The 72,089-nt window shown below is 26.4% G+C and overlaps 3 protein-coding genes across 4 annotated transcripts; 1 reads left to right on the top strand and 2 right to left on the bottom strand.

Annotated features, from left to right (window-relative positions):
* The first annotated feature begins 13,757 nt into the window (after positions 1–13,757).
* On the top strand, positions 13,758–26,136 carry LOC127280369 (probable peroxisomal acyl-coenzyme A oxidase 1). Of its 2 annotated transcripts, XM_051303325.1 has the most exons (12): positions 13,758–14,145; positions 15,139–15,261; positions 16,823–16,985; positions 17,187–17,355; positions 17,507–17,630; positions 17,786–17,905; positions 18,037–18,152; positions 18,528–18,697; positions 19,060–19,222; positions 21,534–21,877; positions 23,694–23,949; positions 25,107–26,136. In XM_051303325.1, the coding sequence occupies exons 2-12, from the start codon at positions 15,168–15,170 to the stop codon at positions 25,365–25,367; spliced, it is 1,980 nt and encodes a 659-aa protein (XP_051159282.1). In that variant the 5' UTR covers positions 13,758–14,145; positions 15,139–15,167; the 3' UTR covers positions 25,368–26,136. The 2 variants fall into 2 exon arrangements, with proteins under 2 accessions (XP_051159282.1, XP_051159281.1); XM_051303324.1 differs by lacking the exon at positions 15,139–15,261 and having other exon boundaries at positions 13,759–14,145.
* Positions 26,137–27,826: 1,690 nt separating this feature from the next.
* LOC127280378 (syndecan-like) lies at positions 27,827–41,253 on the bottom strand. Its single transcript, XM_051303333.1, has 5 exons — positions 41,233–41,253; positions 38,022–38,202; positions 35,609–35,706; positions 34,962–35,127; positions 27,827–32,853 (listed from the first exon to the last, which is right to left on the bottom strand). The coding sequence occupies exons 1-5, from the start codon at positions 41,251–41,253 to the stop codon at positions 32,672–32,674; spliced, it is 648 nt and encodes a 215-aa protein (XP_051159290.1). The 3' UTR covers positions 27,827–32,671.
* Positions 41,254–50,558: 9,305 nt separating this feature from the next.
* On the bottom strand, positions 50,559–56,339 carry LOC127280371 (uncharacterized). Its single transcript, XM_051303326.1, has 2 exons — positions 55,461–56,339; positions 50,559–52,889 (listed from the first exon to the last, which is right to left on the bottom strand). The coding sequence occupies exon 2, from the start codon at positions 52,380–52,382 to the stop codon at positions 50,580–50,582; it is 1,803 nt and encodes a 600-aa protein (XP_051159283.1). The 5' UTR covers positions 52,383–52,889; positions 55,461–56,339; the 3' UTR covers positions 50,559–50,579.
* Between the last annotated feature and the right edge of the window lie 15,750 nt (positions 56,340–72,089).

The raw sequence follows: 72,089 nt of genomic DNA, 5'->3' as shown, positions 1-72,089 counted from the left end.
TTATGTTATTAATAATTATTTATTAAGTTAATTATTTGTCATATTTAAAATAAAATAAAATATCTAATAAAATCAAATTTTTCAAATGTTTCCGCGCTGCGCTGATGGCTCAGCTCTGGACTTAAGTTCGCTCAACGCCACAGGGAGGGCGAACATCATAACTGTTTCTCGCAGTTGAGGTGCCATTAGATTGGTATATAAGCAGTGATCGAAAATTTTTTTTTTGTCGAAATTTTTTTCTGCCCGATGTCTCTCCTTTATTGGATTTGAGACAAATTCTTTTTTGGAAGAAATGGTTTCACTAATATTTTGATGACCATTTTTTTATTTTAATTTAAATATTAAAAATAAAATAATAATAATAATAACTATTAAAAAATAATAAAAATAAATTTTTTTTTAAATTATTGATTTTTTAAATTATTATTAAAATTTTTAATATTGGATATTGGACTTACTAAATTACTAAATAAATAATATTAAAATAATTTTTGCAACATCGTAAACGACGTAGTAAACGACATCGTAAACGACGTAGTAAACGACATCGTAAACGACGTAGTAAACGACGTAGTTTGCTATCCCAAATTCCGCTTTCATTTACGACGTCGTTTACTATGTCGTTTTCTACGTCGTTTACTACGTCGTTTACTACGTCGCAAACTACTTAGAATACGACGTCGTAAACGAAGTCGGAATTTTCAACTGGGCTTTGAAAAGTTTTATAAACGAAAGGACTACAAAGCTTCCTCCACAAGGAAGCAAAAAATAATAAAAAATAATAATTTTTAAAAAATTTTAAATCCCTGTAAGGGGTCATCCATAAAGCATCTGATACATTTTTTCAGAATTTTATAACACCCCCCCTCCCACTTGTGATGCTTTTTCTAATACCGATTAATATGGAGTGTGATATTTTGCTGACCCCCCCCCTACCCCCTAAAGTATCACATGCTTTATGGATGACCCCTAAAATATCAACATGATATCACGGTGATATCACCATGATATACCCGTGATATGACTGTGATATCACCTTGATGTCACCATGATATCACCTCGATGTCACCGTGTGATATCACCGTAAGGCGGAATTTTGACATTTTCCTGATGTCACGGTGACATTCCCCGGTGGTATGACCGTGACATCTGGTTGATATATCGTGCTACTTGGGTACTAATTAGTGATTAAAATTTTTCTTATCTATGCATTATAAAAAACATTTAAGAATAAAAAAAGAATTCAATAAAAACATTTAAACATAAAAAGTTCACTTTGATATAAATAATTAACGAATTATATTTCAAAAACAAAAAACTTTAAAATAGCAAATATTTTTTGTGTAATAGTATATTGCGTACCAAGGGGAGAAACGCACTCTTTTCCGACGAGGGTGACGTTTGTCGCACGAGCGAAGCGAGGGCGGCAAGTCACTCGAGGCGAAAAAGATGATTCTCCCCGAGATACGCACTATACTTTTCACAACAACTCGGAATAAAACTTCGAAAACTTTGTACGCTGTAAGGTACCGCTCTTTTGATTTTTCCGGCAATAATTGAAAAACAGCATTTTTTGATGCTTCTGATAATTCTGGCGGTGTACACTGGGACATTGACTTTAACAAATTAATAAACTCCCTAAATCACTATTGTTTAACATACAAAAATTACAAAATCAAAAGAATAAATACGATTCGTTATAAGTAAATACAAAATACACCGGCCGGTGAGAAACAGAGGTTAGCTTATAGTTTCATCTTTCCACTACAGAGGACAAATAGGTGTCCATCTAACTAACCAATCAGAACGCTCGCATTTACTTTCCTTCCGCTACGTCATCAACTTGCTTTCCGGGGGGAAGAAAATTCATGCCTTAGAGGGAGGAAAGTGGACAAGTCAAATCTCGTCTGCCATTGGCTACTTTCGAAGCTCCACAGAGCTGTAGAAAGTGCAGCGTTCGTTAGGGGCGATGTGAAAAAGATATTATTATTAAAAACATTCACATCTTAATAATATAAGCATATTAATTATTACACTTTCCTAACTTCTAGTGCATACAAAAATTCCAAGATGAAATAATCATTGGCAAAAATATTCTATAGTCATCATATACACTTACCTTTGAAAAATAAAGGAAAGTCTTTTTTAGTCTTAAGATTTTGATAAATATTATTCTAGAACAATATTTACAGGAATTTACATTATTATTAAAAATCTAACTGTCACTGATGTCCAATGCATGATTTTTTAGGTTAACATTTTAATAACACAAATGTTCACAGGGATGGGTAAGAGAATTATAAATTAAGATAGGTACGTAAAAAGTTTACCAAAAATAAATCCGACAAAATTTCTATAATAATCGAAATAATGGATAATCAATATCCCGCTGGAAAACTTGTTCGCTAATAAAAAAAATTTTGGTGAGCTTGCTTCCTAGAGTCTTTTTTCTGGGCAGTTACCTGTGACTTGAGAATTATCTACTACGTAAAATATGGTATTAAATAGTAACATATGATATTCAACAATGTATTAACAATAAGGGTGCAGTCCCATGTGAGCGTAAACGTAAAACCGAAAGCAGAAAAACTTGCAAAAAGCTAAGAATTTATAATAATTTGTTAGCGATTTTCAAACTTAAAAAAAATTTCACATTTCAAGAATTATAATTTCCCGTTGACTAAAATAATTCCCGTACATTACCCTCACAAAAAAAATTCCTGTACAATTCCCGCTTTTCCCGCACGGTGGACACCGTGTTCACACTTACAGTTCATTATTTTTTTAATTTAAACATTTTTTCTTTAATTTATAATGATAGTTTACGAAAATTGATATTATACCATTAAATTTTCATATTTATCTGCAATTTGCTATTATATACAAATTACATAAAATAACCAAAACATTAAAACTTATTGTTTTTTGAATTAGCAAATTTTAGATTGTTTAAAATTGTCATTAAGGGGGGGGTATGGTTAATTACTGGAATACATTACAGTAATATTAAAATGTCCGACTGATGGTGATATTACCGAATAATATTACAGATTGATTTGAGTTACTTATAAAGCATCCCAATCATAATTTTATTGTAAGTCAGTGTGGCTTGTATATGTAAAACTCTGGACTTGTGTGCCTTGAGTTCGAGGTTCGATTCCCCGGTTGGGTACATTTTTGTCATGAAATAATATTCTTCTAATATTACTGCAATATTCTCGTTTATTATTACCTTAATATTACGGTATAATATTACTGTAATGTTACAGTAATAATGCCTGAATATTACTCTCTAAATTTGAATCAGCGGAAAATCGCTGTTTGGGCAGCTATAAGTATGCAGCTGATTTAAGCAGCGTATATACATTGATAATTAGCACATATACACTATTTCATCAGTGTATATACGCTGTTTAAATCAGCTGCATACTTATAGCTGCAAATTAGCGATGTTACGCTGATTCAAATCACAGAAAAAACGCTGGATAAATTTCGGTGCAGCTAATATTATGGTGAAGTGTCTTAAGAGTACGCACTTAATTTTCTTTTTGGAATTACTTTTAAACATAAAAGTAAAAATTCACAAATAAATGACCAAATTATAGTGAAACATCTGTAAAATCGAAATTCTATGTTGAAAGTGAATAAATATTATCTTATTTGTTTCCTAAATTAAATAGTTTCTAAGAAAAGTCATTTGCGTACCCCTACTGAAAATTCTCATTATAGAATCTTATATAGGATCTCATATAAATTCATATATTAAAATCCACATAAAATCTAATCTAATAAAATCTATCTACTATTTCACATGGAATTATACATAAAGGAAACAATATAGGATTTAATATACAGGAATTTTCAGTTTTCATATAGCGGTTTATAAAAATTATTTAATTAAAAAATCAAATAATATTACTGCAAATCGTCTCAAAAGAAAAAAATTTGTGCTTTGCAATACACCTTCTCAGTTAGAGTCTGAACTTTTACAGTATTCAAGACTGATCTTAACTGTGAGAAAAAAAAATTATTACAAACTGGCGGCATACACGGAGAAAATTTATTCTGTAACGATTACAGAACTGCACCGTACTGCTCGGACGAAGTGACCATTTTTGTGATGGTTACAAAGCAGTTCTAATATTTTTAAAAATAGACCTGCTTAAATTACAGAACGTATCTGTAAATTGTCATAAGCGCTCCTGTAATCGAGATCCGATTTTTCGTTTTGCAACCAGTGTTGTTTAGACTTGAAACGATTACAGAACTGGCTTGTAGTAGGCTTGTAGCGCTATGAGCAGTGACGTTTTGTGACGTCATGAGCTGATCGCGTCTAATAAAATTTTTGACAACAAATTTATAGACTGTTATTCATTTTTATATCCCTGTTAAAATATCCTAAATTATTAAGTAAATTTTAATATATATTTAATATTTTTATTTAATGAAAAATATAATTTTAATTAATTAATTTATAAACATATATAGTATTCTTATATATAAATAATATATTTAAATATATTATAATATTATTTATTAGAAAATATAAATATCAAAAACAATTGCTTTAATTAAAATTTGTAATAAAATGAATTAGTTTATTTTAAAAATATAAGTAAAATACTACTTTCTTGCTATATGAAAATTGACCTTGGTAATCATAAGAATGATAATAACAGTGAAAGGTTAATTTTTGTTAAATAAATAAAGTTTTGATTATTTATAAAGTTTCTCACAAGCGCGCAAAAGAATTTCTGAAGTTAGTATATAAGAGCAGTTCGAAATATACTTTGTATCGCGGTTGTAATAGTGCGTGCGTATTAATACTGTGTTAGTTTAGGTTAGGATTATATATACAAGCGAGCGTATTGAAAATATATATGTGTGTGCAGTGTGAGTGAAAACAATACTCGAACAAAGGTGACTACGAAACCGGTTATACGTGAGTAAATTCGTACACGGAGAGAAAAATCATACTATATTCACATGAGCCACTGTTGCTTTTTTCACATAACACTATTTCATGTAAAAATCGTTTATCACGCAAGATATTTTTTCATGAAATCTTGTGTTTATTGCATGAATTAACGTTGTGTGAAATTAGAAAGACATGTATACTAATTCTGATTGATCTGTAAACTATAAACGCTTAAGAAACATGATAAAATTGCCTTCCTTCTCTCTATATAAAATTTGCTTGAAATCCATGCGCTTTTCGGATGGATTTCTTACAACGGAGATAGAAATGCTAGTGCGCATGCGTGACTCCCGTTCACGTGTCTAGTCATATATATGTTACGGTAAAAGCCCGAAGTTGGTAAATGTGCACATTTACTGGTTAATGTGCACAATTACCAATGCAGTTGGTAAAAGTGGGAATTGTCTGTTTTAAATTAAAAATTTCGTACATTTACCAAGTAAATTGGTAATTGTGCACAATCACCAACAGAAATTGGAAAATGTACGAAATGTCTAAATTGAATCAAAGATTTCTCACTCGTACCAACTACCTTGGTAAATGTAGATAGTTACCACAAAAAGGGGTAAATAGAAGTGCCGGACATATTGAAGGTTTAAAATTTTGTCTGCTATTATTTATATTATAACTTTAATCGTTATTATTGACATTTACAAAAAAATAAATTGGAAAAGTTTTATTTATTTATTTATATTGTTATCACGTCATATCGACGCAAACGTCGAAAATCAGCACTCGTTTTCTTTTTTATTTTTAATTTCGCATCACACACTTCTTTCAACACCTTATTATACTCTACTTCCGACAAATAAACAGAATTATTTTTTTTCCCTTCTATAATCTTTGTTGCAATTTCATAAAATTTTTTTTTCACTTCGGAAATTACAATTTCTTCACTCATTTTTACAGGCAAAATTTAAAATATACTCGCAATTTCACTGTCGAAAGCGAACTAAACGAAATACTGAGGTTAGCAGAATAAACATTCTATTCTAATTATTCTGTTTCCTTTATAGGCATTTGATTACTATTTAATTGAAATATAAACAAAACAAACTATCTACATTTACCAAGGTAGTAGACATTTCTCACTTTTACCAACTGCATTGGTAATTGTGCACATTAACCAGTAAATGTGCACATTTACCAACTTCGGGCTTTTACCGTAACATATATATGACTAGACACGTGAACGGGAGTCACGCAAGCGCACTATCATTTCTATCTCCGTTGCAAGAAATCCATCCGAAAAGCGCATGGATTTCAAGCAAATTTCGCATTGAGTGGAGGGGAGTATTTACGACATGGACTTGAAGCAAATATAGTACATGTTCCAAACTTTTCTTGCATAGAAATCTACGACCCAATAAACACATGAATTTTGTGTAAAAAAAGCACGTCACAGGTGATGTGAATAATGAGTGACACAACCCATGTGAATATAGTATGATTTTTCTCTCCGTGTAGAGAATATATATATTTTTTTTTGCTTCCGAACGAATTAATGTTTGGAGCTGCAAAAATTACAGAACTGTCTGTGAATGGCACGCTCGCTCCGCGCAGTCGCAAGCGTCGCCAGAGTCATGCCAGGTCTTCCTTATTTTACAAGACTGATCTGTAATGAATAAGGCTACGCTCATATGTTTTTCCACTTCTAAACCTGTATTTATTAATACTTTTATTTAATTTTTAATGTTTATGGCATTTCGTCCGAGCAGTACTGTACCAGTCCTGTAATCGTTACAAAATAAATTTTCTCCGTGTAAGAGTGGAACTATGATGATCTACATCAATATTGAAATTTACCATACAATTTCATATACAATTTCTTACTTGGTAAAATAGTGAAATAAACACATAACATCCCATATATATTCCTATATGATGAAATCCTACATGAGATCCTATGTAAAAATCCATTTGAGAACATACATAGAATGTTATGTAAGATTCTACACAAGATTTTACATGGATTTTTATATGTATTCCTATATGGTGAATTCTTACATGGGATTTTTTGGAAGACGTAAAGGTAAAAGAAAAAACAGTCTTTCACTTTTTTAAAAAATTTAGAAAATCGAAAAACTAATTTATTAAATAATATTAAATAATAGTGGAAAAATATACTATATATTAATAGATGTTAATATTTCTAACAAATTGAGATATGCTGAGATATTTGATGGTTCGTACCGACACAGAAAAAACGCTGGGTAAATTTTGTTGCGGGTAATTTTCACCAATGCTAATTCACATAGACGGTGGCGCCCTCAACTAGGATAAAATTTGTTGCAGGTAATTTTTATACCGATTTTGGGGTAAAAATTCTACTTTTTTTTCATGTGGAGGGGGAATTTACTCAGGTAGTCAATTCCTGTAATACTTGTGTAATATCGTGTAATACCCTGTAATAATGTGTTATTACGGTACTGTAATAACGCAAAAAAGTCTGTAATATCTTTGTAATAATGTGTAATACTCTGTAATAACGTGTAATACTTAGTAATAAGGGTAAAATAAGGTGTCTTACTGGTAGTCAAGTGTACACGTTTTTAACTAGTAAATTCCCCCTCGGTTCGTACTCTTAGGCTACCTTACCCTACCATGACGCAAAAACAAGGGACAAGAACTAAGGAGTCATCCATAAAGCATGTGATACATTTATTCAAAATTTTAACAAAATGGGTTTTTTTTCAAAATTTGAAATTTTTTTTATCTTGCGTGTTTTGTTCTATTATAAAAAATCAAAAAGTACCCTAAAAACGGAATTTTTTCAATTTTCAAAGTCAATTTTCTCGAAAACCTAAAGTGACGGAGCAATTCTGAGTTTAGATTCGTGTTCAGCGTCAAAAAATCTGTAAGAATCACCATATGCGATCCCAGAAATAAACTAGGTTCATTTCATGATCATTTAGCTTCCTCATTATAATTCACTTTTATTCAAGATTAAAAGAAGGATTACAACTAAAATAAATTTTTTCATAGGAAAGCAAAAAATGTGAATAATTTAAATGTAATTAAATTGCATTTTACAACGTTTGGAAACTATATACTAAAAAAAGGACTTGTCCCATACAATTGTTAAACAAAATGAAATAAATTATTTATGAGTTTTTTTATCAAAGTTTAGTAAAATTTAAACCTTATATAAGTCTGTAGATTATTTCACTATAAAATAATTGTTATTTAAAAGTATTAAATCCAGTTTTGCTAAAATTAAAAAATTTAAATTTTTTGTTAAAAATAAAAATAGCGATAAATTTTATAAATATTGGTAAAATGTAGACTTTATATACATCAATCGATTCGTTTTCATGCCAGGAATATAATTTTGACAAGAATTAATTAAAATTTCTATATCAGAAAAAGTTATTTAAAAAAATACAAAAAACGATATTTTTCAAAAATTCAAAAAAATGATTTAATCTATAGATTTCAGTAAAATATAAACTTTACATAGGTTAATCGACTTGTTTTAATGCAAGAAATAAGTTTTTTTTACCAAACAAAATTAAATTTACAAAGAAATAGTTATTTATGATACAAGTGCGTAAAGTGAGTGATTATACGAGTGTGACGTTTGCAGCACGAGGCGAGGCTGCATCTATTACGCCCGCTCGGGCGAACTAATTCATTCTTCTTATTTCGCCCGCGACGGGCAAAATAGATACGATTGTGTGAAGTGGCTATTTCGCTCGTCGAAATAAATGTGTTTTAAAAGACGGGCGAAATAAGAAAAATAGATTATTTCGCCCGTCTACGAAAAAGTTGAATATCTGCAAGACGGGCGAATTTATTATTTCGCCCGTCAGGTGATAAAACAAAAACGAACGAAATAATTAAAGTACAATATCTCGCCCATCAGGTATAAATACCTGTTGGATTTTTGTTATTAAAAATTAATTTTACAATTAATTTGAAGTTTTGAAAAATAATTATTATATTGAATAACAACTTGATTTAAAAAAGGTTATAAAAAATTAAGGTTTTTTAATATAACGTGTTGTTAAATTTACTTGTTAATTTTCGCATTTGAATTAATAACAATCAGATACGAAAAAAATAGATTCAATTATAAATTGTACAATTAAAAATTAGCACACATATAATAATTAGGTTTAATAAATTTTAGACGCAATATTCCGTAGCTTATAAAATATTTTATTACTTAAATTTTGAAAAAAAATTTTGATTATTTTATTATACTAGTAAGTAAAAAAAAGATTACATAATTATTTTCATAAAATTATTATAAAGAAGTAGGGTGTCCTTTATGTTCATTTAATGAACAATTTGCTTCCTTATGGAGGAAGCATTAACACTAAAATTAATATTTATAAAAAAATTGTGTTTGTTTAAATTCAAGTTTAAACATAAAATTATTGTATTCCTTGCATTATAATAAATCGATTGGTATGTATGATATATATTTAAATTATTATTATTATTTAAATTGAAAGAGTTAATGAAAGTTTAAAAAAAGGAATACAATTATTTTATATTTGAACATGAATTTAAATAAACACAAAATTTCTTTGTTAAAATGTAAATTTTTTATTTTTTTAACTTTCATTAATTGTTTTAATTTAACGCAAATGTATACTTTATACATACCAGTCGATTCGTTTCAATGCAAGGAATACAATTATTTTATGTTTAAACTTGAATTTAAATAAAAACACAATTTTTTAGCTAAGACGTAAATTTTTTATTTCTTAAATTTCATTAATTTTTTAAATTTTATTCAAATGTATACTTTCTATATACTAATTGATTTGTTTCAATGCAAGGAATAAAATTATTTCATATATAAACTTGAATTTAATCAATCACATCATTTTTTAGCTAAAATGAGAATTTTTGATTTTTTAACTTTCATTAATTCTTTAAATTTCAATCAAATCTATACTTTATATATATCAATCGATTCATCTTGACATAAAGAAGACGATTATATTATATATTACCTTAAATTTTTCGATTTAAAAATTTTTTCAATTAAAAAAAAAATTTTGGAAAAAAGACGATAAAATTTTTTTTTTTGGGTATTTTTAAAAATCCTCTCGTCATTTTTGAGAGATTAATGTGTTAAATAAGCCTACCAAATTTTACCCAAATCCATTAAAACCTGTTAAAGATATCGTGTTCACAAAAACTATCCACACACACATACATACATCCGGACAATTGATCAGGATCTCATATAACATGTTTCTATATAGAGGAAAATTTGTTTTCACCATTTTTAAAAATTTTATAAACGAAAGGACTACATAGCTTCCTCCACGAGGAAGCAAAATGGAAAAAAACTTAAATTTTTATTATGGTTTAAATTTTACTTTTTTTAAAATTGTTAAGTTTTTTGGATTGAAATTAAAAACTTAAATTTTTATTATGGTTTAAATTTTACTTTTTTTAAAATTGTTAAGTTTTTTGGATTTTGAAATTATATTAATATCATTTCATTTTTGGCCGAAAATCCAAATATTTTTTTAAAAAAGATTAACATATTAAATATGTTAATATTTTTTTAAAAAAGATTAACATATTAAATATGTTAACCTTTTTTTAAAAAAATATTCGAATTTCTGGCCAAAAAAAAATTATAGTAATATATTTTAAATTTTACTGTCAATACTTTTAAAATTAAACTTCTTCAACAATTTATATTATTTTTCAACGGCAATTTTTATACATACTTTCTTTTATAATTCCGAACAATCAATCGTATATATAATTTTCTGGTTTTTAAAATTTTTAACTTTCAAAAAAAAATTTAAATTCTAAAATTGACAAAATATTTTTTTCAAATTTCAATAATTTAGAATAATTTTAAACCCTAAATAATGCCAGAAAAAAAATTAAATAGACAATATAAATTTTGAAAGGTTAAAAATTTACTGGTCCCTTTCGTTGAAATAAATTTAAAAATCGACTGTTTCTGACATTTTTTGTAATGTAAAACGATTAAAACTTTTTTTTCCTTTAAAATTGATTTAAGATTTGAGTGTATTAAAGATATTTTAGAAAAATAATTATTTAATATTTTTTATTGACATGAATCATAAAATAATCGAATTTTTTCAGAACTTTAAATAATAAAATATTTTTATAAGCTATTGTCTAAAATTTATTTAATCTAATTATTATAGTACGTTTATTTTTAATTGTACAATTTATAATTGAATATAGTTTTTTGCTTCCTCGTGGAGGAAGCTATGTAGTCCTTTCGTTTATAAAATTTTTAAAAATGGTGAAAACAAATTTTCCTCTGTATAGAAACATGTTATATGAGATCCTGATCAATTGTCCGGATGTATGTGTGTGTGTGTGTGTGTGTGTGTGTGTGTGTGTGTGTGTGTGTGTGTGTGTGTGTGTGTGTGTGTGTGTGTGTGTGTGTGTGTGTGTGTGTGTGTGTGTGTGTGTGTGTGTGTGTGTATGTGTGTATGTGTGTGTGGATAGTTTTTGTGAACACGATATCTTTAACAGGTTTTAATGGATTTGGGTAAAATTTGGTAGGCTTATTTAACACATTAATCTCTCAAAAATGACGAGAGGATTTTTAAAAATACCCAAAAAAAAAAATTTTATCGTCTTTTTTCCAAAATTTTTTTTTTAATTGAAAAAATTTTTAAATCGAAAAATTTAAGGTAATATATAATATAATCGTCTTCTTTATGTCAAGATGAATCGATTGATATATATAAAGTATAGATTTGATTGAAATTTAAAGAATTAATGAAAGTTAAAAAATCAAAAATTCTCATTTTAGCTAAAAAATGATGTGATTGATTAAATTCAAGTTTATATATGAAATAATTTTATTCCTTGCATTGAAACAAATCAATTAGTATATAGAAAGTATACATTTGAATAAAATTAAAAAAATTAATGAAATTTAAGAAATAAAAAATTTACGTCTTAGCTAAAAAATTGTGTTTTTATTTAAATTCAAGTTTAAACATAAAATAATTGTATTCCTTGCATTGAAACGAATCGACTGGTATGTATAAAGTATACATTTGCGTTAAATTAAAACAATTAATGAAAGTTAAAAAATAAAAAATTTACATTTTAACAATGAAATTTTGTGTTTATTTAAATTCATGTTCAAATATAAAATAATTGTATTCCTTTTTTTAAACTTTCATTAACTCTTTCAATTTAAATAATAATAATCATAATTTAAATATATATCATACATACCAATCGATTTATTATAATGCAAGGAATGCAATAATTTTATGTTTAAACTTGAATTTAAACAAACACAATTTTTTTATGTATATTAATTTCAGTGTTACTGCTTCCTCCATGAGGAAGCAAATTTTTTGCATCATATAATGAGGAAGCAAAATGTTCATGAAATGAACATAAAGAACACCCTACTTGTTTGTATCTGATTTTATTTATTCAAATACGAAAATTAAATACACACTGCAAAAAGATTTATTTAATTCAAATAATCAGTCATTATTGAATATATAATAATTATTTTTCACAACTTCAAATTAATTGTAAAATTAATTTTTAATAACAAAAATCCAACAGCTATTTATACTTGATGGGCGAAATATTGTACTTTAATTATTTCGCCCGTCTTTTAAAACACATTTATTTCGACGGGCGAATAAGCCACTTCACACAATCGTATCTATTTCGCCCGTCGCGGGCGAAATAAGAGAAATGAATTAATTCGCCCGCGACGGGCGAAATAGCCACTCCGAAATTTAATAGTAAAGTTCGTTTTTAAATTTTGTGGTTTTGTATGGTCTAAAACAATCCTTATATTATGTGAGAGAAATTTCGGTGCGTAAAGTAAATTTCAGTGCGTAAAGTGAATCACTTTACACACCGTTTGAAAAAGAGCTTCTTTACAGTTTACACACAATTTTCGGTGTGTAAAATTTAACTTTAGAGGTTAGTGTTGCAAAAAAAATATTTTGAAAAAAAATTTTTTTTTTCAAATGTTGAAAAAATTGTAAAAAATAAAACGTTGTGAATATATGTAGAAATCCTTGTGTCAGATTTTAGGTATTAATGATACATACACACATACATCTGGACATTTGCTCAGGACTTCATATATATTAATTTTAGATGAAAATGAGTCCATATAACCCAATTATAAAAAATCAAAAAACGTCACGAATGCAAAGCTTCATTATGAGGAAGCAAAAAGATTGAAATTCTGTTGAACAGTGTTTAGCGGGACGCGAAGCTCAAATCCGGGACGGATGGTCACGTTAAGTATGTATAAATGGTACTGGGGACAGGCCATACTTACCATGACGTTTCGTACTTTAAAACAGCTTTTAAGGCTAAATTATAAAATTTTAAATGAAAACGACTACTTATTGACTTTTGTTTGTGAAAATAGAAATTAGTTGAATTCATAGCGACATTATGTGCAACTAATTTCTTAAAAAAAAATACGAGGGACAATAAATTATTTATTTCTTTGACATTTTTAAAATTTGTTTTTTCAATGAAATTTTATTTTATTTATGCCAATATAGCAAAGTTGGGTAATTTATTGTTGAAGCAAATGATATACGGGCACTTTGGCGTACTTCCTTGCTCTTCAATCATTGGCGATTGTTATACGGTTAATATCTTATCATATCATTTTTTTCTCACTGACTGAAGGTCATGCTGATAGAAAAATATCTTCTTTATTTGTTGAGTCAGCAACTGTAATTCGAGAGTTATCTGATTAATTCCAATAGATGGAGACACAAATCGGTTCTGTTAGAAATGACAATAAAAAAACTGAATAAAAAGAAACGAATGAACAAACAACCAGAGACCAGAGTCACTTGTGGTCATTTCTTAGTCAGTCAAGAGCGGTTTTGACAAACGTGTATATATGTATATTAATTTGCGACATTTGTTGTGTTGATCAGTGCGGATGCAGTGCAATTTCTTTGACATACATATAGAACAACGATAGTATTCGTCAAGGGAAAGTTGCAAAAAATTTCAATTCACTTGAATCGTATAAAGTAGTTTGAATTTAGTATTATATTTAAATTAATTGTCTATAATAATGACTGCGATCAACAAAAATTTGCAACGTGAAAGAGAGAAGTGTACTTTTCAACCTGAAGAATTGACTCATTTTTTGGATGGTAATGTTCAAAAAACTATCGATCGTCGAGAAACAGGTGAATGTTTATTATTATTTAAAAAAAAACGAAATGTGCATTTTTTTTAAATATGTACAAATCTTCTAATCTCTCAATATAAAATCAATAGGAAAAATAAATAAATGAGGAAAATAATTGCCATCATTGAATAGATTCAATAAAATCAAATTCTAATTAATTGTTTAAAAAATAAGATTTCTATCTTATTCTTAATTTATTATAATAAAATTGAATATGTTTTAAATATTTAATTTTAAAAATCAATATACATAAATTGAAGTAAACAAATTTTTGAATTTTTATGAATGCAAATAAATGTTAATGGTATTACTTGATAGTTTTTTAAACAAAATATTTTGCTTAGAATTAGATATAATTCTAGTGAATAATTTATAACTGAAAAATATCAACAAAGTGTAAAAATCTTGGAAAAATAAAGCTACATTTGAATAATTTTTTTTTCAACTAAATAATCATTTACTATAAAAAAAATTATATCTATATAATACATTATCTTATTTTTGATCAAATTATTGCTGAAATATGTAAATTTTCAAAAATTTTAAAGATTTACTTTTTATTAATATTATCAAATTTAACATTGTTACTTTTTTTTATAAATCTTGATTTAATAGTTTTCACAGTATCTGGAATTCTCAGGGAAATAAAAAAAAATATATATATAATATACATATAAAAATATATCAAGTTTATTTATATTAAACCGGAAATAAATAATTTACTTTCATTATACTTGAATAAACATTAGTATTGAAACTATATATGAAATAGAAAAGCTAAAAAGAAAAAGATAGGAAAGAAAAGTCATGTTCCGCATGTAATATTACAATGGGAAGATTACGTGTATACGTGCTTAGTCATCGTAGAAAAATTTTGTTTTTTGTTAATAATAAATCTATCAATTTTAACAAATTTTTTTTCAATGTTTAAATTAATTAAATTAAATAATTTAATTAAAATGTAAAATATTCATCGTTATTTTATTTACAGAACTTTGAACTACGTTTATTATTTAGGAGATGAAATTCCGTCACGCGATATACGTTTATGTGTCACAATCGTGTCATAATCACAAGTTACTAATCTTTACTATTAAAATTGCATGTCATTTAGGTAAATATTTTGTTGAATTTCTTTTTTTAAAGTATTTTTTCTAAATGAATTTTTAATTTTCATTGTCTACGTGTTATTTCCTCTGTAAATAATATTTCACTTTTATTTTTAATGTTCAATTTATAATTTAAATAATGTACAAAGAATTTTTTCATTATTTTATTTTTTAATTTTCAGTGTAAACAATTTCAAGAATTTTTTTTATCGAATACCAGGGCAAATTGAATTATCAAAAAAGAAAAGAAAATTGTCAGAATAACAAGAATATCAGTCTCAAATTAATGCATAAATAATAATTGTATAGATTATACTTGAGATTAGAGTATTTCGGTGGATAAAATAATTTAACGTTTTGACAATGCACATAAAAAAATTAAATTTTTTTACTGTTTTTTGATGCAAACATTTTAGATGGGAGTTTATTTTAATACTAAAAATTCATATTTTCGTGTAATTTTAAAGGTCACAATATTTAACATATTCACATTTATGCATAAATTAAATTCACACTTTAGTATAGAAAATACATACTCATATTTATACTGATGCTAAGAATTATGTGATCAAAGATGATTTTGTAGAGTTTACAAGGTCATACATAAAAAACTATAATGTTATTTATAAACTTGAATGAATAAAAAAATTTCTTGATTGAAAATGAATTTTTTATTGAATAAATTGACATTATGATTAAATAATGCAATTTCCAATGATTTAAACACAAGTCTATTTTATTTTTTATTAATTAATTAAAATTCATCTTATTACATTAATGAAATACATACATAAATTATTAATTAAATAAGGTTAATTAAAAAATTATTTTTAAATATGTATCTTATTAATGTATTAAATAATTACAAGTGTACTATTTTCAAAGAAATAAATCTGACATTGAAAGAAAGCAGAAAATTTATAGTTATATTGTTAATTTATTTGTTTATTTACAATTCAAATTGAAAATAGAAATAGTTAAATTTCTAATTATTAAAACAAAAATTTTTTAAGTAAAATCAAACCGCATTAAACGACATACTTTCTGAAACGATTCAAACGTATCAATTTATAATTGGAAATTCAATCAACAAAAAACAAAAGAGATACAGACAATCTTAGTAATTTCTATTTTTAATTTTGTACTCAGAGAAAATATTTCAAAATCTAAATTATTTGAAAAAATGGAACTCTGAATTGATTAAAAAATAAAAAATGTTTATAATTTTGTTTTTTCGGTAAAATAAATTAATATTTGTTAACTACTTATATTTCATGAATAAATTTTCGTAAATTAAATTTTTATTCTGTAATTAATGAAAATCATACAAAAAACAAGAAATACAAAAGCAATATATTTTTTTTTAATTTGAAAAAAATGAAACAATCAATGACTTTTTTAAAAATTATATAATTTTTTATGATACTCATACCTTTATTCTTCGACTTGAATCAGGAATACATATTATAATTGTGATAAAAGTAAACTAAAAAGTTAAAGTTAAAGTTAAAAATAGTTTTTTGTAAGTAAAAAACAATAAAATTAAATTTCATTCTTTTTTTGCAGAGAACTTTTTTTTAAAGGATCCAGAGTTACGCATGAAACTTTCTCCAAAATATTTAAGTCACAAAGAAGTATATGAGGATGCTGTAAAAAAAAGTTGTTTGATTCTCAAAAAAGTTAAAGAGTTTCAAGATACGGGACGAGGTGGGGACATCAATATTTATTCGTGAGTCTTCAATTATTATTATTATTAAAAATTTATTTCTAACTTTTTAAATCATTTTAGAAATATATCTTTTATTTTAAGAATATTTTAAATTTATTTGCCCACATTCTTAAATTAGTAGTTAATTATTTTTCGATTTATATTTTCTCATTGTAAATATTAATTTCAATAGAAAAAAATATGGTTTAATTTTTTGTTTAGCCAAATTTTGGGAGGAATGCTCGGATCAGCAATTTTAAAAGATGGAAATCCCTTATCGTTACATTTTGTGATGTTCATCCCTACAATTATGGGTCAAGGAACTATTGAACAACAGGCAGAATGGATAACTAGAGCATGGTTTTGTAACATTATTGGCACTTATGCTCAGGTAAATACAACAAAGTAAAAATCATTGTTCTTCTTTTTAATAAATAGGTACATACTACATGAAATAAAAAATTGAAATAAGTAAAATAATTACAATTTCCCAAATATAAAACAATTTTGTCAATAATAGTAGAATAATTATTATCTCTTAGACAGAATTAGGACATGGTACTTTTATCAGAGGTTTAGAGACAACTTCAACTTATGACCCTTCAACCCAAGAATTCATTCTCAATAGTCCAACATTGACTTCTTATAAATGGTGGCCTGGTGGCTGTAAGTTTATAATTTTCAAAGTTAATTTTGTTTTAAAAAACAAAAAAAAGTTTAATGTATTACTCTTTAGAAAGAAGAATGTATTACTCTTTCTCTTTTATAATATGTTATATATTAATTTTTACTCCGCTATAACAATGAATTTTGAATTACAGTGGGTCATACTGCTAATTATGCAGTTGTTGTTGCTCAATTGTACACAAAAAGTGAATGCAAAGGAATTCATCCGTTTATTGTTCAATTGAGAGATGAAGAAACTCACGAACCTCTTCCAGGTGATCTGTTTTATATAATATGCAATATTTATAATATACTACTCATTTTTTTTTATTCAATAGTGAACATTTTTTATTCAATTTATTTTTATACTATATATGATTTTATAATAAACAATTTATACTTTCAGGAATAAAAATTGGAGAAATTGGGACAAAATTAGGCATGAATGGAACCAACAATGGTTTTCTTGGTTTCGATAACTACAGGATACCAAGAACAAATATGTTAATGAAAAATTCTAAGGCAATTAAATATTTTGTTTTTTATTTATTTATTTATTTTTTTGTTATTTTGTTTTTCATTGAGAGTTTAAATTTTAAATATTATTTTTACAATTTATTCACTGAATATAAAAAATAAAATTTCAGAATACTACTACTTTTCGCGCTCTAAAATTAAAAATTCAAATTTACTGTTGATATTAAAAATGTTGTCTATAAATAAAACTATTGAAATTGAAATAAAATATATTTTATTTCCTTTTCAGAATTTATTAAAATTCTAGTTCTTTGATTGTTTATATTTTATTTATATTTTAATTATCTTTTAATAATAAATAATCACTATAAACCATGTTTTAATGTATTCATATAGTTTATGAGTAAATTATCATTTTAGATATTGGAAGACGGAACTTATGTAAAAGCCCCAAACTCTAAATTAACTTATGGAACCATGATGTTTGTTCGGGTCGTTTTAATTAAAGATGCCAGTAGATATTTGTCTAAAGCATGTACAATTGCAATTAGATATAGTGCTGTTCGAAAACAGGGTCAAATTAAAGCTGAGTAAGTTTGTTAATAATAATAAATATTATTATGGTAATTTTTGATAAATTAAAAAATATTTTTGAAATACAAAAATTTGAATTAAAAATAACAAATGCCTGAAGTTCTGTAGGTTTAAATAAAAGAAATTATTTTTTTTTACTTTGTACATTTTTTAAAAATTATAAATAATGAAGTACATTAAACATTTAATGAAATAGTAATTTATTTTTGAATACAGAAAGTAATATTTTATAATAAAATTTGAAGTTAAAAAAAGTAGTAAACAAATTTTTCATTCATTTGAACGTTCAGAACCAATACCAATTTCATTATAAACTATATGAATAAATAAATTTTAATTGATAAAAAAATTTTTTCAGAGGACCTGAAACTCAAATAATTGACTATGTTACGCAACAGTATAAACTGTTTCCATCACTAGCAACGTGTTTTGCTTTACTAATGGCTGCTGATTATATATGGGAATTGTACAACAATGTCAATGCCGAATTAGACCAAGGAGAATTGGAAAGGTTACCTGAGGTAAAAAAATCTCAAAATCAACTTTCATTCTCTCTAAATCCTAAAAACATATTAAGATATTAATTTTTGAAAAACAAATCTTAATTTCATTGTTTTTCTTTTTTTTTTAAACAAAAATACTAACAATTAAAACAAGTTAAACGTGTATCTTATCTATTCTTATATTTATATACGCTCTTATCCTGTAAAGACGATAATAAATAATTTTCCTTTCTTTTTTTTTATCAATAACAAATAATTTTCCTGATGATTAAAATTAAAAAATAAAATAATTATTTATTTATTTATTTATTTAGAATTACAGACGGGTGATAAACCCATTATAAAGTTTAAATTGTAGACAATAATTTTGTCATATAAAAAAAAACAACTAAAGATTAACATATTATGGCCAGAGTTATTATAAATTATTATTAAATTTTAAGAACGGTTTCACGCAGCTTAGCAGTAAACCTAAGCTAACTCCAAAAAAGTCCAATACATCACTATAAAAATTTCCCTCACTACATACATATTCTATATATACATATTCCCTCATACATATTCTATATATATAGATTTATATATATTATGTATAAAAAAACATCGAAACTTTTCAAAAAGTTTTATTTTACGAAATTTTAAATTATAAAAAGAATTGTTGGTTCCGGATTTTCAAAAAAATTACAAGATTTTTTAAATTCAAAGTCAAACTTATATAAAATTTTAACAAATTTTTGTTATTTTGAATATTCAATTTTCTGTAATTTCAAATATTTGTATTTTTATTAATCGAATTTAAAAAAAAAATGAAAAATTGACATATTGCGAAATTAACCGCAAAGACTAAAAAAATGGTTTAAAATTATATTTTTTAACTTAGAAAGTGTGAAAAAAAATTTGTGAACAAATATATTTTCCTTATGTAGATTACTAACGAAAGAAGTAGAGAATTTCATTTATAAAATTTGGAGTAATAGATAAAAATATTCGAAAAGTATTAATGATATCACAAGTAAAACCTCAAACTAATAAAACTGAATTTCCAAAAAAAAATATTTCCAAAAATTTGAATTTTAAACATGATTGAATTTAATAAATAAAACAAATGAATTTAAAAACATATGAATATGAATTTTTTTAATGCAATGTAGAAAATAATGAATAGAAACAAAAAAATTCTTTTACTTTGTACAATGAAATTTTTATATAATTGAATTTTCCAAGTTATTGATTTTAATTGATAATGAATTAATTTTATTTTGACACATGATTATTCTATAAAAATAATTAATTAAAACTTTCAATTTAAAGAATCTTATTAGATATTATTTTTTAGACGAATTTTCATTTTTCGAATTAACATTTAACAGAATTTATTTTTAAGCGTATTTTTGCATAAAAAAATTTTAGGTACTGAACTATTAGAAAAATTTTAGTTTAACCGAATTTTAATTCTCATTCATTGTAATAGGAATTTTTAAATGTCAAAATTCCTAATTCTCTGAATTTTTATTTGATATAATTCTTAAAACGACGAATCTTCATTTGTCCGAACTTGCAAATCACTGAATATACAATCAGCAGAAAAATTTCGGCGTGATTTTTCAAATTGACCAATCAGAAATCATCATGAAAATCATGATTTGTAAATTTTAAAAACAGCGCCGAAATCTTTTTGTCGATTATTTGTTTGACGATTTTCAATTTTGGATAAATGAAAATTCACCGTTTTAAGAATTCTATCAAATAACAATTCGTACAAATTAAGATTCAGTGAATTGGGAATTTCAGCATTTAAAAATTCGAAGCACTTAAAATTTTATTAAATGAATAATTGCTAAATTAAAATTCTGTTAAATTAGAATGCTTTTAAATAAAAAAGTTGTGTAATGAGAAATTCTGTCAAATGAAAATTTTTCCAAATAAAAGTTTAGTACCTAAAAATTCTGTAAAGTAAAAATTTGTCCAATTGAATTCTTTAAAATGAAAATTCTAAATTATGATTTTTATGAGATAATCATGCGTCCCTTTTTTAAATATGTTGAATTTGAAAAAATTTATATTTTTAAAAATGTTCCGGTTTAAATTTAAATTTACGATTTTTAGTTTCTTTAAATTACTCTCACAAGAATAATGTGTCTTGAAGTTTTGTTGCTGACAGTAATTGAATCAAATTCATTCAATGTAAATGTGTCAATTACATACTTTGAAATAATAAATAATAATATTTTTTAAAAAATCTCAGTAATTTGAGTATGCATAGCAATTGACACACTAATTCTATTAATTTAAATTGATTTATTAATAAATAATTATTAATTTTTTTTAGTTGCACGCTCTATCATGTTGTTTAAAAGCCGTGGCTACTGCAGACGCAACAGTTGCAGCAGAAAAATTGCGTATGTCTTGCGGTGGGCATGGATATATGGACGCCAGTAATTTGCCAACAACTTATGGATTATTAACTGCCATGTGTACTTACGAGGGAGAAAATACTGTTCTTCTTTTGCAAACAGCGAGATATTTAGTAAAGGCATGGAAACAGGCCGTTAATCACGAGTCCTTACCTCCCACTGTCAAATATCTCGAAGCAGCTGCCCGACGAGGTAAACGAAGACCTTGGAAAAATACACTTACTTGCATCATCATTGCTCATCAAGCTGTGGCTGCTGGGTAATTACATAATGATTCTCTATAATATTATATTACTTTGATAAATATTTTTGTCTTTTTATTTGATATAAGGTAAAAAAAAATTCATTCCTAGAGATGAGAAAGACTTGCAGGCCTCGGATTATATAACTTTTTCGACTTTTTTTCGACTTATTTTAATAAGATGCGACTTTTTCGACTTTTTTTTTTACATTTTTCACAAAATTTTAAAACAAAATACGTCTTTTTAGTATACAATTCAGATCTTCTTCAGATTTTCTTTCTTTTAATTATTGAACAAATTTTTAACAAAAATTCTTCTCTAAATTAATTATTTTTTAATAATTTTAATGAAATTCTTCACGAATTCAATTATCTTAAACTATTTTTTAATTAAAAATTTTCTGAAATCCAATAATTGTCTAAAATTAAAAAAAAAAACAAATCAGCAAATAAAGTACCAAAAATTTCAATTCAAAATCACTTAAAATTCAACTATTTTCAAAAATTTCAATTTAAAACCTTCTAAATTTTAATTATTTCTATAATTTTCCATCTAAAACTCTTTGAAAAATAATTTCAACTAAATATAACTCTTCCGAAATTCAATTACTTTTAATGATTTTTATAATATTCTTCGAAATTTTAATTCTGTAAAATTTAATTATTGTCTGTAATTTAACAAACAAACTAACTCTTCAAAAATTCTATTATTTTTAATAATTTGTATATTTCTTCAAAAATTCAATTATTTAAAAAAATTTTAAACATAAACTCTAAAATTGAATTATCAGAAATTAAAAAAATAAAAAACTACAGCAGTTTAAATTTGCAGAAAATTTATTTCAAATCTAAAATTTTTTGCAATTCAATTATTTAAAAAAAATTTAATTTAAAAATCTGTAATACTTAATTATTTTCCGACAATTTTTTAACCATTAAAACTAAAAAGTATGCCAAAATTTTAAATTGCTTAAATTGGACTTCAAAAAAAATTTTAAAATGGAACTTTATTCCAAATAAATTTTTTGAAAATATTCTTATATAGAATTATTCTTCTTAAGGAATTAATACAATGAATGTAATGTCTAATAGCATTAGTTATTTAAAGTAAAATATTTATTAATTAATTATTAAATTTAATTAAAATAAAAAAATTGACTTTTTCGATTTTTTTTAGAATGTAAATCGACAAAAACGACTTTTTTTGTACCTCAAAGTCGATCCGAGGCCTAGACTTTTCACTTGAAACATGGAGAAAAAAAATGCCTCAAAAAAATTTCTAAAGGGAGAAATAATATTTTCCTTGTCCTCTATATTTACAATATAAATAAAAATCAGTTAAGAGGAGGCACCATCCCTAATTTTGGCATCATTTGGGTCCTAAAAACATATAAGATATTCAAAAAAAATTAAATTTTAAGTTTTGATCATTTTAGAAATTAAAGTCTTAAAAAAATTAATATTTTAAATATCTATCACACAATTTTGACTATTTTTCATCGATAATTTTTTTCTACGCTTTTTTAATGATTCTTCAGAATCACTCGTATGGATTTTCAAAAATATTAATTATTTCAAAAAATAAAAATTCTAAAATGATCAAAAATTTAAATTTTCTTTTTTTTGACCACCTTATATGTTTTTAGGACCCAAATGATGCAAGAAAAAAAATATAACCTCGTTTAATAATTTAAATTTAAGTGGGTCAAAATTGGGGGTGGTGCCTCCCCTTAATGAAAAATAATTGCAATAATTATTTTCGATAATAATTCTTTTTCTTTTAATTAGTCTTTGCCCGTATATTTTTCAATAAATAAATAATATTGTTGAACAGAAAAATTCAACTAGCTGTTGAGAATATGGAAAGGCGTATCAAAAGTGGAATGTCACAGGAAGATGCTTGGAACGCAACAAGCATCGAATTGTCTCAAGCAGCAGAATCGCATTGTCGTGTTTTTCTAGTGGAAACTTATATCAATGGTGTCAAGAGGCTGACATCGGTTTCCAAAAATCTTCATCAGGTTTTACTGCAAATTTGTGAAATATATTCAATTTACTGGGTTCTTCAAAGAGTTGGAGATTTCCTGAGAGTGAGTTGTAATTTGTTTCCATATAGTTTTAGATACGCACGCATGAATATATTAAAGCTTTAAAAAATTCAGTATCAAGAATTTTTATTTCACAAAATTTCATTAGGTAAAATGTTTATGTTTTTGAATTATAGAAATTCAGAATTTCTATTTTAACAAATTCTGATATTTATTATAGAATTTTTAATTCTTGAACAGAATTTTCATAAAACAAAATAATATATCTATTTATTGGAATTTTGTTTAAAATTTGAATTTTTGTTAGAATTTCCATTTCACTGAATTTTTATTTGTTCGAATTGTCATTTGAATACAATTCTTAAAACGCCAAATTTTCATTTGTCAAAATAAACATCCGACAGAAAAATATCGGAGGGAATTTTAAAATTGATCAATCATAATTTTCTTAATAATTTCTAATTGGTTAATTTGAAAACTAACCAATCAGAAATGTAAATAAAATTCTAATGGAAATTCCGCGTTTTAAGAATTCTATTCAATTGATTATTCATGGAAATGAAAATTCAGACAAATGAAGATTCGTAAAAAATAGAAATTTTAACATTTAAAAACTCTACTCATTCAAAATTCTATTCAATGAAAATTTGATTAAACTAGAATTTTTTAAAATTGGTATGAATGAAAATTTTGCTAAAATTAATGTTCTATTAATGGTATTTTGTTTTATGAAATTTCGGTTAAAATTTAAATTCTAAATAAAAATTCTATTAAATGATTATTTAGTGAACTATACAGAATTTGGTAAAAAAAAAAAAAATTCTCTCAAATGAAGATATGAGTATTCGTTTAGTTAGATAATAATCCCATTAAATATTAATTCGAAAAAATAATAAGCCGTCTAAAAAAAATTCTATCTAATAAGTTTCTGTCAAGTAAAAATTTTAATTAGCAGTTCTATTGCACTAATTCTAGAGTAATTAAACTTAGAACTTCAGAACTTATTTTTGCGTCCCTAGTAAAACAGCGTAGATGTGGTATTTTTAATTTTAGAAAAATATATTTATCTTTTCATTTTCTTTATTTCATGCGATATTTTTAGCTCTAAAAGGTAGTTTTATTTTTCCACTATAAACTTTTATTTAAACAAACTATAAATAATATGTATTATTTACCTCAAGTTTTATCATTATTTGCAGTTTTCCTGTCTCAATACTCAAGATGTACCTGTACTTCAAAAACGACTTGAAGAATTATTATCCTTAGTCCGTCCTAACGCCGTCGGTATTGTTGATGGATTTGATATTCGTGATGAAATTTTAGGTTCCGCTTTAGGCGCTTATGATGGAAATGTGTATCAACATCTTTTTGATGAAGCTATGAAAAGTCCACTTAATCAAAAGAGCGTCAACGAATCATATCACAAGTATTTGAAACCATTTATGAAAAGCAATTTATAAATAGAATACGATAGAATAATAATATGAGACGTCAATTATATTTTTATAGAAATATTTTAATTAGCAATTTTCTAGGAACTAAAAATAGACGGGGGAAAAAAAGTAATGTACCCCTCAAATTGAATATTGAATCCAAAGATTGTAAATTATATAGTATTTGGCGCAAAATTTATTTTAAAATACATATTTTGATTAAAAATTATTCAAAATTAAATATGAAATATTTATGGTTCAATTGTAAAGAATTTATTCTTTTTAAATGATGTTGTTATATATAGAAAATTTATTACAACGTTTGTGTGATATCGTGGGACAATAATGTATAGTTGTAGATATTGTGTTTAAAAAATTTATAAACGCACAATTTCTATTTTCTTTTTATAATGCCCTTCAAATGTATTAAACATTTTGAATTTATAAATTACTAAGTAATTAATTAGTAAAATATTAACATTTTTAATGAATATATAATTTGTAATTTGTAATTTAAGGATTGAAAATTAAATAAATATTATTTTTATACGGGTATGGAAAAAACGCGGAGACTTGGGTGTAAAATATAACATTATAATATTTAATTATTTTAGAGTTTTTTAACGCATTACATGAGTAACTTTGTAAAAATGAAACATTTTTATACAAGTATTTGTTTATGTTTATGATATTATATGAGATTATTATTATCAGTGCTCAATTTTTTTTACTATCAATAATGTTAATTTATGTTGTTTATTTCAAATATAAATATAAACTGTCTTTATATTATCAATTTTTTTGAGATTTTCTTTATTTCACAATCCAACGCTTTCTTCTTGTTGTTTCCTTATTGTTCTTTTTTTCAGTTTTCTCACTCCTTGTTAAAGAAAAATTTCATAAGATAATAAATAGTTCACAAATTTATACATATATACCTATTATAATAATATAAAACTAAAATTTAATAACATATTTTTGAATAGTTGATTTCAATTTTTATTTCAAATTAAAACAATTCAAAATTGCGGACCCTGAATGTCAAAATAAATTTTTTATTTTAACGAATTTTCTAAAAATTTGATACTTTTAGAATTTTAGGTTCACTGAATTCAAATTTTATCATATAGGTACAATTCAAAACATTAAAAACATTCAAAATATGAAGATATTTTTTAGTCTGAGAAAAATTTGTAGTAATTTGTCATAATAATTTTGAATTTTAGAAGAACTATTTCGCTCAAAATATTTAAAAGCAAAGTGAAAATAAGAATTACCCAAAAAAATTTTGTCACATTTTGAGTTTAACTTTGAATTCACTTTAATTCCTAAATCATAATAGGAATTTTAATAAAAATCCGTTAATTAAATTTTTTTTCATTTTTTATCATAAGTAATGAAAAAATTGTAATAACTTAATACAAAAAAAACCTAAAGTATTAACTTTTAAAAGAAAAGAAAAATTGTGTTATTGATGAAAATTTAATTTTTCGTTTATGTATTAAAAAAATATATTACTATATACGATTATTAGAAAACATATTGAATTTATTATTATTATTTATTTACAAAAAGAAATCAAGATACTTGGATAAAAAGTACTTGTCAAATTTTTATAGAGCGTAATATTAATGAATTAAAATGATAAAATAAATAGAAAGAAGCACTGAAAGAAATCAAAGCTTTAATTTAAAAATGAACTTTGTTTTATTTCACATGTATTTGTTGAATGTGTGGAGACTCAATTTAATTAATGAAAACCAAATAATACATATATATATATAGTATGTAAAATTAGTGTATAAGTAAATATCTGATTAAATATAATTTTTAATTATATATACACAATACAATCTACTTAATATTTAATAATTAACCAATAATTTTTACAAGCTGAAATTACAAATACAATAATTAAAATCTTAACAAATGCAAGAAATATTAAGTTTTTTCTTAACTCCAATATTGCATTTAAAATTGTACGCAAATAAAACAAAACTTTATAGAAAAGAAATGTTACAGCATTTTCTTTTGTAATAATAAAATCATGCATAAATGTAAATGGAGAGAAATTTTTTAACATGACGTACTCTAATGTAATTGATTGAAATACATTAAAATTTTCATATTCTTCATTTACAAATTCATTTAACTATTTTTTACATTATGCTTAAAAAAACATTTCAATTTATTATAAAAATCAATAAAATTGAATTGAACTTTTTAAATGCAAAACAGTATATTATTAATTTAAAAAAAAAATTGAAATTTTAATTTATGTCAAAAAACAGAAATTTTTTATTTTCAAATTTAAATTCTTCAAAATTTTAAAAATGTGTACAACTAAAAATTATTAATGTCTCAATCAACGACATTAAAATTTTTCACACGTCCTTTAAAGGTGAATTAAAAATAAAATTCAGAATAATTGCAAGCATTTTAAAAAGAGATAAATATAATATGAGAATAAAAAATGAAGACACATAAAAATTTGATAAGAATTATTCAAATACGTCTGTCTTATTCGGTACAGTGTTTATTTACAGAATAGGAGCGACGACATTCAATATTAATCGTTACCATACTAATTGTAGTGCAATTATTATTAATTTCTGTTAATTAATAATAACGTGTCATTTACTGTACGCGTCCGCGAGAGCGACGAGGCAATTATTGTTATTTTTCTTATCAGTTTTATCTCGATTTTTTGTTTGTTCATTGAAAATTGTACATAATATATCAATATTTTTCTCCTTCTCTTATCGAAAAGACTTGAGATTCCAAGGTGAGGTCGCCTCGACGTATTCGTGGTCGAATAAATTACATACACATAAATGTATTATAAATATATACATTTCTTTTTAGAATTGTGTATCTATCAAGATGGATTGTATATAAATATGAACACATTTATGTATAATTGCAGTATACAAGTAGACGCTAGAAAAAACGATACTTACACTTAAAAAAGTAACAATTGTTAATCGTTATTTTTATCATTAAATTATTAATCGTACTCGCATTAAAATGATTCATATTTATTCATTCGTCCACGCTTGGCCTACACAACAACACTGTTCGCGATTGATAGACACATCTCACCGTCATGACTGCTTTTTTTATTATTATTATTTTGGCGCCTTTTTTAAATTCATCTCCACAAGATTTTAAAAATTCTCATCCTCAATATAATAATAATAATAATAATAATAATAATAATAATAATAATAATAATAATTATTATAGTTTACAATTACTACCATGATTAATATTTTTTCCCCTTAAAACATAGATGGAGCGTCTTTTCAATTAAATTTCTTGACAAAATTCACATACACTAACAGACACACACGCATACATACAAATGTTATCTCTTCTTAACTGAAAAGATAACATGTAGATCTCATTTTGTCATTTCATTATTATTTTTTTTTATTGAGCTTTTCTAACGAAAGCGAGAATCACACCTTAAATTCGTACCAAATACAAAAAATTACAATTCATCAATGACAATAAATAAAATATTAAAAAAACAGAATTTTACATCCTTATGCGACGATTTTTTTTGACATTTAAAAAAAAAGAATAAAAAATCGTTATCTTTTCGCTTTCTTTGAAGTAACTAATTCAACATTATAGAATAGAATCTTTTTTTTCTATTAGAAAAAAACAATGTTAAAAAGTAAATTAATACAGTTACAGTATTTAAAATAATTATTGTAATCTATTATACAATTATTTAATAGTACATTTAAAAAAAAATGTGAAAAATTTTATTTCGAAGAAAGAAAAGACAACGAGGAGCTTTAAAAGAAAAATAGAATTCAATAAATTACATAATTAATATCTGATCGAATGTAATATAACAATCGTCAATTGAAAATTCATTATCTTCGCTAAATAATTCTAATTGATATTATTATAATATTCACTTAACAAATTTATGAAGAAAGAAATATTTGCATTTACTTCATTTTTTTTCTTCTCACGTCGTATATAATTTTTCCTTATTTTTTGTCGTGTTTTCGTTTTTACGATTTCCATTTTTTTTATAAATAAGTTAAAGCGCATATTCACTCTATGTGATTAAAAGCGAGTGTGTCATTTCTTGCTTACACTGGTATAAAAATGCATTTTACTTAAAAATCATGTCCAGTTAATTTCTTAAGTAAGAAAATCTGGCCTTTTTTAAAAACCACAGGCAACAGCAATTACATGTAATTGTTTTTTGCAAATGTAAGTATATAGTGAAAGAGACTACGAATTATTGTTGAATTTAAAATACTTTGTACAAAAATTCATCATGGACCCAACGGAAGTTAACCAATAATATGGCGTTCTTCTTCTATATTCAATTCCGGATTTATGTAAAGATACGACGATTTTTATTTTTTTTTTTTTTGGCAGGAATGTCAAAAAACTGATAAGATGATTTTTTCACAAATATTTCAATTTAAATATTAATAATGCAAATTCTTTTTTTTTTTGAGATTCAAATTTTTCCAACAATTTTTCACGATATGCTTTTTTTTCAGTTACGCATTTTTTCATATACTGTATTACAATATTGATTTTTATTGCAATTCCTTAAAAAGCTATTATTGTATACATATGAAAGTAAAAATAATCTCAGAATATTTTAATAAGTTTTAAACATTTATTTTGCTAAGCAAAGAAGCTGCTCAATAAAATCAGTGATTTTCAATTTTCTAATTGTTTTTAAATTCTTTTTTTTCAGAGAATATTTTGTTGAAACAACGAATCATTCTAAAATTTGATACTAATTTTTTTTTTTCTGAAATCCATGTTTGCAATAATTTCCCCTCTCTTTTTTATCGTATAGAAGAAAGAGGGTTTATCATTATAACAAAATGGAAAATAATTTTCCTTTTTTTCTAAATTACTTGTTAAATTATATTTTCAAAATGATTTACAAAACTCGATTTTGAAATAATTTTTCAGAGATTATTTTAAACGAAAAAGAAATGGAATGTTTAAACAGAAAAAAAACAACATTCAAACATTTTCTGTTAGAATTAATTCCGCTCCTTTTCAGTCAAAATTCGAACTTTTTTTTAAAAAAAAAGAATAGAAAGAGTCGATTTTATAAAAAAAAAAAAAAATTAACAAAATATGTGTAACAAAAAGTGTTTTTTTTTACAACGTACGACAAAGACGACGACAATAGTGATTGATGATGAGATTGATGATCATGATACACTAATATGATAAGAGTGTTTTAAATGACAATATAATGATAGAGATGAAAAGGTTGTTCGTATATTCATGTTCACAATTAGCGAATAAGGCGGACTCGTGAAATGTTCATACCAAATTGTTGTTCCTTACGGTTAGTATACATGGCAGTATCGGCTTGATATCTTTTTTTTTCAACGTGTCGTTCTATCGCATTCGCAGTGTTTCTGCGTCCAAATAAAGAAAAACTCCGCGTTTCACGCAGAGGGATCAACATTATAAATAATATTATTAATAATAATAAGACTTGGGTTTTCAGTTGCCTTTCTCTGTAGATTCGGAGAGTTTAGAAAAATAGTATGACGTCTAGCGGAAGGAAGGACAAGAATATTTTTTTGGGTGGGAGAAGATGAAGAATAAGAATAAGAAGCAGTCGGTGTAAAATAACGACACAAAATCGACCGAGTCAGTAATAAATAATAGCACTCCGCGATCCAAAAATAATAATAATAAATATACCGGACGAGACAGAATCACGGAATGGATATAACTTTTGTTCCTTTAAATAATAATATATATGGCAAACTCATGTCAGTCAGTCAAGACCCGTGTGCGTTATTTCGGGGCATAACAATGTAGCTTCCTTTCGCCCCAAATCTACAGCAATTTCAACGCAATATATATATAGTTTAATCTCAAATCTCCCCCGAAACGTGTCTCTTAATTTAAATATTACTGCCACTAGACGCAATTGCATTACGCGATTTCACATCGAGGTAGAAGGAGGGACGAATTCGATTTGTCATATACGAAAAAGACTTTTTCTTTTTTTTTTCTTTCCATTCACACAGAGACTCTTTGATTCTTCTCTATTCTTTTATATTTCACCTCGTTGCCGAGTTGCTTTTCGAAAATATTGTACACCTCCAAATGTATATACTTGGTCGATTCGTGACAAAAAAAGGAAAAAAAAGAAACAATCGATTCACCGCCCTATATTTACAAGACGAATCGACGACGAGTCTGCAATGTATAAAAAAACACGAGATAAATATCTATCTCTCAAGAAGCAACAACAACAACTAGATTGGGAACGACGCCTCGATTTATCAACAATCTTTCCGATCTTCTTCTTCTTTTGCCAAAAAAAAAACGAGAGATCGCTAATCCACCTGATACTTTATTTCATTTATAAAATTGTTTTTCCTTCTTTTCCAATTAATAATCTCAATTATTATAGAAAATTTTGATTTTCTTTTTAATATTTAGAAATGGAGTTTTTTAAAAAAAGTATACAGGTTATTTACTTTTTTTTGTTTGTTTTCGAGTTTCGTCGTAACGTTCCAAAGAATCGACGAAGCATTTCACACTCGGCTTCGATGAATAGAGAGGAGAGAGTCATGTATTGTAAAAAAAATGTGAAACGAATCAATGAAGGATCCGTGAATCGTCCCTTCTTCTACCGAACAAGATGGCCAACATAAATCGACCACGATATATATATATACCAAAGTTCTTCGATTCTATACACAGACGTGTGTGTGTGTGTGTTTATGAGGACACTCTACATAAATGCATCTGAAATTTGTTCATCTTTGTCAATAAATTGTTGACAATGCCTGATTTGAACGAGCGTCAAATATTTTGCACTCTAAAAATTCTTCGGTTTTTTTTTTGTTTTATCGAAAAATGAAAATATAATGAAATCTGACCGTGTCCAGCGGTCGTCGAATTTAAAAGTTCGACTTCCATTTACAAGGACACTGAAATCACACTGGCGGAACTTGAGGAAGAAATATGAAAGATTATTGGCTGACGAATTAAAAGATTCGAGGCCTAATATTCGATCATTCGGTTGAAAAGAGAGAATTACAAATTGATAGTGATTGAGCGCAAGAGAGGGAGAGAGAGAAAGAGAGTGCTTTTGACAAAAGATTGCGTGACGCTCGTCCTTTCCTGCAGGCTATTGATGGCTCACAGGACTTTTGCTCACTTGCTGATCAAATAGTGTTCTCCAGCTGCGATCCACGTATTATTATTATTTTTTTTTTTTAAATCGATTTGGTCGATCAGTGTCGGTCTTGAGGTGATTTCGTGGGGCGCAAGGACTTGCCGGTGGCCTGAGCTAAAGAGCCTCAAGCGTAAAATTCTCGATTGTGGTGTGGTGCCCCAGGTTTTGGATATGATTGCGTTGCCGGTGATCTCCTCGGTTCGTCCAAAGCATATGAGCCCTCGTCCTTCTTGCGCATCCTGTACACGATGAACATCACCACCAAAATTGCGCACAGTAGTCCAACAACTGCGCCACCAATTACGGCTGAAATTTTATTTTCAATTATTAAGTAAATTATATATTTTTATTTCTATATTTTTAATATTTACAATTTAATTAAAATTATTTGATCCGTTGGAGCAAGATTCTGTAAGTTGTTTTTGAAAATAAAAGAAAAACGTAGAGCTTTTTTAATAAAGACTTTTGTCTTATTTTTATGTGTTTTTTTTGTCTTTTTATTTTCAAAAAACGTACACAATCTTGTTCCAACGGATGAATTTTAATACCTTATCTTTTATCAACAATGAAGAGCGATCAAATTTTATACGAACATATTTATATCAAAAACGCGGTCTGAAGTTTTTCTTATTGTTTTAAATCGAGTAATAAAAATAACTGAATTTACAAAATAATTTTATTTAAAAACAGTTTACTTTTTAAAATAATTTCTACATAATTTCCTGATGTTCATCTCTTTAATTAAAGTTAAAAAAAATGAATTTCATTAAAAAATAATAAATAAAATATACCTAATAATTCTTTTTGATTTAAGAATGTTCAATTTTTTGTAGTTATTTCTAATATAAAAAATAAAAATATAAAAGATTATGTAGGACATGTATTTTGTAAACATATTGAATTGAATTGAAGTATGTTTTACGTTAATTTAAAAATAAATATCTAAATCTTCGAAAGCAGAGAAAAATAAAAAAAAAAATAATAATTTCACATGACTTTGACATAACCGTCACAAAGTTTGGCTTTTAAATGATAATTACTATTCATATTGTTAGTAATCATTACTATGTATATGTGTTTACTTCTAAACAATTTTTTTAATCACAGTTTTTTTTAAGGAAATAATTAAATATTTATAAATATTTAATTATTTATTGTATATTAAAAACAATTTTTAAAAAATGTAGTATTTAAATATTATTAACAAATTTTAAACTCTGTGCAAAGAATTCAAATTATTTATTTTGTATTTTTATGTTTATTTATATTGCTTGAAATATCTTTTTTCGCGCATAAAAAAGGTAAAAAATTCTTATCAGCGACTGCTTTAAAACAGTCACTTCGGTGACTTTGCACTTTAAGAAAAATATATCTCTTTCTGAACTCATTTTCAATTTTTATAGGTACTTTCATTGTAGATATGTCGTTTTTATTACATATATATATATATATTTTTTTTTAATTCAAGAAAAACTGAGCATATTTCTTGTAGAACATTATTTTTGAGATCTGCTAATAAAAACGAAGAAAAATATGTTTCAATAAACGTTTCTTCACCTTTGAAAATTTTAATTTAAAAATATTCATAAGTTTTGTAATTCTTATCTCGAATTAAAAAGTAAGATACTTGTTTCCTTATTTCATATATAAAATAGTGAAATAAATAAATCGTGAACAGAAAAAAATTAATCTTAACTAAAGGACTGCAATTATTTAAATAAACTTGATTTAAATGAAAGTATCATTTACATTTAAATCATGATTTAGATGAAAGAGTCTTTAATATTAAATTTTTTTAAATTTATATTTTAATATATTTTTCTCATTCAATTTTGTATATTCTAAATTTTTATGTTAAAACTATTATAACCTTAATAGGATATCTAAATACGTATCGATTGAATTATTTGAGAAATTCTAATATAAATTATTATTACAAAGTTATTGACGTTTCAAAAATCAAAATATTTCTTTTTGGATAATTTTAGTTTAAATTTTCTATATAAGTTCTAATATATTTTTTAAAAAAAGTTATAGTTATTCAAACTTTATTACGGAATTATCGACTTTTTAAAAATCATCAATTATTTTAAAAAATGTGAATTGTGGTACAGTTTTAATTTTTCACTCAAAAATATTATTTTCTTTGATAAAAATATAAATATTTTCTGATACTTGTATTATTAAATTTTATCGTTTAAGTATTTATTAAAAAACAAATTATTTAAAAATAAACTTTTGAAAAATGTTACATAAGTAAAAATAAATTTGAATTATTTTTAAATTATTTATTTTAAAAAAAATCGGATTTTTTAGAAGCCCAGCTTAACTGGTACTATTTTATATTGCTTCATATATAAAATTTTTTAAAAAAATTGAATTTAAAAAAATACAATTTTTTAAAAATATCTTACCAGCGAGTACTCCTGGTTGCGTGAAGAAGGAACTGGCTCGGTCCACTGTTTTAGGGTTCATATGAACACCGATGTCATGTGAGTCTTCCATGTCTTCGTCAATGTCAGGTGGCGAGTCGAAATTATCAACTGCGTTGTCCGTTTTAGGCACAGTATCCGGAATATTCTGTAACGGGAAATTAAATCAATAACACAATTGAACTTACAAAAATTTGCATGTAACTTGATAGAATTTTTAATTATTTTTTACTAAAAATTTTAGTAAAAAAAATAAATAAAAATTACTTTTAAGAAACTAGTACAATAATTTTACTAAAAAATTAGTAAAAAAAATTACTCTAAAGAAAATAGTACAATAATTTTACTAAAAATTGGTAAAAATTCTTACTAGTTTAAATTAGAATTTTGACTGTATTTTTTTTTTTTTTTTTTTTGCATAAAACTTCTTATTTCTTCCAGACGAAATTTTTTTAAAACATTTTTTTTCTATTGTGAAACTAGTGGATGATTTGAAATTTCTATTATGAATCTATCTCAAAATAAAAAATATAACATCATTGTAAGTAATGTACAGTTTAGTAAAAATATTTTTACTCGAATTTCATTGCTGGAAATATATAATATTATAATATTAAAATTCAACTCACCTGCTTTGTCTTAGGAGATATGTTTTCATCAATGTGTGGTACACTAGGTTCTGGTACTTTTTTAGGTGTCGTCTCTAGTGTATTATGTTGATTAAAATCTGAAAATAAAATACATCAATATTCATACTACAATAAAATATATATTTTCATTTTTTTTAATTATTTTGATACTCTGAACTGTGAAACAGGAATTTCGGTAATTCATGAGAAATCTCACGTATGCGTTTGAAATGAAAGATATTTAATCAATAAAATACTTTGTCACAAATGAAGTAGGTGCACTAATAATAATAATAATAATAATTATTATTATTATTTTTATTAAAAGGAGTGAAAAAATGTTATTTAATGAAAGAATTTTTTTTCAGAATGTTGAGTACATAGAAATATGTGTGAGCATGTGGAGATATTATTGCGGAGAGTATAAAGGGAAAGGGGGCAATGCATTCGGAATTCTATGCGTTTTCCAATATATTCCGCGTTTAGCTGTATGTGCGGTCATGAAAGCCGAAATGAATTTCCAATGACCATGACTCAAAATGACGTACGACTGGTTGCCATGCATCCATACGGAGTTGGTTTTTTTCAATTTTCGGAAATGCCATAAATACGTCTAACTATATATGTAAACACATTGCACATTGGTTTCCTCGTCTACAACTCGTCCATTCTATCGGTTATATCCAGAAGTTGTCATTCTGTCATCGTTTGAAAGCCCCTCTCTTTCTCTCGCCTATATTCCGTATCACGCTCATATTTTTACAGGCAAAATGTTTTTCATATGAGTTTTTTTTACGCTTCGACGTTTCTCTCGCTTAAAAAGAAGTCAGTGGATACGATTTTTCATCCCGCGCGCCGCTTATATGATTTCAAAAAATACAATGGTTATACGGTTAACGGTCAGTGCTTGCAGAGAATATGAGTGAAATTTATACTAGATATTTTATATCTAGAACCCCTTGTAAAAATGGTTTACCTTCTCAGGCGTGTAAAGATCAAATGATTTTTTCCCCTGTTTGATAAATATATTTTTCTCAACGGAAATGTATATTTTTTTTACCCAAATTACTCAACTTATTTGAAACAAATTTATTTTATTTAATCCAAATTAAAATTTGACATCAATTATTCTTCAAAAATTTACAGATTTCAAAAATTATAATTAATCACAATTTTCTTGATAAATTTTGATTAATTTTTAATTTCTTGCTGAAATATTTCCGTCTAGTATGAAAATTTGATTAAATATTCGGTTACATGAAATTTGGATAATTCAAGATTTTGTAAAATGAAAATTAACATATTAATATATCTGACATTGAAAAAAAATGTATTTAATTCAAATAATCGATTATACTTGATTATTGTGAAAAAAATATTTATTTGTGTTGAATCATTATTATTTGAGTTGGTATTTGTTTCAAATACAAAAATTATTTGTTTAAAAACAGTTAATTTAATTCAAATAAAAATTATTTGATAGAAAAATATATTTATTTGATAATAGTTAAGTAACCGATTATTTGAATCAAATACATTTTTTTTCAGTAATTTCAATTGCTGTAATATGAAAATTCAATGAAATGATTATTTTTTCAAATAATAATTTGGTTAAGATAATTATTCTATTCTATTAGATTTGTTTAAATTAAAATTATGTTGAATGAAAATGTATTTGAATTAAGTTGAATAAAAAATCTGTTAAATACAAATTCAGTTAAATTGAAAATTTCTTTAATTAGACCTATTAATTAGGATCTGTTAAATGATTATTATTTTTTTTAACGTTTCGATTTTTTTCTTTTAGCTTAAAAATTGCAATTTTTATAAAAAATAACTTATTTTATTCAGTGAATTATTCTCAACAATCATAAACTTATTTAAATTTTTAAAAGTATGTTGTTAAAAAATTATAAACAATAATAATTTTATTTATTTAATAATTTTTTAACAATATACTTTCAATAAATGAAAAAAGTTTACGATTGTCGAGAATGGTTTACTGAATATAAAATAAGCTATTGTTTATAAAAATTGTACAAAAATTGCAATTTTTAAGCTAAATGTAAAAAATCAAAACTTAAAAAAAAATTAATATTATTATTATTATTATTATTATTCAACCTTAATAAATTCAGGTATTACATAAACTATAATTTGACAATTGTTTATTATTATGTGAGAAATTTTCAATCTTCCGTCAAATCCAACTTTTAATCACTGAAAATGATATAATAAAATTACACCCACTTTTACTGAAGAACTATTTTTAAAAAAGCAACATTGGAATTTGATATAAATCGGGGAATTGCGTTAAAATAAGTCGACGTAAAATTCAAATTTCAAGATCAGAAATTTTTTGTAAATGATAAATAATTTTTAAATTAAAATACAATAAAAATAAAAATGTTACCGTGACCACCGTCGTCACCATCTTCGTCGTCAGGCCCAAGGCCACTTCCTGATGCCTCAAGATCGTCGCGAACTTCACCACCCCCTCGACCGGAACCTTCCAAGGCTTCCTGGTCGTCTAGATAAAGATCATCTATGTAAGGCGAATTCCCCGCTGATCTATCACTTGTCGTCTGTTCCTTCTGTAAATTCAAAAAATAGACTTTAAAATAAAAAAAAAACTTTTTATACATAATTAACAATATTAAATTTTTTAATTACTTTTCTTATTATTAATTATAATTAAATAAAAATTATATTTATAATTAACATAACGAGTCTTTTCAAAATCATCACTTTATTAAAAAGAAGGAAAAAGATTAATTAAGACGGGCGATGATTTGATAACTCATTAGTGTTTTTTTTTCTGCTTGAAATAGAAATGAATATGAGGCGGAAGTTATAATAAAAATTGCACATGAACATTTACTATCCTGTTCGTTATAATAGAAGATGGAATTTTTTTCTTTTCTTTTTGCAGTGAATAAACACAATAACAAATCTACTGAAGAGAATTTCCAATTGATTTTTCAAGCGTGAAATTTGTTTTCCATTCATATAGATGCAAAGCGGAAGAAGAAACGTTGTTCTAGAGTTTCTGCACTTCCTCGAGGTGGTTCCCGAGGATGCAATGTCGAGGTAATGTGCGATAAACTCAAGTAGGACGAACGACCGGAAGCAGAAAGTACCTACTCTATGTGTGTGTGTGTACCTCTCGATGTTCGAGAATTTTGGTCACTTTGAGGCAAATAACTTTTCTCGTTAACGCCACAACTAACACACATTTCACACAAGTTTTGCAGAAATGCTTTTCAAAAAATTTACGGAAATCGTTGTAAAAAAATTTTCTTTTTTATATAAAAAAAAAAAATTATGTATAATTTATATCGAATCAAAAATTGAACACTAAATAAACAAAATACTGAAAAATTAATTAATATTTTATTATTATTATTATTATTATTAAAGAAGAACCCTCGATTTTGGAATTGACAGACAGTTTTTGATGAAACTTGGCAACATTGGTAGATATTGGTTTAAAAAGATGTAGTTAAATTTTTAGAGGTCGAGGTTTACTATGACAAAAGTTATAAACACTTTTATTTTTTCACATTTTACACGGTGTCTTTTCGGAAAATGCACTTTCATCATCTTTAAAATTTAATTGTAGGAAATATGACAGACAGGTATTAATATAACTTATTGCAATTAAAGTTAAATAACTTTCAAAAAAATAATCAGAAAAAATAATCAGACATCACCTATGAGACATAAAATTAATTATTTTATATAAAAATAAATTTTCACAAAACAATTATTCCGATAAGGTTTTCAGATGAATTATTCGTCTGCCTTCACTCTGTTCACTGTTTTCATTTTTAAGGTTAGATTCTTTATTATTCCTAATACCATAAACATCGCGAAGGTTTTTTCCCACCTCCTGCAGCCTACAGCGGTTCTTATATAAACTTTTCGGTTAACTTTTTTACCCTTCCAATAATAATTTTTTGATGGTTTCACAGAATTTTCTTCTAATAAATTTAATTCCAACATGATAATCAAAACATTTGCAGACGACACGAAGCAAAACGGAGGAGAAACAATTAAACAAATACAATGTTGCCAAAATGCCAAGCATTGCGTTACCCAGTACTGATTGGTTCAAATGAAAACTTAAATAGTTGTTGTTTTGACTAACTATGGAGGGAGGGTTCTTCCTTAAATAATTATAATTAATTAATAAAAAAATTAACACAATTTCAAACACAAGTTACATAAAATTTAATTCACAGTTTTTTTATTAATTAACTAATAATTTTTTTTTTTTAATTTACCTGATGCAGTAGTTAAGATATGAAATTCAAAATTAAAATATTTAATTTACTCACATCATAAATTTAGACATACATATTATAAAGGGCTTAGCGTAATAAGCATGAAAAATCTGCATCCGCTCGAATTTAAGAGCTGAAATTAATGTCACAAATAAAATAAATTTTTTTTGTCTCATTATATAGAGTTAGTACATTAAAATTTTCACGGAAAATTTTCTTAAATGTATTCTTTTTAAAAATAGTTTAAAAAAAATTAATATGGTTCTACATGGTAAAAAAATTTCAAACATTGTTGGCCCATCTTTCCGATTTAAGGATTTAAGTACATAATGTTTAAAAAATTTTTTTAAATAATTGATTTTAATTAAAATTATTGTATTATTATAATAATTATTTCATATTTTGTGGTTTTCCTTCAATTTTACATCCAGAGAAATCTTTTATTTGCATTTATTTGAGATAAATAAAATTTTTATTCAAAATTTTTTATTTTGCTCTGAGACGAATGTATAATTTCTCTGAGTGTAGTAAACAATCTTTTTAATTCTGAAAATATCTATATTAAAGTTACGTTACTTAAATTTTTCCACATACTTAAAATATTATTTAAAATGTCCATCCTTGAGCTAGGTTAATGCTTGGTTGATATAGGACAAATTATATAAAGTACTATAATATATAGATATACCTATAAATATTTTTATAAATTCTTTATTGAATAGAGATCATGTGGTTTTATTTTAAGAAAAATAATAAACATTCATATTGTAAAAGAAATTTTAGAGACGATAACTAAAATGCCAAAGTTATTTATTCATTAAGATTATTTTTACTTTGACTTTTATAAATATATAAATCTTGGATATGCTTTTAAAAAATAATGGCTTTTATTTTGTTCAGAAAAAGATTCTCCACAGAAATGTCTTCTATAAATAATAGAAAACGGAATAAAAATAAAAACTTAATAAATAAATGTGACACTGAAGAAAGGAGATCAATTTTCAAAGCAATCCATTACATCCGAAATAATCAATAAAAATTGATTTTGATTTCACACAATTAAAAAGGAACTTTTAATCAAAGTAAAACTAAAATAAATATATAAACTAAAATTTGTTTGCTTCTTTGGTATACCTTTCTTGTGTTAGAAATTATTTTTATCCTTTTTTTTTATTTTACAATAATACATCATTTTCTTTAATTAAAATGAAGTGGTAATTAGAATATAATTGAATAATGGCGACATTAATGGAATTTGATTATTAAAATGAAACCATTTTTAGAAATAATTAATATTAAAATCGTCTAAATCATTTTTATGTAATTATTTCTTTCTACATTTGCATTAGAAACTGTCATCTTTCTATTTGCATAATTCATTCACATTTTAATTTTTACTTAATTACGTTGAAATACTTAATTTATTTATTTTTTAAAATTATTTTAATCTCTTACATTATTTTATAAAAATTGACAAATTTTTTTTGTATGAATCTAAAAATTAGCATAAAATTTTATGCTTAATGCACATTGATGTGTATCAAAGGTGAAAATGAGACGCGGGCGAATACTTTTGTTTATGTACCTAAGCTTTCTTCTGATTATAAAAGCAAAATTGCTTTTGACAGATTGTCATATAGTGCCTACCTAACATAAAGCCTCTCACAGTTCAAAGTTACTTTCGGTCGGCAAAAAGTATTCCACTCAAGCTCTATATTCTTTCTTTTTATTCTTTTTTTAACTTGAATATATTTTTACTACAAAATAAATAAAATAAAATGAGTAAAAATTTATCAAACGATCAGCTAAAATTTTCAAAGAGTAATTAATTTTTAAATTGTTTTTTTTTTACAATCTACTGTAATCAAATTAAGTTCCTAAAAATATTAGAACAAAAAGTTATAAACAATTGAAATTTTTAGCTGTCTTAAATAAAAAAAAAATTCTCAAGATCCAGTTGAGAAAATTTAAAAACAAAAAAATAGGTTCTCTTATCTTGTAATATAACATTTAAAATAATTTTTGTTTTTAAAAACATTGTTATTTTAAATAGATGTTTGAAGTTTTTATTTATAAAATATAAATAAAAAAAATGTGTTTTTCATGTGAAAAAAATTACTGTTACGTCGGATACATAACGCAAAGTATAAATTTCAGAGAATATTCGGAAATATTCTCTTATTTTATGTTTCGAGTCTAGACTTGCGTCCACTAACTCGGGAACGATTCAAATTGATCAATATATGTAAATAGGGATTTTCGCGGGGAAATTAAAGGAATAATTACGCGATAAACGCATTAAAATCCTTAGGTAAGGTAATGAAAATTATGGTAAATACAAAAATACGACAAGGAAATTGAAGAAATAAGAACACGATTAACGCATTAATATTCTTCGGAATTATTTAGAGATGACAAGAAAAAGATTTAGATGAAAGTTAGACAGCAATTTAATATAAGACTTACTTTTATTTAAACAAATTGGCACTTGTAGACTCGGAAATTGGTTGAAAAAGTGTTGAATTTTTGGCTTGAATCGTGGAAATTTTTAATACAATTTAAATTTAACACTTAGAAAATTGTTAGAAAAAAATGAAAATTAATTGAACTTGAACTTGAACTTGAACTTGAACTTGAACTTGAACTTGAACTTGAAGAAGAATTTGAGGAAGAAGTAGTTTTTTTAGAATTCTTGTGACTGTTTTTTGTGACTGTTTTTGTGACTGTTTTTTGTGTGACTGTTTTTTGTGACTGTTTTTTGTGACTAACTTCTCAACGGGGTTCGTATTTTTATATCATTGTCCCTACCTATTTTTAGGGATGGAACTATGTTTTAAAATAATGGGTCTCAAAGTGGAGGAAAAAGAGGTTGGGAAATTACAAGGATTGGATCCAAGGAAAGAAAATGGGGAAAAAACTGGTTAGGTCAGTGACGGTATTGGGCCCTTCAGGCCCAGCCTTGAGAGATAAGAAGTTGCGTGGGCGTACTTGAATTAGGGGAGTTTTCAAGTGGAAGGGGCTTAAAGTTTTGACCGTTTTCAAGAGATGGAGCCAAAATTCAGTTTTCCAACCAATTTCTGAGTTTTTCATAATTTTCACATTATTAATATTAAAAATTAATTTAAACATTATGAATATTAATATTATTAGTTAAAAAGTTATTAACAATAATTTTTAACAATAAAATGTAATTAATGATTAAAGTTTTAAAATATAAAGAATTTTGTATACTTAAATTGTTAATTAGTGATTAAAAATTAATTTGAATAATTAAAAATAATTAAAATTTATTTAAAATTGTTTAATTTGTTTGTTTATTATAAAAGTATAGAATATTCTTTATATTTAACGAAATTATTCTAAAACGTAAGTAATTTAAAATAATTGAATTAAAAATTAATAATAATCAAAAATGAGTAATAATAATTCAAATGTTTAAATAATATTTATAAACAATTATACACAATGATTTGTCTGTGAAATAATTAATTTATAATAAAAATTTGAAATATTTTAAATAATTAAATCTAATTAAAGAAACCAAAATTAATTAAAGTTAATTAACAATAAAATTTAAACATTTAAACAATTATTATTCATTATTTATAATTAAATCACTCATTCTCATACTTTACATAAAAAATATTTTATAACAGCTGAAAACAGGTCTTGTTGTTTGCAAGAGTGCATCTGTGCTCGGGATATTTAAATAGTTACGCTAGATTATTCAACTATGCTGACTTTATTTACAGGAGATATCAGAATGATATCTTCAAAATACAATGCTTCTCTATTCTATCTTTTTAAATTTCGGAACTGTTGATTTTGAGCTTAAGGTTTTGAGAATTTTAGACGTGTTTCAAATTTACCGGTAAACAAGTTTTTTTAGAAGTAATTGCATTTTGAAGAGAACATTCTGGTATCTTTTATTTAATTTAAGATTATTTACGCTTGTAGATAGTTTTGAAATAAATGTTCAAAACAGCGACGAAGTGTGGGAAACACTTATAATTCTAATTTTATCTAAACTAATCTTATTTAAACATTTATATACTTGAATTATACACGGGACGTTACACCCCAGCCGTAAAATGGTTACTTGAGGATGAAAGACGAAAAGTGACCAAACAAAAAAAAAATTGTACAGATATTTTATATTTGCGGATGAAAAGTTTTGAGGTAGGCTTTGGTTTCTTGAAACTCAATTCCCAAAATTAAGTATTTAAGTTGAAGTATCCTCTTTGTTGTTGTAGTTCATTTGAAGGATATAGTTGTTGCGAAGGAGGAGCTTCTGCCGCTGGGACTTCTTTCGTTTCTTGCGAAGTGACTTCTTGTAACGGAACATCTTCAGGTTGGGGTGGTCGAGTACCCAGATGTACTAATAAATGAGCTACAGACCCACAGATTGCACCTAATAGATGAATGGACCAACCATAGATGGAATGAAGAGTGTATCCATGGACTAGTGTGTTCACCACAGATTTGAGGAGGTGAAAAATGGTGAAGATTGCAAAAACTCCAGCACTTGCCGTACCGAAAACCATAAATTTATCCCACATCTTATTCCAAGTGTTGTTTACGAATTTTTCGACAACTTGTTCATTAAATAGATTCAGAACATTGTCATTGGTAGAGATGATTTGATGTCCACTCATACTCATAGCTAAGTTATTTAGAACTGCAGTTTTCTCTACAGGAAACATGATTTTATCGTTGAGTTGATCAATTTCTTTCTCGGTGTAGATTCCACTGGTAGCCAAATCCTCGGGGTTGATGTACTTCCATGTGTTGGGCTTGGAAGGTTGAATCACTGCAGGTGGCATTGCTTCGACGACTTGTGGTAGTATTTTATACCAATGTTCGTTGACGAGGTAGTATGATGGCAAAAGAGAATTACACTGGATTTGGGTTCCTCTGGTTTTTAGGACATGTGTCCTTGGAGAAAGGAAAAATGTTTTGTTGTTGGCGGTCACTTGAAGTTCATTGTAGCAGTTTTCTCCTTGTTGGATTTTTACTTCCATCGGGGTACACTTAATAATGTGGATTGATTCTCCTGAAACCAATGCCATATACCCTGGACCCTTCATAATATCAAACGCGAATTGGTCTGGTGCTTGAGTAGCTAGAGATAACGAATTTTTAATTGTTTGTTGCTCCAAGTAACATTTTTGGCTTACAATATCGACGTACAATTGTTTCATTTGTTTCCTGATGTGTTTTTCGACATAAATAAACTTGGAATTTACATATGCAAATAGGTCTAAATTTGAGATCGCGATTTTTGTGTTTTTAACAAAGCTAGTACCTAGTTGTGTTTCAAAAATGAATAATTTGGGGTGTTCCGTCTTTAAGATTAAATATCCACATATATATTCGCTTGATTTTGTATTTAAAGCAAATGTAACTTCGCCTTTATTAACAGTATAAATGGTTTGAGGATTATATATATCGTGATCTACCATTTTGTTGGCTCTACCTTCATACAAAATACTATATTGGTCGAATTTACAAGAATGCGGTTGTACAGTATTCCAATATGTATATCCTCCTTCCTGATCTACACATTTTTCTTCTGCTAAACGACAATTAGTTCCGGATTTTAGGACAATTGTATTCGACTCTAGTTTCACGCGAGCTAAGTGTTCTAATAAAGTTATTTTGACTGTTGCTTGCACAACTACCTTTTTCCATGATCCATAGGGATCCGAATAACCTGTTCCCTGACATGAACCATCATTTTCAAGACTTCCAGCTATTGTTATTGGATGAGTAATAGTTTCGTTAATTCGAAGTCCGCTGATTACATGGCTATTTGGTAATTTTAAAATCCCGGTTATGTGTGCACTCTCGCATTCAACCTTATTTGTTTCCATTATGTATTCATTCACACCGTTATGCACTACAGATATGTGGGAAAACATTCCACAACGATATATCGTTCGTCGTACTTCAACTTTACACTGCCTTACCATTACTTCAGAATACTCACTAATCTGAAGTAGTTGTATGTATGGATACGTTACGTTTAAGTTGATGTTGGGGACATCACATTGACCTACTTCAAGTAACGAAATTGTCGTTACATTAAGTTCTCCTGATCCACAATTGTATCCAATCATTCCCACTGAGAAGGAAGGAATGAGGAAAAGAAAACTCAAAAGTAGAACAATCATTCTGTAACAAAACCTTTTGTTTTCTTATTAATAATAAGTTTATTTAATCACTATCAACATGATTGTGTCTTTTATTTAATGGGGTTTTAGCTTCTTTGTTAATGTGAGATATTCGTAATCGATTCGTGTGTACCACTTTGTGGTTCTTTTCGATCTGAATTTTTACATTTGTTTTGCTCAAAATTTCGATTATTTTATAAGGTCCCGCATAATGGTTACCAAATTTACCGGGTTTGGGACCACTCAAGAGAAAAACGTAATCTCCTAATTTGAAATTAACAGGATTAATGTTTCTGTCATAGTATTCCTTGGACTTTTCTTTGGACTGAACTTGGTTGTCATAAACAAGTTTTTGAATACCGTTTAGTCTCGCTACTAACTCTGTTATGTACCCTTTAAATGTTGGGACTAAATCACCTTCTTGTAAAGGATCGGACGAGGGAAGTCTAGCTAATCGACCAAAAACGATTTCATATGGGGTATGTTTTGTGCTTTCGTGCACACTTGTGTTGTAACTAAGCATGGCTATATCGAGCCATTGGTCCCATTCATTATCAGCATCTGTATACTGTTTAAGAAATTCGCCTAAGGAATGATGGGATCGTTCTAAAGAACCGTTAGATTGGGGATGAAATGCTGTTGTTCTTAATTTTTTTATTCTAAATCTTTTCGCTACTCTAGTCATTAATTCACTTAAGAAGTTTCTGCCTTGGTCTGTTAAAACAGTTTTTGGTGCACCAAAGACACAGATAAATTTCTTAATGAAAGCATCAGCAATAGTGCTGGATAATGTATTAGAGAGTGGTACAGCTAAACAAAATTTGGAAAACAAATCTTGAATTGTAAGGATGTATTCGTTACCTTTAGAAGTGATTTTAAGAGGACCTACAATATCCATAGCGATTTTATCCAAAGCGATGCCTGGTGTGTCCGTTATCACCATAGGTTGCTTAGTTTTTAATCGGACCAATTTTTTTAATTGGCAATCTAAACACTGTTGGATTCTTCTAGTAACATCATCTTTTAATTTTTCCCAATAATAATTTTGTTTAATACGATTATAAGTTTTCGATACTCCCTTATGTCCTCCGATAGGACAATTATGGTGTTCATAAAAAATTTCGTCTCTTTTTGGAATAGGTACGTATTTTAATTTTCCCGTACAGATTAAAACTGAGATTTTAGAATTTTTAAATACTAAATTTATTAATTTTAAAATTTCTCTCCAATCTAAATTTTCAATATTTCTACTTTTAGCAATTGAAATTTCCGATTGGTTTAGTTCAATAAGTCGATTTTTCAAATTTTTAAATAATTCATGAATTCTTTTCTGAGTTTCGCTAATTGAAATGGGGTCTTTTTCTTTTAAACATAAGGAAAATAGAAATCGATTATTTTTTCGTTTAATCTCATTTACACGACCTACAACTAATGTTTGACGTGCAGAAATTTTATTATTTTCACTTAGTTTTAAGGCACCTTCATCACATGGTGTACCCTCATTATTTACAAAATACATAATATTACCTAATCGATGTTGAATAGTTTCATGAATTTCTGTAATATTAGTTATTAAACGGTTTGGGAATTTTCCATTTGTTAGCAACTCCTCATTACTTGATGAATCTGTAGATTCACTATCACTCTCATGCCTTAACCATCTTCTTTTTCTAGCTTTGATTGGGAGAGGTCTTAAAGGGTTTGTTCCAGCTACCTCTTCTTTTTCCGATTCGGATTCACTTTCTTCGTAAACAGGTTTTTGTTTATTTAAATTTCGCTTAGGATAATGTTTTACAGAAGGATTATTTATTAATGAGTCATTTATTTCTTGCGCTTTTTCTTTTTCTTCACATGGTGTTTTTGATTTAATCTTGTTATTATTAGGTATTTGTTGTTGAGGTACATCTTTTTGGTTTGAAATATCATTATCGTTTTTTGGGGTAGAATTTTCCAATAGCTTTTGTTGTGCTCTAGTTACAATATTTATATTTGTAGGTTCTAAGGGATTTCTTGATAAAGCATCTGCATTCGTATTTATTTTTCCAGGTCTGTAAAAGACAGTGTAATTATACTCTGATAATTTAAAACGCCATTTTTGAACACGAGTATTTAAATCTGCTGATTTGAACCAAATTAAAGGTTGGTGATCAGTGTATATGTTAATTTGTCGGCCATATACATACGATCGGAAAGCTTCTGTACTATCTACAATGGCTAATGCTTCTTTTTCATAAACTTCATAGTTCAATTCGGGTCCTCGTAATACGCGAGAAAAATAAGCAATAGGCTTGTCTTTGCCGATTTCTCCTTGAGATAGAATACCTCCGATTGCGTAACCTGATGCATCTGTTGTGATATTATAAGATTTATTTAATTCCGGAAATTGAAGTAAAGGAGCATTACACAAAAGATCTTTTAAAGTTTCAAATGAAAGATTAGTTTTTTCATCCCAAACAAATTCTGCATCTTTTTGTAGTAATTTTGTTAAAGGTTTCGCGATTTGTGCAAAATTTTTAATAAACCGTCTATAATATCCCGCAAGACCTAAGAATTCTCGAATTTTTTTAATATTTTTAGGGATTGGAAATTGTTTAACAGCTTCAATTTTCTTTGAATCAGGACTAAGACCATCCTTGCTTAACTTATGTCCTAGATAATTAACTTCTGTTCTTAAAAATTCGCACTTATCTGTTTGTATTTTCAATCCGGCTGTCACAAGTCTTTCCATTAACTCGTGAAATTTCTGATCGTGTTCTTCTAAACTATTTGCATAAATTACAATGTCATCTAAATATACAAATAATTTTACTCCTTGAAGTCCATCAAGTATGGTATCCATAAGTCGTTGAAAAGTTGCTGGCGCTGTTTTAAGTCCAAAAGGCATCCTTGTAAATTCATAGTGTCCAAATGGTGTGCTGAAAGCGGTTTTATGAGAATCCCGTGGATCTAACTTGATTTGAAGAAATCCTTTGGCTAAATCGATTATTGTATAGTATTTAGCGCCCCCTACTTGGTCAAAAATCTCAGTAATATTGGGGAGGGGATAGCTATCACTAATGGTTTTTTCATTGAGCCATCTGAAATCTAGAACGACTCTCCATTTTATTACACCTTGAGAATCCGGTTTTTTTGGTACTATCCATAATGGAATATTATATGAAGAATTGGAAGGTTTAATAATCTTTAATTTTAACAATTCTTTCATTTGTTTTATTATTTCTTCTTTTAAAGCATGAGGAAATTTATATTGTTTTGTATTAACAGGAATATCATCTATAGTTGGAATTCGATGCATAATGGCATTGGTACCCGGTAAATCATCTCCCGGCAAATAAAACATATGTTTATATTTTTCCACTAAATCCAGAATATGTTGCCGTTCTGTTTGTTTTAAATGGTCGAGACGTAAAAATTCCGCAATATTACATTTCTTTAACTGTTCTAATTCTTCTTGGTCTTCTTGATAATAAGGGTTTGAAGGATCTAAATAAAATTCATTGTTTTCTACCTCTGGATCTAATCCTTTAGTTAAATCATGAGCATTAACGTGAAAAATGTATTTCTCTTCAATATTATTTAAAGATTGAAAGGAATTAAATTCAAATTCAATATCTGTTGGTTGAACAACGTCTATGGCAAAGATTTTAACATCATTGGCTTCAGATAATGGTTGTAGATTGTGATATAAATTATCATTATTTTGTTTTTCATCAATTTGGCGGGTTTTATATTGGAAAGGAAATTCTCGATGATCTATAGTAATTATTGCATTTTTAAAATCGATTATTGCTTTAGCATCCTGACAGAATTGTGCACCAAGAATGGCAGAAGTAGGCATAATTACGTCATTTGAAACGACTTGAAAAGTAGATTTTACTCCATAAACATATATATCAGTACATCCTAAAGTTGCTATAAGATTATTACCAACTCCTTTGAGTAATTGTTTTTGATTTGTTATTAAAGGATCTCCTGGAATCATCATACGTTCTTTGATTACATTTGGTTCTGAACCCGTGTCAATTAAAAAGTCACTCCTTTTTTGAGTTAGAGCATGATTAATTGTCATAAAAGGCAATCTACCTAAGACATTAATATCTTCAACACTGCAAATATCTCTTGTTTCATTAATGATACTTTCTCTTCTTTTTAACGTTACGCGTAAATTATCTATTTCTAATTTTTGTGTTAAGAAATTGATTTTACATTTGGATGTTAAGAAAAACTGAGTGCCTAAAATTCCATCATATGGAATTGGTGTATTATTTGGAACAATTAAAAATTCAGTAATGTATCCTCCTATTTTTAAATTAACTGATCCTAAAGTTTCAGAAGATTCTCCACCTATACCGAAGATTTTATAGATATTATTTTTATTTATTGAATGTGATTCTGGAATACATTTTTGTTTTAATAGATTAGCTTCTGCTCCTGTGTCTAAGAGTAAACTAATACCTTTTTCTGAATTAATTTTTATATCAATGTACGGGCAAAATTTTCTTTGTGTTTCGTTTACAACGTTAATTCGCACGGTAGGTCTACTGTTTCGGTCACATTCACTGAGCGCATTGGTGTTATTTGAGTCTCCATGTTTGCGCTCGGAAGGGGGAGACTCTGGCCGTTTCCCTGAAATCTTTGATTGTTAAATAATCTTTTCCTACATTCTTCTAATGTGTGACCTATACCTTTGCAATATCTACAAGTCACTATTTGAGTTGGGTTCATCGATAATTGATTAACAAGACGTCGACATGTTGCCGCTGTATGACCTATACCATTACAATTTTGACATTGTAGTTGAGATCGCGATTCTAACGGATTTTGAAACTTTTGTTGCATATTGTCGGGTTTATAAAATGGATTTTTAAAGCATGTTTTAGCATTATGTCCTGGTTTGCTACAAATTTGACAAACTAAAGAATTAGAAAGGGATCTACATATTTTAGCCTCATGTCCCGGTTTACCACAAATTTGACAAACTACAGAATTAGAATTAGAAAGAGATCTACATGTTTTAGCTTCGTGTCCCGGTTTACCACAAATTTGACAAACTAAGGAATTAGAATTAGTCATTTGTCTACAAAATTTAGAATCATGTCCCGTTTTTCCACAATTTATACAAGGTTTGATTTTAAAACAATCAGATGCTTTATGACCCGGTTTATTACAAATTTGACAGATAATATTAGTATTATTATTTTTTTTCTGACAATCTTGAGTATTATGATCATTATTTTTACAGTTATTACAAAATTTATCATTACGCAGACTGCAATCGGTTGCTTCATGTCCTTCTTCTTTACATAATTGACATGTAAAAATCTCTTTCCTTCTTACAGGTTTTGAATCTGAAATTAAATTATTTCGCCTACCTTTTTGTGTGACTAATCTTTTTTCGATTTTAATTGCGCTTTTTATTAATTCAGTAATGTTAGCATTCACTGGCATTTTGTTTTCGATTTCTGGAAGGAGTCCTTCTTTAAAACTGTCTACGATATCAGCTTGGGTTTCAGTTATAAAATCTTCGGTTACAGTACCGGTGAAAGTGCGTTGAGCTTCAATAATTCGCGTCCCTATATCTCGAATTCTATTTGCGAATGTTATGACATTTTCATCTTCCCTTTGATATTCATTGCCTAAGTCTCCTAACAATTGTTTAACCGTTCGGCTAACTATATAAATATCTTTAAGGAAATTTCCTAAAGCTTCAATTGTTTCAAAATTTTGTCCAATAATTGTCTCTTGGGCCTCACCATAAATTTTGGTTCTAATTAATTTCACAAGATTACCTTCAGCCGCTGCTGCTACCATACTTTTAGCTTCTGAACATCCTCTTAAAAAGATATTAATAGGGATATTAGTTCCATTAAACTCTGGAACTGCTTTTAAGGCATCAGTTAAACTGACCGTTTGATTTGCATTTAAAGCCATGTTGGTAAAATTTAAATTTTCTTGTAACGTTAGATTATTATCAATTAAAGTATTGTCAATAGTATTTTTTTCAATTAATGTTTCGTTCGTATTTCCAAAAGGAATAGTTGTAATATCATTAAAACTCGAATTGAAATCTAATTGTCTTCTAACAGTTTCACCTGAAGTAAATGAACTTTCTGATAATGAAATATTAGGAAAATTTGATTCAAATTGAGATTCCACTATTGGTGTTGAGGTTGTTAAATTTTCTAAATTATTTTCACTTTTACAGGGAGATCGATCTAATTGTTTTCCTGTAATAAAAGGATTAAAAGCTTCGATTTCTGTTGCTAAAATAGGATCAGCCTTAGCCTGACTTCTTGTAATTCTTCCCTCATTCATAGAGTTTAAATTGTAAAGATTAGGGGAGAGGAGAGAGAGGAAAAAAAAAGGAAATGAATAGCAAAAGAAATTTTATGAAACAAAATTGACTGTATTATAAGACTTTTCTATAATCTATATCCCGTTGTACATTAGTTCTCGGTATTTTGTAATTAGTTTTCCATAGATCTTTGCAAGTGAGACAGGTTTTAGGATTGTTATTATGATTACAAAGGCTTCGTCGAAATAAAATTATTTTAGCATCAAGATTTAATTGTCTGAATACTTCAGGGTGAATTTGCCCTTTTACTAATTTAAAATCACACTTCTTAACTAATGGCTCGTTCTGCTCTACGGATTCGGGCAGTCTCGATTTTTCTTCTTCTATCCTTTTTAATTTTTCCGCTTTTGCCTTCCTAAATTCAGCTACTGGAAGCCACTTGTCTCCCAGAGACTGTTTTAAATTCCTATTGATAACCTTCCGCTGGGTTTTCGTTAATTTTTTCTTTGTACTAGTATATCCTGACACTAGAAAGACAAAGAAAAATACATAAAATAAAAATAAATAATTCTCCTTTTTTTTATTCAAAATGAGTTTCTTAGATTCTAATTAAGAGTAACCCAACTGACACGTTTAACGCATTTCGCTACATGAAATTCGAATTCGGGTTTTGGGACAAAATGACCACCGTTATGGGGGCATAAGACTAATTCTCGAGATTGTGGCTCATTATTTCTTCTGCATTTAATTAGGTGATTAGTTATTTTCGCGTGACTTATTCTATGAGACTGGTCATATGGACACGTTTCTAAGTCAGCTCTAACAAAAGGCATTTTAAAGAAAACAAGGAATACTATAATATGACAAAATCGATATTTTCAAATAAAAAGAAAATTGGCCAATAATATAAATGAAAAATCAACAATTTAATTTTGGAAATTGCGTTCTCTTTTTTTTTTAAAGTTTCATTTTAGGATTTTGTTTAATTTTACTCTCTTATTTAGAGTTTATTTATTCAATTTTATATTTTTTTTTTTTTTTATTTTATTTTAGAAAAATTTATTTAAGATTTGGAATTTATTATTTTCATTTTCTAAAAAAAAAATTTGAATCACACTTTAATAAAGTGCTACGACGACAACCCCTTTTTTTGGTGATTGTTTAGAAATAATTTTTACTCTCTTTTTATAGTATTTAGAAAATTTTTTTTTATTTTCACTCTCTTTTCGGAGTTTTTAGATTTAGAATTTTTTTTAGATTTAGAATAATTGGATTTAGAATTTTCAATTTATAACATTTGGATTTAGAATTTTTGATTTATAACATTTGGATTTAGAATTTTTAGATTTAGAATAATTGGATTTAGAATTTTTAATTTATAACATTTGGATTTAGAACAATTGGATTTAGAATTTTTGATTTATAACATTTGGATTTAGAATTTTTAGATTTAGAATAATTGGATTTAGAATTTTTAATTTATAACATTTGGATTTAGAATTTTTAGATTTAGAATAATTGGATTTAGAATTTATAACATTTGGATTTAGAATTTTTGAATTTAGAATAATTGGATTTAGAATTTTTAATTTATAACATTTGGATTTAGAATTTTTGATTTAGAACATTTGGATTTAGAATAATTGATTTAGTAATATCTTTTTTTTAATTCATTAACAAGGTTATTATTAGGAATAATCATTTTATAATCAAAAATAGAATAAGGGTAAAAAAAAATTTTCAAAATCGCGATAATAGAAGAGAAGTTACAATATATAAGTTAAAATTCAAATTTTCTATTAAAAACCGCGAAAAACTTCGCGATCGCGAGATGAAGCGCGAGGTGGAGGGGGAATTCGCGGGGGGAGACCGCGAGAGGCGCGATGCAGCTTGGCGGGGCCCGCTGTCGTCGCGCGCAGTAGTAATGGCCGATGACCGACTTGCGTAGTCAGCCGTAGTGCGGTACTACTGTAAAGGCACGTACAGCGAGAGGCATGCTCTCGAGAGTAAGGGATCGATTCTGACAATCGATATATATATATCGATTGCGCCTATCGATTCGTTCGCCTGTCAAAGGGGTGCTTTAAATCGAAATCGCAACTGGATTTTTATGTATGTTAACAGTTTAATATGTTGCATACGCACATTTTAACACAAGTTTTAATTAATAAATGTGACATTTTATTAATTTATTTATAAATTTCAGTTTTTATTGAAAATGAAAATTTATTTAAGTTTTATTTTAAAACAAAGTTTTTTTTAAAAAAATTTAATTCTTAATTTTTAGAAAATGAAATTTCCAATTTTTTTAAATAACAATTTGTGTGACAATTTTACACAAATTCTTTTAAATTTTGTTGATTTTTCATTCTTGTAATGGTAAATTCTAGATTTTGAGCATTTTAGTAATTTACGGAAATTTTCCAAATTAACCAATGTACATAAAATTTTTGAAATATTGTTAATTTTTCAATTTATAATGACAAATTCTCATTTTAACATTCTAGCAATTTATAGGGAATTTTCAATTTTATTAAATTTCGGTAATTTTTATACGAATATACGAATATTTCACAATTAACATATTTATTAACGTAACGTTCATTTGTATTGAATTTTTAGTAAATAAAATGATTCTTTTTATATATAAAATTGAGATAATTAGAGAGAAAATAGATGAAAGAAGAAGTTTTTTTTTTTTATAAAGATCAATTTGAACTATCCCCCCGGGGCCTCCAAAAATTTACCCTATGTTACGTCGGATACATAACGCAAAGTATAAATTTCAGAGAATATTCGGAAATATTCTCTTATTTTATGTTTCGAGTCTAGACTTGCGTCCACTAACTCGGGAACGATTCAAATTGATCAATATATGTAAATAGGGATTTTCGCGGGGAAATTAAAGGAATAATTACGCGATAAACGCATTAAAATCCTTAGGTAAGGTAATGAAAATTATGGTAAATACAAAAATACGACAAGGAAATTGAAGAAATAAGAACACGATTAACGCATTAATATTCTTCGGAATTATTTAGAGATGACAAGAAAAAGATTTAGATGAAAGTTAGACAGCAATTTAATATAAGACTTACTTTTATTTAAACAAATTGGCACTTGTAGACTCGGAAATTGGTTGAAAAAGTGTTGAATTTTTGGCTTGAATCGTGGAAATTTTTAATACAATTTAAATTTAACACTTAGAAAATTGTTAGAAAAAAATGAAAATTAATTGAACTTGAACTTGAACTTGAACTTGAACTTGAACTTGAACTTGAACTTGAAGAAGAATTTGAGGAAGAAGTAGTTTTTTTAGAATTCTTGTGACTGTTTTTTGTGACTGTTTTTGTGACTGTTTTTTGTGTGACTGTTTTTTGTGACTGTTTTTTGTGACTAACTTCTCAACGGGGTTCGTATTTTTATATCATTGTCCCTACCTATTTTTAGGGATGGAACTATGTTTTAAAATAATGGGTCTCAAAGTGGAGGAAAAAGAGGTTGGGAAATTACAAGGATTGGATCCAAGGAAAGAAAATGGGGAAAAAACTGGTTAGGTCAGTGACGGTATTGGGCCCTTCAGGCCCAGCCTTGAGAGATAAGAAGTTGCGTGGGCGTACTTGAATTAGGGGAGTTTTCAAGTGGAAGGGGCTTAAAGTTTTGACCGTTTTCAAGAGATGGAGCCAAAATTCAGTTTTCCAACCAATTTCTGAGTTTTTCATAATTTTCACATTATTAATATTAAAAATTAATTTAAACATTATGAATATTAATATTATTAGTTAAAAAGTTATTAACAATAATTTTTAACAATAAAATGTAATTAATGATTAAAGTTTTAAAATATAAAGAATTTTGTATACTTAAATTGTTAATTAGTGATTAAAAATTAATTTGAATAATTAAAAATAATTAAAATTTATTTAAAATTGTTTAATTTGTTTGTTTATTATAAAAGTATAGAATATTCTTTATATTTAACGAAATTATTCTAAAACGTAAGTAATTTAAAATAATTGAATTAAAAATTAATAATAATCAAAAATGAGTAATAATAATTCAAATGTTTAAATAATATTTATAAACAATTATACACAATGATTTGTCTGTGAAATAATTAATTTATAATAAAAATTTGAAATATTTTAAATAATTAAATCTAATTAAAGAAACCAAAATTAATTAAAGTTAATTAACAATAAAATTTAAACATTTAAACAATTATTATTCATTATTTATAATTAAATCACTCATTCTCATACTTTACATAAAAAATATTTTATAACAGCTGAAAACAGGTCTTGTTGTTTGCAAGAGTGCATCTGTGCTCGGGATATTTAAATAGTTACGCTAGATTATTCAACTATGCTGACTTTATTTACAGGAGATATCAGAATGATATCTTCAAAATACAATGCTTCTCTATTCTATCTTTTTAAATTTCGGAACTGTTGATTTTGAGCTTAAGGTTTTGAGAATTTTAGACGTGTTTCAAATTTACCGGTAAACAAGTTTTTTTAGAAGTAATTGCATTTTGAAGAGAACATTCTGGTATCTTTTATTTAATTTAAGATTATTTACGCTTGTAGATAGTTTTGAAATAAATGTTCAAAACAGCGACGAAGTGTGGGAAACACTTATAATTCTAATTTTATCTAAACTAATCTTATTTAAACATTTATATACTTGAATTATACACGGGACGTTACATTACGCACTCAATTAGAAAGAAAGTTATTTAATAATATAATTATTTATTTAAATAATAATTATTTATTATAAATATAATAATTACGTGCATTATTTTCAAAAAAAGAATATTAATTATTCAATTATTACATAATTAAATAATAATTTTTTGATTAATATTTTTCCAATTTTGTGTCACTTTTTTCACAATTTATAGGTATGCGGAATATAAAATAATACTGTTTTTTATTAACATTTTATAAATAAACAATTTAAAAAACTGTTTAAAATAAAAATATGTATATTAAACTTAATAAAAAGTATTAACATACTAATTTAATCTAATTTAATTTAGAGTGGCTCATATTGAAAAATAAATACATATAGGAGTAAAAGTGCACTGAGAAAAATAATTTCGTAATAATAAGAAAATAATTTAGTTGAGCTTTTTTAGTTGGCGTTACTAAAATATGGTTGTCACAACAGAATAGAAAGTGGCAATAAATCGGGAAGTTTAGTTGGCTCTACCAAAAAATATATTTGAAGCTTTCATGTTTACGAACTAAATAGTTTGGTTCCCAGTACTAAATAGCTGACATGCTGTATTGCGCACGCGCTCTTCTCGTAAATATGGCGTCGCTTCCCATTCACGGGATGTCAACATTAACCATATGTCGTTCGCGTCGTGAAGTTTCAGTGTTGAAGTTTTTATGTTTTTCAGACATTTTTTAAAAAAAAGTTTGTGTAGTGAAAATAAATAAATAAAACTTGTTACAAGAACGAAAGTTTTTTTCCAGCTTTTATACATTGTGAAAATGATTTAATCTCAAATTGTTAGTAGGATTCGTAGAGTAGTGGTCAGCGTTCTCGACTAGCGTTGCGTAGTCTGAGGGTTCGAGCCCCAGCAGTGTTAGGTTTTTTCCGCGATAGAAATTAATTTAAGTAGGCATAGGTAGGTTATATAAAGAGAAAAGGGTGAAACAAAAAAATAAGTTGGTTGAGAAAACAAAAAAAAAATTTTCATTTAACTAAATTTTTTGTTTGCTTAAAAACAATAAGTTAGTTGTGCAAAACAAAAAATTTGGTAGACCGAACAAAATGATTCAACGAAAAAATTTAGTAGCCCGAACCAAACGGATTAGTTGCACATATATCAAATAAAAAATTTGGTAGAGAGAACCAAACTTTGGTAGATGATACTAAACATTTTTCTCAGTGTGCGCTCTAAAATAGTATAGAAAAAAAATATGTTAAAATTGTCTAATGTTTATAAAAGAGATGAACGACTTTTCACTTGTGCAATTTAATATTTAAATAGACTTTTTAAACTTATAAAATAACTACAAAAAATCTCATTGTCTCTTTTATAAATATAGATTAAAGTATTAAGTATTTAAGTATTAGGTATTAAGTTATTAAGTTTGTGAAATATTACAGTCGAGGAAGAATATATATAAATGATACTTTTATAATTTTTAAATATTTTATATTCATATACATATTTATATTTTATTTTCATTACAATATAGAAAAGGGACGTTATACGTCAAAAAATTTTTAAGTTATGTTTGTGATTTTTGAAGATGAAAATACTCACAGACAATCAACTCTTAGAAAAAAACATTTACGTTTAAGTCTCCATTATACATTCAAAAAATTCAATAAAAACTAATTTTGATTTTGCCAAATTAAAAAGAAACTTTTTATCAAGGTAAAACATATCACTAAACATATAACTTAAAATTTTTTTGACGTAAGGTCCCTCTTCTCTCGTGTAGTGTCAAACGGAGAAAAATGGGATTGCTGTGCAAACAATTTTTGGATTGTTGTCAGTAGATTTGTTGATATTACAATTCGGATTGTTGTCAATACAAATGTATGTTGTTTTAACAACAATACGAATTTTTTGTTGTCAGTTTTGTTCAGTTTGCAATTCCGTACAGTTGCAGAAGCAAACTCTCTGTCGATTGCTGATGGAACAATCCGGATTTGTTCAGCTGACAGGTTTATTGTTTCATGTCACGTGGTCATCTTGGATTCTCGCAAACTGGCGTGCAGATCGTCGCGTCGTTTGCTTCTGGCACATGTGCCACTTTTGCTTTTATTATTAGTTTTTTTTTAAATGACAGAGTGCTGTTAAATAATGAATTCGGTTAAAGTGAGAAATCTATCACAGAAAAAACTTGGACTCATTTTTGTTGCAACTCATTTTCTTTTGGGTATCGAAATGAGTATGGGACAAACTTCATGTTATTCAAAATGATATTGGCTGGAATTTCAGATTTCTAAGTTGGCATCATAAGCAGAGTAATTTTGTATTTCAATTATTGTTTCTAATATTTCAACAACACCAGAAAGATTATTTTGACCAGTACGAATATTTAGAAGTTTTTAAATAAAAATTATTTATTATTATTTACGTAGATAATAATTAATTTCATAAGTTTTTAAATTTACCGCTATTATTTAAGTTGGCAGTACCGTTCCTGTTGTCAAAACACATGTTTTCATTTTTCTAACCTAAAAACATATTTCCTTTATTATTTTATTACGCGATTACAAGCAATTTTTAATCAAATATATTAAGTCTAGCGTGTTATTTACTTCTTTGTAATTATTATATTTCATGTTTTTGTGCAAAATTATTCGTTATTTCACAATATTTTTCCATTTTTCTTTTTCTCAAAATGAAACTTGCCTGTTTCATTTTGATACTTTTACCTTAGAACTCGAAATGAGACAACCAGTTTCATTTTTGTTGCGAATCAAATTGAGTATAGAATCTATACTCAATTTGAATTCAGGTTTTTTCTGTGATTGCAAGTGTAGTGAATGGATGAAGAGACAATTTCATCGTTTATTGCTAAGTTATACTCGGTTACTATTGAACATAACCTCACCTTAAAAAATACAAAATTAACAACAAATTTCAACTCTAAATAATTTTTTGGTTTCAGGTCAAAGAATTTGATTCAGAAGCTGCATGTTCCACAGATTTTAATGCAAATAAAACTGGTGATATGACCAACGGAAATCTGCTAACGATTATTTTAGAAGGCGAAGCAATAACTGAACAAATTGTATTAGACAGATCAAAGCTTTTGTTAATACAACAAATTGTATTGCCGATTTAACAATTTAGTTTTGTTATTTCAACTGTTCCATAACAATTTTGTTTGTTCATCAAACAATTCTGTTTGTTCACCGAACACTCCGAATAGTTTTAATAACAATCCCATTTTAACCATTTTTTTTGTCCCAAAAACAAATAGAACTGCTGGTTCCATATTGACAATTCGGAATTGTTGTGTGGACTTAATTTTTAGTAACCACAACAATTCTTTTATTCCGTGGCACATATTGAAAAATAGGTATAACTTTTATTCTATTTATTTATAACTTTATTTATATAATTATTATAACTTAAGTTTATTCTGAAACTGACTTTTACTACTAATTAGTAAAACTAATAAAATTTTAAAAAAGTTTGTTTCATTGAGACTGTCTTTTATTATTACAAAATTAAAATCAATTTGGAGAATAAGTTTTGTCCGACTGAAACGGTCTTTTACTACTTATTCTACTTATACACTCGACTCTGGGGTATATATATAATTCGAATGTTTTCAACATCAAAAGAATGAAACTGATTTTCACTATATTAATACTCAAATTACACGAATTGGAAAAATTTCAGATAACTGAAATGAATCAACATTTTAAGAAAACTGCGATTCATCATTTTGAATTACATGACATTTATTTAGTTTCATATTTGTAATCAGTGATCCAACAAAAACCCTCGAGTAACTATTTGCGTACTCTCTAAATCTGAATTACTAAAAAATTTAACTACTTTATTTGAAATTAGTTAAACTTTACTAACTCGTTAATAAATAAAAAAAATTGTACAATCCGATTTATTTGATTGACTACAGGAATATAATTGTGCACAGCATAGAAAAAACGTAGATTGAAAATAATTCATCTATAAAATATTTACTTTTAATAATAAATTGAGAAAAAATGCATTTTTTATACTAATTAATTATGTATTTTAATAAAGATAGATATACGATAATATTAGTTTTAAAGTTTTAATTGAACAAAAGTTAAAAATGAATTGAAAAATTGAATGGATTATTGGAAATCTATATTATGAGCGATTGATTTTATATATATCTATGGAAGCAATTATTCCAATTTTATTTCTGAAAATAGTATATACTTTAAGAGTTGATGAAACTGACAAATTTATTATGTTTATTATTTATTAGATCCTACTTGAAATTAATATAAATATTAATTATAAATACTTTAAAATAATTTTTATTATTTGCTCGTGAAAAATTAATAAATAGGAGAAAATTAAAGAATAATTAATTCATACTCTAAATTTCTCAAATATAGTGAATTAAATCAAAATCCATTCCAAAAAGAATGAGAAAAAAGAGAACTAAAAGTTCCAATATTTTCGCAGTGATAAATTATTTACAACAAGGATGAAAGTTTAATGATATGTTGGTTTTTGAGTAAAATTTAATTCCAGTTGAAGTTATGAAGTTGACTATATTAGAAGCTGCATTCAAAAATTATGTAAGCATATATATTTAAAAAAAAATTTTAACTCCTCATCTACTCTCCTACTTAAGTTTTTATATATATTCCCTTTTCCCATATAACTTACGTAAGATATTATTTATTTAAAGTATACATATAATGTTAAAATCCCTATACATTGAAATAAAAAATTAGGTAACAAATTTACAATAGCGACACCGACACCAACCCCGAAAAATGTATTTAAGTACACTTATTTTCAAATAAATCAAAATCCTTTGTCATATCCCAGTGGGAAATTGCCAAGACTGAATGTTGGACCAGTTATTTTTACGAATATTAGTCTAAGGCTGGGAGTGTAGAGACCAATGCCAAGGCTCGAATTTCAATATTGGCCCAATATTCAACCAATATTCAAAAATACAAAAAATCAGACTTCAGCCAAGATTAAAAAAATTAATTATTAAAAACTGAAATATAATAAAATTTTTTTTATATTTATATATATTATATTTTATTATATATAATAACATTATTATTTCCCTTCGGATCAAGGCGGGTAATTTATAAAAAAAAACGTTCGATTTTTTGAAAATAATGACTGACTCAAAATTATGGTACGCGACAACCTATGGATGGTACGTGGTACAAAGGGTCAAATTATGGTACGATTACACAATTATGATACGATCTGGCAACACTGCATGCTAGACATTAACAATTATCAGCTAAATAAAAGAAAAGATAGAATCTTTGTAAAGATTCTGTACATATCGCGGATACTTATACCCTAACCCATTGATGTTGTTTATGAGAGAGAAAAACACTGCCATCTGGCGGATAGTTGGAAAGTTAACGTAGCGCGAAATTCAAATTGCGTGAAGGAAAAACTGTAAGTATATGAACATTTACTTGAAAATGTATTTACTTAAGAATGCATACTATTGCATTAAACAAAACTCAATTAATGTTATAATGGTCACAAATAATTTTTTTAATTTTAATTCTTTATACTTACAGTTTTTCCTTCATGCAGTTTGAACATCAATCGGTTAGGGTATAAGTATCCGCGATATGTACAGAATCTTTACAAATATTCTATCTTTTATTTTATTTAGCTGATAATTGTTAATGTCTAGCATGACGTTAGAAATTTTTTTTCTTTTTCTCCGTTTATTGCGGATGAATTTATATATAACCCGCCTTGATTCGAAGGGAAATAATAATGTTATTATATATAATAAAATATAATCTATAAATATAACAAAAAATTTTATTATATTTCAGTTTTAACAATTAATTTTTTTAATCTTGGCTGAAGTCTGATTTTTTGTATTTTGAATATTGGGCCAATATTGAAATTCGAGCCTTGGCATTGGTCTCTACACTCCCAGCCTTGGACCAATATTGGTAAAAATAACTGGTCCAATATTTAGCCAATATTCAGTCTTGGCAATTTCACACTGGGTATTATTGATCTGTCTCTGTTGAATTTAAGAAAAAAAATTTTAATAAAGAAATTTTAATTTAATGACATCTGGATTTAACCAAGATAATTTATAATTTTAATTCTTTTTGCTAGAAAAAATTATAAAAAAAACTCTAAACTTTTTCCAATTATGATAGACTTTAATTAAAAACAAAATTTGTCACTAATTAAAAGTAGTTTTAATTTTTAAAATTAATACTAAAATATTAACTCATTTAAAAAAAAATTGTAGTTACAACAAAATCATAACAAATTTCACTTCTTTTTATCAAAATTAACTTTTATAATTTTTAGTTTAACCAATTTGGTCATTTTTTAGTTTTTTAATTTTCATTGGAAGACATTTTCAATAAGGATTTAAAATAATTTATTTTTAATAAAATAAATTACTATACACTTATTAAAAAAGACTTGAAAAATCTTTAAATGAATTTTAAAAGTCCAAAAAATTGTTTTATTTTGAATATATATACATCTTTTAATAAAATATTGCCTGATTCACCTGATCCTTTTCATTTGCTGCGAGGGTAAATCAGAAAATATGTGCGCGCGCGGATATCGACCCTTCATTCCTGACAGTTAACTTTTAGCTGTTTTCAGGACGAAAAACAGCATGTGCAGCTTCTTAGAAAGTACAATCAGATCATTGAAAAATTCATGTTATTCTAAAGAAATAATTCAAATGAAAATCTTTTATTTCCTTCATTTTTTATTTTACACTCCTCAATAAAATAACATTGTTCAAATTTTTACATGATTTTTTAAATATAAAAATTAATGTAAAAAAATCGAAAGAAACATTAAACAAAATAATTATCATAAAAGTGCTTTCGTCTAAAAATATGAAATTTGAAGAATGGTGAATGGCAAAAAAAATACATAGTAAAATATATAAGAAATGTAATAAAAAACGTAATAATGACACGATATAATTGTAATTATTAATAATTTATACAGTTTATTAATAACAAATATACATATATATATATATATACATAGAAACGATAGTATTGAACAGAAATGAAAGCAGAAAATAAAGACACTTATTGTGCAGAAAAGGTTTCTTTTTTTTTATTAAATATTAAAAAAGTTATTATTATAAAATGAAATGAATATTTAGTACATACTTTTAAATGGCAGTATTTTTTTGTGTGGTTTGAAAGAAAAGAAAGCGTTTAAATTTTGAGATAAAGTTTCTTACACTTTTTTCATAAATCACCCATTTGTTATAATGAAAGTTTGATGTATCGCGAAAGGTTTTCTCGATATTCGCACATATCCTGGGGGTTCCCTTTTAGTTGGATTTGTTGCAAAACACGAACTTGGAATGTTTAGTGGCTTTAGATCTCGTGAAGACTGCATGTGAGTAGTACAGGGTCATACCACTAGACGGCAGTATTTTTGAGTGTAACCCCTACCCGAAGTTCAGGGACGTATCGGAAAACATCAGGGTTGTCCAGACATAGAAATAAATATGTATTCTCCCCTCGCTCGAAAACTTTTGTCACGAATCTGCGAATTTTGTCCAATAAAAATACGTTAACCCACTTTTATTCTACGAATACAATTTATATACATATATAATTCTAAATAAAAATGTTTTTTACATAGCAATGTACAAATTAAGTTATATATTGTTTTTTGTTGAAAATTTTTTAAGTCTTTAAAGTTGCTTCAAGTTAGAAAAAATCTAAAAAAGAACAAATTTTTTAAAGTTTAATTTAGAAATAAGGTTTTTAACGTATTATAAAAGAAAAAAGCACAATTTACCAACTTTACAAAGATAATAATAAATTGCAGGAAAGGGAAAATGATTTAATGATCCAGAAAAAGATTTTAAAAAATCTACTCTCTTAATTTGAATCAGTGAAATTTCACTAGTGAAATAGCTAGAAGTCGGTTACTGAATCATTTAGTGAAATTTTCACTGAAAATCAGTCATATATATCACTGATTTCCAGTGAAAATTTTACTAAATACAGCGAATACCAATTTAAACAAATGAAAATTTGTCTTGAAAAAAATTCTTTCATAATTTTAAATTTGGCGTGACTTTTTTCTCAGAGAATATTTCATATTTGAACATTTTTAGATAAACCAATTTTCGAAGAGATAAAAACGCGCATTTTTTTGTCCTCCTTTGACTCAATAGCAAAGAAATTTGTTAAATTTTTCAAATAAAATATCAATTCTCAATCGACTTTGTCGAAAAAAAAAGTTTAAATAATTCAAAGAAGGAATAAAGTAAGTTCTTTTTTTTAATGCTAAAAGCATCATACTGCTACTGATTAAAGGTCAAGTGAAATAAGTTTTCATAAGAAAAAGGAAAACAAAATTATATAAAGAATGGAATTTGTTTTATTTGATTGCATCTGGTTTCGTTGCTGTCATGGGATATCAAATGCAATGGCATCCCTTTGTCGACGGATATCCGGTGCAATCGCTTTGGACATCAAAAGGATGCCGCGGAAAGAATACATAATATTCGTATAATGAAAAAGTTTAAATATTCAGCCAAACATTGAACAGACTCGCAGATTAACTTTACACAAATGTATAACCCTATATATATATATATAGGCATACATATATTTATGTATATACAACACTGTTAAAATTGTTCACAGTTTCGTAATATACACAAAGTAATATCAAATTTAACATCTGAAATTGAAATTTATATATACAATGTATATTTCAACTTTAGAAACGCGTGTAAATTAAATTTAATAATGTGGTGCAACACGGCAAAATTTTTGTCACGTATAAAATTAAAATAAAAATATTACTTTCATTTTGAGGTATGAAACAAAAGAAAAATTGTATAAAATAAGCAATCGAAGAAATAAAATACTTTTATGAAAATAAAATAGAGTCAGGGTTGCCAAATATACTTGCTCAAATCGCAGTCACTGCTCACATCGCTCAAAGTCGCATTGTATTCAAATCGATCAAAATCGCGCGTTTTTCAAAAATATAAGGTACTGTCGGGTAGGTAAGCACGGCGGGTGTATAACATAACATTTACGAAGTAAATAGGCATATGTTATGTCTATAGTATGTTTGAACCATTATTGTACTTTATAACACTAATCAGTAAACGCTGCGGTTAGAATACCATTTTCAAAAAACTTTTTTTCATATTTTTAAAAAATTATTCGGTATCTTCTCAATCCACCCGACAAAAATATTTGGGTAAAAAAACACCTCTCAAAAAATCCGCTTGTAACTTTTTTGTTATTAATGCAGCCCAAAAACTTTCAATGGCAAAGTTATTACAAGTTACATAAATAATTTATTTTTAACAATTAAAATTATAGTTAAGATGGTAAATAGGTGTCTCCTATTAAGTATTTCATTAACCTAATCATATCTGATAAGGTAGAAATTTAATTGACCAACAGTCAAATTTTTATGTACGAAACTCGTACAAATATTTTTCGTACATGGTTTCTGAAAAAAGTGGGTCGTTTCTCGCTGCTGGGGTATGATAAAAAAAAAAATTATTTTGTCGTTCTTTATTAAAAAATAATAATTTATGCTGTTAACTAAACATCAGGATAGAACTTACAAATTAAATATTTGCATTTAACAAACTGCTGCCAGCTAGGGATAGATACTTCACGTATTTTTATGTAATGTGATAGAAAATAATAATTTTTCCTATATAAGAATATTTTATATTTATATATTTTTTTCATATGTAAATAATAATTTTTATTTTAAATAATAAATTTTGAGTACCTAACACTAATTACATCCTTCGTATAAAAATAAAATTCAACTTCCAGTTCGTCAAAAACATTTATTGATTGATTTTACCAATATTTATCGACAAGTCGCCCAAAATTTTTTTACAATTCGCACCTGGTAGGGAAGATGACGTCACATAAAAATACTCTATAACGACAAAAAATAGATACTATTTTTGGTGGAGAATTTAAAGTTAGATTTTAAATATTTCTGAAAAAAACAAAAATACAAATATTTCAAAATTTTTTGATTTTTTATTAGGTTTTTCAAATATATTTTTATATTTTATATGTATTGACATGAGCGAGGGGGAATTTACTCAGGTAGTCAAGTGTACACTCTTCCTGTAATACTTGTGTAATAACGTGTAATACCGTGTAATAATGCATTATTACGGTGCTGTAATAACGCAAAAAATCTGTAATATCTCTGTAATAATGTGTAATAATCTGTAATAACGTGTAATAACTTAGTAATAAAGGTCATATGAGGTGTAATACCGGTAGTCAAGTGTACACGTTTTTAACTAGTGAATTCCCCCTCGGACATGAGGGTATTTTTATAAAAAATGTAATTTGTTTAATTTAAGGAAAATAATTACAAAGATTACAAACATATTTGGCGAAGGTTTGGAACATATTTAACCAAAAAATAATACACCTTTATTAAGCTTTTATAAAAGGGCGCGACCTCGACAATATATTTATGCGAAATAACTTCCGTCGCGCGTCCACCTTTACAATTACAAAAAAAAAGATTTTAAAAATAATGTTAATAGGAAATTGTGAGAAAAGCCTTCACAGTCTCTACTCAAGGCTTTACCTTACGATCGAAGGCTTATTAAGGCTAAGTGTCACTTTTGCAAGCTATGTCATTTTATTCTTCGCTCTCTCTCTCTCTCTCTCTCTCCCTACACCGACAAACTACTTATCTCTCACTTGATGCGGAGCTTTTTCGGAATTTATTAGTTTTATCGAACATTGAAAAGAAATGGGGAGAATTCTATATAGCCATCAATAGAGAGCGAACTTTCTGTACTTTTTTTCTTAAAAAAAAAAAAAAAAAATCCATTTCGTTTTCTTTACAGTAAAAAAAGAAGTACTTGACTTCTAACCAGATTTCTCCAATTAGTCTGTGGCTTGTTTGAATTAAAAAATAAACTGCCGCTGTATTCTGCCGCTGAATGAGCAATCGTAGTGATTAGATCTTTAAAATTGAAAATGGCAAATGAATTCTAAAATCGGAAGGATTACAATAATGCTTCTAATGGTTTTTCATGAAATTTTATCAAAGAATTTTTTTACTACACTGAGAAAAAAATTTAGTGTTTGCAACAAAATTGTTTGGTTAGGCAATTTTGGTTCTTGTAACCAAGCGGAGATGATATTTTTCAAAGTCCACAAATATTTTAATTGGATAAATATAAATTCAATGTCAAATTGATAATAAATAAATAATGAAATAAATAAAGAAGATAAAAAGAAAAGAAATAAGGTAGAATAAAATTTTTAATTTTACAAAAAAAACTAACCAAACATTTTTGTTGACCTAACAAAAAATTTTTGGTTGAGCTAACCAAACATTTTTGTTATGCCAACAAAAAACACTTAACCAAATTTTTTGGTTGACTCAAACAAATAGTTTGTTTGCTTAAATACCAAAAAAAATTTTTTGTTGGCCCAACCAAAATTTGGTTGCTCTGACTACACATTTTTCTCAGTGTATATATTAACTTAACATTTAGTTAAAAATAAATGAGCAATATTTTAACAATTAGACAAAAAAGTAAATATCCTACTGAAAAAATTTGACCTCTCTTGACTTATTTGAGAGTGAAGTTTAGATGTGAAAAGAAAAAAAAACTATGTTTTAGTTTATAAAAGCACTTCAGTAAAGCTAAATCTCACCTGTTACCTAACGCGGTTTTTTTTACTCGGGCCAAAAAAACTCGATAAAACTTTGCATGAGTTTCATACATAAAAGATTGTGAATATTTATACATTTTTCTTTACCTTAATGCGTAAAATTATAACAAATATTTGAGAAAAAAATCATACTTCTTTGAATTTTAGTTTAGATATATAATTTTCACAACTCACTCGTTAAAAAATAAAACAATATCAACTGCATTAGAAAATGTTGTATATTAAATTAAAAAGGATTGTTTTTAATTTGAAGAATTTATATGAAATTTAATGTGAAAATATAAAAATATTTAAACGTCTGCGCCAATGGTATAGAAACCATCGTTTTTTCCTTCCTTTTTGTCTCTCGCTTCCTCCTTTCTAAAATCATCTCTGTCTCTCTCCTTCTCTTAACTTACAGGGGTGGAAACAGGGTTTCTCGTTTGTGAATCAATACAAAGACTATATACCAACACCCTCTCTTACACCTCTGTTGTCCCATTCTCCTTTACTAGACATATATAAGAATGTTAAAAATATAAATTTTCAAAAATTGTAAATATTTAAAACAAAATAAATACTTCCACAACTTTTAGTCAAATATTAAGTCCGACGCTTATAGCCTAATATACTATTGTATACTGAGCCAAAATATTGACATCCGGTTAACCGACAGATCTTGGCGGATATTAATGGCTCAATCTTGGTGGCCGGTTAATATGGAACCATTCTATACTATATATATATAGTTAAAACTTAGAAAAAAATTTGTTTGAAACAACCAAATTATAGTTGAATCAACCAAACGTTTATTTGGTTTATTTTTTTTAATTTTAATTTAACTCCAATTATTAATTTAACAGAATTCTGATTCAACAGAATTTTAAGTGATTTGAATTTTTAAATGCCAGATTTTCCAAATCTTAAATTTGTATGAATTGTTATTTGATAGAATTCTTAAAACGTCCAATTTCCATTTGTCAGAAATTGCAAATGTCCGACAAACAATCAACTGAAAAATTTCGGCGCGATTTTTAAATTTGAGCAATCAGAAATTAGCAAAAAAATCGTGATTTCAGTTGATTGTTTGTCGGATATTTGCAATTTCGGACAAATGAAAATTTGACTTTTGGGAATTCTATCAAATAAAAATTCGTACAAATTAAGATTCAATGAATTCGAAATTCTATCATTTAAAACTTTGAATTAAAATTTTATTGAAGCGAACTATGCTAAATTAATTTCGATTAAGTGAGAATATTTTAAAACAAAAAGTTTGGTAAAGTAAATAAAAATTCGGTTGAACACTAATTCGAAAAATGAAAATTTTTTAAAAAATAATGATATCTAATAAAATTCTTTAAAATTAAAATTTTAACGAATGATTTTTATGGTAATTTTATAAAAAGTCCTGTATATCAATTTTTTTCAGTAACATTATTCTGTGACAATGCATTAAGAAATGCTGACTTTGTGAAGCAAAAACAAAATGAAAAATAATTCTATCACAATAGAAAATAGTATTTTACCGAAGCAATACAAAAACAGTTTGATTGTCTATGCTATTATATATATATTTTTTAAATATCGACGCAATTATATTCATTACATTTTCTGTTCATTCATCATTATTGATTATCACTTTGTACATATATATCAGAATCATCTGTTCGTCGCACTTGACATTTACGATCATATTTTTATACTATTCTAAAATTTATGCTTTTTTCAGAAAAGCAAACTTGACACCAATATCATATTCAGTTTCCTTTTCGTATTTAATAATATATGTGCATCCAGTATTAAAAATTTATAAAGAAATAAAAAATTAATCCACAAAAATTACTGATATTCTTTTAATAAAGTTCTCATTATGAAGAAAAATTTTTGATTAAATTGTATATGTTTTTAATTTAAAATCACTATAATTAGTTGTTGACTTATTTAGTTCATTTAGAATAAATTCTGTTTAATTTTATTATATATGTAATTTAAAAAAAATGATGGACAATTTTTTTACCAGAATGTTAAAAAATTACTCCAAATAGAAATTATTTTAATGTTCTCTACTATATGAAACATATAACTTAATAATTCATAATACCCAAGAAGTGCTTTCTCGCGTGACAAACTTTTAATATAATTGGAAAAATAGACTGCAGTTTCGTCAAATTACCTATAAATTTATTGCTTGCATTATATTAACTATATTAAAGTTTTATCAATACTTTTTGTTCTCTGATGCAAGGACACTCCATAAAATTCAAAGTTAAACAAAGAATAAATAAATAAACAATAATAATAATAAAGAATAGCTGTAAAAAAAAATTCAAAAGTACTTTTTCAAAAATTATTTTCAGTTATAAAAGACATTTGCGTAAATAAGTTATGTTACACGGAAAAAATTAATTCAGTATATTTTACAAAACTGTGACGGAGTAGCGGAAACTTTCGGATAAACTACAGAAATTTCGTTGTTTATACTGAATATTTCTGGAGTTTATCCTGAATATTTCGTAACATTTTACAACACTCAGTTTCGTAAAGAGCTGTATCCGCTGCTCCGTGATAGTTCTGTAAAATCTACTGAATTAATTTTTTCCATGATGTAAATCTTTAAACGTATATGAAGCATAACAAAAATAAATAAAGAATTTTCTATATGGAAAGGAAAGTGTAATGCTAGAAATATATTGTTCTTTATAATGTTGTTGTGTTATCCATTTAAATGAAGAGACAACTTTTAGTATATATTGGAAACACATTCAAAATACAACGGTTGAGCTTGCAATACAAGCAATATATTATATGGCTGTCATATCTCTATATGATTCGTATTTCAATATTTAGGTTAAAATTTCAACACCAATAACGCTCTAGTAATTTAAGCAACATTCATTTTTATCGTCTGCTTTACTTGCGACAATCTCTAAAACTGTTCTCTCTAAATTTAAATTAAGGAAGTTCTCTCGCAAACAGAAATGACGAAGAGTTAATTATCAAACTTGATAAACTGATAGATAATGGTTTAAAGAAGATGTAGTTAAATTTTTAGAGGTCTAGGTGGATTTTGACAAAAGATATAAATAATTTTCTCTTTTCACATTTAAGACGGGTTCTTATGGGAAATTGAATTTTTTGGTCTGAAATCTCAAATTGTGAAAAATCTGACGAAAAGATATTACTGGAACTTTATATACATAAAGTTTAATAGCCAATGTTCACTTACTTTTAATAAAATTGATCAGACCTGGCTTAGGAGACTCACAATTAATTATTTTGTCTAAAAAAACACCGTATTTTGACAATCAGAAATTACTTAGCACAACGCT

This window comes from Leptopilina boulardi, unplaced genomic scaffold (genome assembly GCF_019393585.1).
Source record: "Leptopilina boulardi isolate dan_hultmark-lab unplaced genomic scaffold, ZJU_Lbou_2.1 LbouV2_240, whole genome shotgun sequence".
Lineage (NCBI taxonomy): Eukaryota > Metazoa > Arthropoda > Insecta > Hymenoptera > Figitidae > Leptopilina > Leptopilina boulardi.
This window is presented reverse-complemented; position numbering and strand designations above follow the sequence as displayed.

Coding starts and splice junctions, on each gene's coding strand:
- LOC127280371 (XM_051303326.1), bottom strand. CDS start 52,382: ATGAATGAGGGAAGAATTACAAGAAGTCAGGCTAAGGCTGATCCTATT.
- LOC127280369 (XM_051303324.1), top strand. CDS start 14,028: ATGACTGCGATCAACAAAAATTTGCAACGTGAAAGAGAGAAGTGTACT. Junction 18,153..18,527: donor TGTTAATGAAAAATTCTAAG/GCAATTAAATAT, acceptor TTATCATTTTAG/ATATTGGAAGACGGAACTTA. Junction 18,698..19,059: donor CAGGGTCAAATTAAAGCTGA/GTAAGTTTGTTA, acceptor AAATTTTTTCAG/AGGACCTGAAACTCAAATAA.
- LOC127280378 (XM_051303333.1), bottom strand. CDS start 41,253: ATGACAGTTTCTAATGCAAAT. Junction 35,707..38,021: donor TGGTGACGACGGTGGTCACG/GTAACATTTTTA, acceptor TTTTATTTTCAG/ATTTTAATCAACATAATACA. Junction 32,854..34,961: donor GCAACCAGGAGTACTCGCTG/GTAAGATATTTT, acceptor ATAAAATTTCAG/CCGTAATTGGTGGCGCAGTT.